The 72,089-nt window shown below is 41.2% G+C and overlaps 1 protein-coding gene across 1 annotated transcript; it reads left to right on the top strand.

Moving 5' to 3' along the window:
- Window positions 1–33,660: 33,660 nt before the first annotated feature.
- On the top strand, window positions 33,661–64,364 carry SLC25A36 (solute carrier family 25 member 36). Its single transcript, XM_084267511.1, has 7 exons — window positions 33,661–33,723; window positions 44,430–44,600; window positions 50,177–50,254; window positions 52,864–52,964; window positions 60,168–60,234; window positions 62,603–62,892; window positions 63,602–64,364. Exons 1-7 carry the CDS (start codon window positions 33,683–33,685, stop codon window positions 63,793–63,795), a joined length of 942 nt encoding a protein of 313 aa, XP_084123637.1. The 5' UTR covers window positions 33,661–33,682; the 3' UTR covers window positions 63,796–64,364.
- The last annotated feature ends 7,725 nt before the right edge of the window (window positions 64,365–72,089 follow it).

Raw genomic sequence — 72,089 nt, 5'->3', positions numbered from 1 at the left:
AAACAGCCCATCTGAGAACTGGGAGAAAATTCTACCAAAGCACCAGCAAGATTAGTTGGTTGGCTTGGGAATTTTTGTTGCATCCTCCCATACGCAACTCCAGCCGAAGGGTTTTTCCAAATTTTTAAAAACCCCTTGCAGCAAACCTAGAGAATGTAGTAATTTTTTTGGTCAGGTTACAAGCACTACCCCTACCAAGTGAGCAAGCAGTGGGGTAGGGCTCCCTGCAAGGAACTCTGGGGTTTTCACACTGTCATTAGTACCTGGGAGGCGCCCAGGCACAGCCAGGCCTCTGGTGCAGACTCACGCTGTTCAGGACCGGTGCAAGGCACACAGACGAAATGAGAGGCTCTGTGTGGCCCGTTTTGTTGCCTATAGAATGAGAACAAGAATTTTTCTGCCCCTTTCTGTCAGCGTTGTTCAACAGAGATTGCAAGTAACTAGTTGTGTTCCTATTCCAAGTTGGGATAAGCTACCACAGAGCTAGATTTAAGACAGCTTTATCCTTCTACCTCTGCGCTGTTGCCAGGACTACAAGTGACAGACTGGGTTTTGGCTAGGTCGACTCCTGTGATGGATGGGCACAACAAAAGCTCTTCTTTCCCCTCCAGCATAGCTCCCCTCCCAAAGCCAGGCCTTTCCCTTGGCCCACTATCATGTCACACGTAAATAGCTTTTTTCTCCTTTGTTTTATTCTTGCCACCCCATTTCTTTCTCTTCCAACCCAATTTCGTCTTCCTGTTACGAGGAAGACTAAATATCTGTGTCCAATTCTGCAAGCTGTATTTTGCTAAAAGATGACTATTTTATCTGTGGGGAGTGATACAAATTTAAGTTACTGATCCTCCTGGTTCCAAGGGCCTCCAGATTTCTAGAGACAGGTGATGCATTTCTACAGTTTTTAAGCTTTCAGGGATTTAGAAACAAACTTGGTAAAATTATCAGAACAAATCTTATACGCCAGAGAGTGTGCCAAAATGGACCTACAAGCATTAGTTTTAAACACTCAACTGACATGCTTGTTTAAAATCAGCCTTCTAGGGAGTGCTTGGCCACAGGAGATGTAATTAAAATGGTGTTTGTGAAAAGGAAATCAAAACATTAGATGATGGCCTCCCTCACCCACGCTCGCTACCTGCAATGATTTAGCCCAAGGACTACATGGTGATGCTTTTTTTAAAGAGCAGGCATGTGGCGGAGGCATAACAGGCAATTTGATGGTGTAATATTGTCTGATCTCCACCAGCCAGACTCTGCAACCAGCAGCGGGAAACAGGGCATCAGCTGGCAGCTCCAAGTTCATATTCAAAAGGCAGAGGTACATCTTGCAAGCCATCTGTGGCCTGGTCTCCAGGGGACAGAAAGCACACAGGACTGCTTTGAATTCTAATGCATGCATTGACTTCTCAGTGCCCTCTGCACTGGCACCCTATTTCCCTTCACGCTCAATGTCATCTACCTCATACTGACAAACACAGCTAAGGCTCTCTGCTAAATCATCCCCTTCAGCTGAGGCACAGCGCTTTATCCTGACCATGTATCTGCAAGTCTCCCCTTCTCTGAGCACACAGCTTCTTGCTTTTAAATAAGAATCTACTGAGGATGAGGAAAGAGCTTCTTTGCTAAAAATTAAGTCAGGTAATATTGCTCTAGTTTCTGAGAGATGCTACGTAGCACAGATCTTGAGACACCGGACACCAGCAGCCAAGCAGTAACTTACTTGATGTATCTGACTTTCCATTAATCAACCTAGGGAAATCATGTGAGATTTGCTGCTCACTGACCGCTTCCTGGAGATGTTTTCATGGGAAATTTTTGTTACTCCTGATAAACATTTTGCAGATCCCAAGCGGGGTGAGGATGACAATTGAGAAGGGTTCCAGTACAAGCAGAATAATTATGTTAGACCTACTGTGGTGCAAATTAAGTCAGCATTTGGTCCTAAGCCTCTGTTTTAAGGATGCAAGTCTGAATGTCTTTCTGAAAACAGCAGTTAAAGTACTTTCCAGCAAATTAGGCAACATTCCAAGGGTATACTTGGGTTTACTGGAAATTATGCTTTAATTCATGGTGAATGAAGGACTAAAAATTATGATCAGGTCAAGAGACAGAAGGTCTGAGAATGTACTTCAGAATGTAGATCAATAGTCAGAAAAATTCAAAATAGTCTGCCAGCTAAGTGTCAGTGCAAATTTTCTTCATGAAATGAATAAAGTGCTGCTCTATTGGCAACCTCCTTATTCACTATTTAGCAGATGCAGTAATGACTTTAGGCAAATGTGCATATTGAACCTGAAAGGTCCTAGTACCATAAGCAGGAAATGAGTATAAATGACAGTTGTGTTATGTCGTGGCCCCTCAGAGAGACAAAGAGCAGAAAACAGGAACTCAGAATTTGAGCAAATTGTTCTTCCCAAGCAGAGCTGAGAGTAGGGGGATGTAAAATGAAGCAGAAAACCCCGTCACGTTCTTTTCCTTGTTTACCATGTCTGTCTGTCAGGGACTAAGGCTGCTGTGATTGTGAAACATTTCTAGTAACATGCAGGGATGGATGGATGACATGGCCTCCTACATCCCCACTACACCACTGATGGGGAAAAACATGAACCGTAACTTCCTCCACAGGAATGCCAAGCTAAGCAAGCAGTATGGGAAACACACATGGGAAGCCTGCATGGAACATGCTTCTGTATAAAACTGCAACGTATTTCATCAGCTGATGACCCCTACTGTAACAGCCTGACTAGCTACCTAGGCAGAGCTGAGTTATTTTAAGAGAAAATGTGGTGCCCACTCTGGCTCTAGCAGGTCAGAGCTGGTTCACAGCTCCCCAGAAGAACAGATCAGACTCATTTTTTTGGTCCAAAACTCTTATCACTGCATGCTGCAATAAAGCAGGTTTGGGGTGGCAGTAAGACAAGGCCAATGCTATCCTGTGGAACAGAAATGTTCAGTAGGATTTAAGCAAAAAGACAAAATAACAGGGAGTCTTTTGGGATCTCAGGATAAGCCTGAGGACAGCTGTGAACTGCAGTCAGTAGGGTTTCAGACAATAGGTCTCATATCAGCAAGCTTTGGGGGCTTTCTAGAAGGCTTTGAAAAACTCAAATAAAATAACTGCTTCTCCTGGACATACAGCTCCCGGCTCTTCATTGGCAATTCTGTGAAAAACAACAGCTCCTCCACCAACAATACCTTGAGAGGAGCCAGGGCTTGCTCTGTAGAGGCTGAGAAAGGGGGAAGATACCTACCCATTTCGCAAAGTACCCTCTCCCTCAGCAGGGTCAAGGATTGCCTGGTTTGTGCTAATCCCGGTCTCCTTTGGTACACTACAGGAGACAATCGCTCACCACACTACACTGCCAGCTTCTTTGCTAGCACATCAAACTCCTCAAGTGGTAATCTACTCAGTCTGATAACTTCTCCCCAAAAGTGGAAGCTACTCTGCTATGTTTCAACCAAGAAAAACTCTTCTCAAGAAGATGAGAATGTAAGTCACAGTTATTCTTTTTTAAGACAAGATAAGGAGGGAGCAGGGTCTTCATGAGGAAGCTGCCTCTGGAAGATACAGAAATGTCCAATTACACTATGGATATTTTCATGAGCTACATCACATGTGTATGACATGTCAGAATAAATTAGAGGAGTCATACTAGTACTTTTTTAAAATTACAGGATGTTACAAAGCTTAGGAATAGCTACAGCTGTGGTTAGGGATACTGCTGCTATGTAAAGTACACGGCTAGGATTAAGACATTTTAGAGCTCCCAAATTTTCAGATCTCTCTGCAGGGTAAATGCCACTTTTATAATGATGAAGCAGCAGTTTAATATCTCAACCAATTGTCTTAAGCAGCTACTCAGGAAGCCACTTCAATCAATTGGGTTGAACATTTCAATCGCCACCTAAAGTTTGAATAAAATTATCCTGAAAACATTCCTATAAAGGTGGTAATTTACAAATAATTCATAGGTTTTTGGATGTGGCCCCTAATGCAAGCTACAATGTAGCAAGGTAACAGGCTTGCTTCAGTTAAGTGGTGTTTCTTGTCAAACCTAATGGAATTCATAGTCATCAGTCAAGGAAAGGTGAGGAAAACTCTTTTCTTATATAACAGAGTGAGATTTCATATACATTTTATTCAGAGAACTCTATTTTATGTTTGATACTGCAGGTAAAAGTGGCTGTGAAGAAGCATTTCTAGAATTAACTGATGCAGCATCCAAAGGCTTAAAATTATTATTTAAACATATATTGAAAAATCTGTCAGTGTTTGCAAGAACTTTCTTCAGCTTCTGACAGATGAATTTTTTTCACAGGGGTAGTCACCTTCAAAGACAGTAGGTTTGAAGTAGTAAACGTATTTGTTCTTGGTTATTTTGGGTTTTAGTTGGTTGGGGGGGTTGTTTGGTTTGCTTTGGTGGGTTTTTTCCCACTACTGTGGTTAGGAATATTCATGCTTCTTCCAAGGTAGCTAAATTTTGTGAATAAAGGTCAGTTGCCAGCTTGGGGGAAAGGATCTAGAAAAAGTGAAATTACTTGGATTTAAAACCAGTCCTCACACCTAAGTCATTCAAGTTGGACTTCTGCCACGAAACTTTTAACCAGACTGGAAAGAACTGAGGCTGTGCATCCAAACACTACGTTTAAAGAATTGCTCTCTAATTAGGATCCAGATGTTGTGGAGAGATCCCTTAACATGGCAATGTAATACACCAGACTTGGAAGGCAGTGCTACTGCATACCATCAATCTGTATGTAACACCTCCTTTGTCTGTTGTGCCTGAGATGAGTTAAGATGTTAATCCTATAGAAAAACACTGAACACTAAAGAACAGCTAAGCAAAACTTAACTGAGCAATTCCTCTGGTACAACAAAATGGTCTTTCTTGTGCCCTGTTGCTTGGAGTTCCATTGGATCGTCTCATATGAGCAGTTCATTATTTCCTTTCCATTACTCAGTGTGAATAAAATTAACTTAGAGGTATAACGTTAACTGGCTAGTGAGAGAAAAAAATTCTTAGTTCTTCCACATGCCACAACTTGAGCCTGTTGTATTTTAAGGTTGGGAAGAAAGCTAACAATTCATCTCAGTGACATTAGCACAGGCAGAGGGACCACCACAGCCACTAGCATTCATTCTCAAAAGCAACTGTCCTCTGCTGAACACTCTTTGCATTCTCAGACCAACTTAAAATTGAAGGGGAAACTAAAGCAGCAGAAGACCATTCAAAATTCTACAATTCTTATTTGGGTGCAGGTGAAAACCCTCGTGCCAATACGGCACAGAACCATCCTCAGAAATGCTAGATGGGGGTGTCACTTCACAGGGAGGCTGCTCTGGAAGCTGTCAGATTTATGGCACCTGATTTGGTGTCATGAGGGGAATGTGTTGCAAATCTTGGCCTGTGTTCAATTTAAAATTGGAAACACGAGGACTATAATTAATTTAGCTAAGGGGAAGCTATTACAAACTGCAACATCTAAAAGTAGTTGCTTGTATGACATGTGGGGGAACCTTGCTGTTTGCTTCCACCCTGAGCAGAGTTTGGAAACTGAGAAGAGTGCTCAGGGAGGAACTTCCATCAGCTTCCAGCTCCCTCTCTAGGAGCCCAGCCTTGCACGTAAATTTTAAATGCCTTTCACAAGTCTTGGCATGGAGATTACAAAATGGGGCCTCCTAAGACATCCAGTGCACATCACCATTGTTTGACCTGTGCATTTGCTTTGCACACCAGCTACTGTTCAGCTACGCTTAAAAAAGAACCAAGCAGGCAACCCCAGCGTATCTCCTAATGTGTCAGTGGCCATCTGGTCCCTTGTTTATATCCTTTTTCTGTGCCTTCCTTAAATGCACAAGCCAAACGCGCTGTTAATAGGTACAGGGGCAAGCGGTTACGCTCCTAGGATGTGTCAAGCCCAGAAACACTCGGCACTCTGGAAAGGTCCCCAGTGACAAAGGTTTCCTGCCCTGCCTCCCTGTGGTTAGTGCCCTCCATAGCACCCCGCAGGGCCGCAAGCACAGCGTGTCCCGCCAAGGCCTGCCGGGCCCGGGGTAAGCCCATCCCGCAAGGCGGCCAGGGCTCCTCTGAGGAGCCTCTGCAGAGAGGGCGCGTCAGCAGGGGCCGGGGCCGGCCGCAGGGGCCTCACACTGATCTGGGAGCCGGTCGGCGCTTGGGAAGGCGGCAGATGCTTAGCACAGCAACGGGGCTGCCGGGCCTGCAAGTGGAAGTTACTCTGGTGACCACACGTGTGGTCCCCTGCAACCACTTCATGCATGGCAGTGCTCCAGCTGCCCCCTTCCTTTACACGCAAGCGCTGTCTCTGCGGGAAACACAACACCCACACCCCCAATTTGTCAAGAGCTGTGCGACACCCCTCCTGTCTCTATGCTGGCACGGCCCTGCCAAGGGCCTGTGGAGTGCACAGCTCTGCAGCGCCTTTCTCTGACTCGAAGTATTTTGGAACAAGTGAAGGGGACTTGTAGGCGCTGTGGGAAACCGGCATGTCAGCATCCCCAGAGCTTGTCCAACGCCTCTCCGGCTGTGAAGACAGATTAAAACAACTAGGACAGACACATTCTCGTGTAAATCAGCTGAACTCTGAGCTCAAATGACTGAACTCAAATTGTTCTGAAATCAGATTTTCATCTCAGGGTGAGGCTTTTCAAAGGAAGCTTTAAGGAATCCCCCAGATAGAATTTGGTTAAACTTCTATATTTCCAGTCGAAAGCCTGATCATGACCCTGGTGTAATACGCTTGCTTGCCTTCCGGAAGAGGTGAAAGGGCACTTACCAGCCTTGCCCTTTGTTTTACTGCAAAGGACACTTTAATGAAATTATTATGAATACTGGATCACTTTGCTGAGGCACTTTAGAACCGTTTTCATTATTTGCATAAACTAATCACTGGTATTCAAGCACATTTTCAGAGCTCATGAATCCCGCTGGCTCGCTGACCCTAGGCCGCAAAGGGTGATCTATGCAGCGGGTGGCTTCCCGGGCCTTCAGCACCGCTCGCCCAGCCGTTCTCCTCTCCGTCACTAGAGGGCACGAAGGCCTCACACAACGGCTTCGCCAGGGACAGCAAAACGATTTCGAGACCTTAATTTTATAAGTACGTAAACTTTTAAAAGACTATGCAAATGAGACAAAGGAAACAGCACAGTCCCCACAACTTCGACAGTGCTAGACTGTTAACAGTGGTACAGGAGGAAAAAACCATCTCTTGGGAAGCCACAGTCTCTTTACCCTGCAGAAAGTAACAAGGTGCAGAAGGGTTTTAACACCCAAGAAACATTAGCTCACTCAGTAATCTTGCTGAGCAGCTCTTACACAGTTTAATAGGAAATTAATGAAGCATGGCATTTTCTCCCTACAGTACTTCCAGCTCCAACTAGTTTTAAGTTTGGTTTTGATTTTGAAAACAAGCCAACTTAAAATGACAATATTTCTTTTTCTAGGACTTCGTAATCATGTCCTAGGTTGCCACAGAATGACAGGGCTCAGACATTGTCACAAGGCACACACAGCTGGAGAGCTGTGATGGAACAGGGAGATCCAAAGCACTTAATACTGACAAGTCTCAGTGGTGGATCTCCTTTCTAGCTAGACTGAGTCTTCTTTACGTAAAAGCAAAGTAGCTGGTGCCTACCATCCATTTCCAATGTTCGCTTGTTAACCTGAACTCTGAAGCAGAGAAGTGAATGAAGACTGCGAAGTGAAGGATCTAAGGGTCTACTTTCAAATAACACAATTGAAAATGAATAAGAAGGGTTAGAAGTGCCACCCTCTGATAGTTCATAATCAGCCTATCTAGCAACCAAGTAAGATCAAGGGATCGCTTCAGTGTTTTTCTTAAGGGCTTGAGGATGCAGTAAAGACATTAAAACACCTATATATGCTCCTTACCCCATTTATGTAGCTAGAAGAAAAATAAAACAGTCTTTCTATGTAGGACCAGCTATGCCATTAGTGTGTATGGGGCAACTGGGAGCAGATGCTGGCTTAGTGGAATGACAGGCAAGGGCATAAATAGAAACAAGGAGTGGAAAGAATTTTCTTTCCTGCCTTGACCTTCAGTGATCTGTGACAGCGTTTTGCTGAAACACTGGGGCTGACAGCTTGGCAATGCAGTCTGAAGATAAGTGATAACTAGATGAGGAAGAAGGCATTAGAATACTGCAGCCAAAACACTTGTCAGCTTGGTTAGCTCTCTCTTCCATCAAGGTGATAAAATCATTCATGATTTCTAACTCATCCACAAGTCATCCAGGATCCTAAGTATTTTTAACAGAGGTACCTACCATGTTGTAGAGTAATAAATACTTTATTTGTCCAGAAATAGCCCCTGAAGGCATAAGATCAAATTCCTCAAATGTATCATCTATTTTCAGAATGTTTCCTTTTTGAAATCATGTAACAACAGTGCTTTTATACACCCCCCCCCCCCTCATACTTATAGAAGCAGATACAGCAAAATCTCATAAACCCTTTAGAACTAAAATCTCTGGCTATCCTAAATCAAATAAATTGACATAGTAAAGGAGCCAAATAATTAGCTGTTGGGCTTTCACATGGAACTGGGAACAGAGCAGTGATTTCAAATGTCTCCTTTGCAAATGTATCACTACAAAACCAAATGGGCCTTTTTTCCAAGCTCTCTTCTTCCCATGCATGCACCACTGGCAACGAGGAAACATAACTTTACAGTGAAAGTTCAATACCTATGAGAAGAGGAAGCATGCAACTTCTTATGACCTGTATCCACCCACCAGCTGCGCACATAGAATAAGATGTACTGCACACTTCATAAGAGATGGATAAAAACCCACACTATCTAAAGCAAGCTTTGAATTATGAAAGGCACATGCCATGTTCAGACATCTCATGCTGAAAGCCAGAATGTTCTCGATCCTCTCATGGGTAAGTCAAAAGAGAAAGAGAATAGCAAGAGCTCTTCTCTAGGCCAGGCCCAGGTTTTCTAAAGGCAGGCAAACTACGTGAGAAGTAGGATGAAGTCACCTAGCTCACCATAAGGCACTGGACTTCCAAGGAGCTCACTTCTTGCCCTTAATTCTGTTGGACAGCAGCAAAATCAAATCATTCCATATCACTGTTTCAAATATTGTGACTGACAAAGCCAAATGGAGTAGAAGTGCATTACAGAAGTTAGCATACAGGCAGATTAGAGTCCAGGATTCTAATATTTGTGTATGCAAGCTAAAGAGAGCTTGCTTCCTACTGTTTTATTTCTGGCTGTGGTTTGGCATAACTTGGCATAACTTGTCATTCTTCAGCTTACCTGTCTGTAAAGCAGGTTTTTAAAATGCATCACAGCAAGGTAGTGGGTCTGTTTGGGCTCTGCTAAGCACTCAGATACTTTGAGAAATGGTTGCTGTGCTCATTAGAAGTAGCCTTCTTGTGCATGTCTTGAGATATTTAAGGGCTCCATTATTTCATGGAGTTTCTATTGCCACAAGAGGAAGGAGGGAACTGAAACCATTAAAATAACAGTTTCAAATAGTATTGAAAAAACCTGAGTTATGCAATTGAGTGCTGTTTCCTGGATAAACCTGTTCATATACCAAATCCAATTTTCAGGAAGCAAATTGCCTCCACTGCAATGAGCATTTATGTGTTGCATTTTGACAATATCAAAGGGAGGATAAAGAAGTACTTGAGTGAAAGTGTGGATTCACTTACATTTTCACCTCAAACAGTTCTCTCCATATGAAAACAGGCCAATAAATAATACAGACAGAAGCAAAGTAGTGAAAAATCAGTGACAGAACTGGTCACTCAATACAGATCATCTATTCTGCTACCTAAACATATTTCTCCTTATCTTAAGGCTTTTCTCATTGAATAGTATCTTCATTCCTTTTCTATAATCAATGTAGAAACAATACAAGGATTTTAGTCATTAGTGTGCATTTTCTTTCTTAAACTTTTAGTATCTGTGTCCACACATGAAATTCTACATTGACTTTGAACGTGTAAAACTAAATCCAGAGCTGCTTAACCTACAGTGAAATCTTTCTCCTTTCTCCATCTTAAAATCTGGAAAAAAGACAGCAAGAAGAATGCTAGAAAATAAATGTGTAACATCTGAATAAATGATGGAATAATTATAAATGCATAACAAAAAAAATTATATAAGTAGTCATCAGAAGGACTATCTTAGGGCAAAAGTTAAGGAAACATCTAGCAGTTTTTACTCAAACTATACCATCAGTTTTTCAGTTAAAACCTCCAATATCCTTTCAGAGTAAAGACTGCTGCAGGAAAATCTGTCAGTAAATCACTGGTATAATTGGGGAATCCTTACTGGAGCCTGTGTGGGCAGAGAGGAGGCATAGCTGTAACCCTGGAAGATTAAGTTAGCCAGAGTAATGTCATCATATAGAACAAGTATCTTTGGAAAGAAGGAAGTGAAACAATGATTGATCTTCCAGATTTGTATCAAGAATTAGGATGTGAAGGAAGACTGTATTTAATAGAGATATGCACTGATCCCCGCTCAAAGGGAAATGGCCTGGAACTTATACAGATGCTCCATCATGTCTTCACTCAGCAGTTAACTTGTGTAAAAGATTGAGTTACTATGAAGTTTTATGTGTGGGTAATATAGGTGGGAGGACTGGATTGAGATTAAGTTCTATTCAGATCACCTTTACTAAGTTTTCTATTTACATTGTTTTCTTATGGTAAAGGAAAAATAAAATAACATCCCTGACTAAGATGTATGTTACTCCTATGAAAGATTCAAACAGTTCAGAAGCTGCTAAACAGGCCCTGCATTGATAAGAACAAATGAGATTACCTTGACAAAGCAGTGTTTCTAGAATAACTCCCTTACCAATGCTTTTGTGAGTGGTGCTCTGAACAAGCAGGTCTGAACAGGTTCTCACTTGTTCAGACGACCTACACTGAGCTGCTCCGGCCATGAGACTGAATGAATACATTAAACATTTGCCAGTATAATTCACTGACAGATTTCTCAGGAGCTGCTGGTACTAAGCTCCTTTCTAGTGTATGACTTATGCCTAGAGAAGAGAGATAATTGATCTGCAGCTCCCATCAACCAGACGGTGCAAACAGAGATGACTTGCAGCTTTAGTTTCCAGCGTCTGTCTCTTTACCCTAAGAGTGCTGGATTCTACTTCAACACCACAAAACAGCCATAAACTTAGACATCCTGCTTATGTGGGGTATACTTTCACTAGAAAGCATATACCCTCTTCCAGATAGCTCATCAGATAGACCGTCCTGCAGGGAAATATTGAGATAGGAAAGGTCTCACCACTGGCACTTCATGAGGTACCGATCACCTTGAGAACATCAACAATGCAGCTGCTGTTTCATCTCTTCCTGCCAGGGCCTACAGTGCACAAGCCATCCAACAAACCAACATATTCAAAGTATCCTGCGTGGAGCCAGGAGTTGGACTTGATCTTTTTGGGTCCCTTCCAACTCAGGAGATTCTGTGATCATTCTGCTACGACATAAAACCTTCCTTTGCCCACATCTTAACTACAGCATGCAGTTCCAGTCGCTGCATCTCAAAGACACAGATGAATTAAGAGAGAAGAAATAAAAAGGGAAACTAAACAGATCAGAAGGATGTTCTGTACTGTTTCCTAGAGGTGCGTGATTTCCTAGAGCTACACTGTACAACCAATACTACAGGCCTGTGTTCTTTCACAAGGCAGGAAGGATTGTTTAGTACTTCATGACAGTATTCCCACAAGCATAAGATTGACTTTATATTTTAATTTTGTTAATTCCTTCCTTTGCTCAGTCCTATTTGGTTTTATGTGGTTTTCCTAATGCAGCTGATCTCCGAACAGCTGACAAACATCTGCCTGCAAGTGATTCAAACTAGTGTGGCTGGTTTCTGAAAATCAGATAATCTTACTACCTTAAACAATTAAGAAAGAGCATAGGGTTGTACAACTCCTATGGTTCAGCCTCCCACAAAGTCTTTTGACTTCTGGGTAAGTTGAGAAGTACATGCCTCAAACTTTGCTTTGTCCTGTTTCTTTGTGGGGAAATCCAAGCAAAATGAGTAAAGTTGTCTACACACAAACCTTCCAAACACACAAAATAAATAGGAATCCTAGACCATTTTTTCTAATCCACATCATGTGCTTCATAGAGATGAAACAAAAATGCTGGAGTAATGTGACTTTCTTCCGAACAAACAGTGACCCTTTTGTTTGTATGTCCAAAACAATTATGGTGTTTAATATTAATATAGCTGATTTAAAACAGAACACCAGAACTGGCTGGGCTGAGTCACCCACGTGTAAGTTACACTGAGAATCACTGATTTGATTTTGCATAGACTTGCTCTCACTTATCTCCAGCACATGCATTTTGTGCACTCCCATACCTTTGAGGAAGTCTGACTGCTTTCAACAAGCTGGATGTGAGAAATCAGAAATGCACCTGCACAGAAGTGGATACTGTCCAGACAAGCATGAGATCCAGAGCCAAGACCTCTTCAATGCCTTGCACTTGCAGCGCTACCAGCTGCTGTTTCCTTGCTTCCACACTGCACCCAAGTGCATGGCTTTCCTTAGAGCTGGCACCACCACTGCACTTAAAAATGTTCCTCACAGAAAGGAACTGTTCTGCAAATGTTATTATCTTTCTTAAACATACATGTCTTTTACTTTAAGAAAATACAGAAAAGTTTGAGATCCAAGACAGGCCTGATTACTTCTGAAGGTCACAAAACTGATTTTTCTTGAGCCAAAAGTGGTGGGTACAATAAATTAAAATACCTGGAAGCTTTTAGGGTCTGTATCAATGAAGCAGGAAAAACAAAATGCTGGAAAGTTGTCACGTGAATTGTCCAGAGATTCCCCAGGCAGGAGCAGATTTATGAACAGTAGAGGAAATTCTCCTGTCCCTTAGGCAAGCAACAGCTCAGGTGCAAGAAATGAAGCATGAAATCTAATTACCCTGAGTTTGCAGGGTCCATATAATCAGTCATAAAATTATCCTGCCTTTTCAAATATTCATCCTCCTAACTGGATTGATTAATTCCAGTGACTTCATTTTTATGTTCCCCTTCAACACTATTCAAATTGATATGGACAACTGTGTGTTAGATGAGTTGGCCAAGTTCATCAGTGAACTGGGAATAGCTCTCAAAGTTAGTAGGGACCTGCAATAGCTGAGTTAGCTTACTAACTGTCCTCCATTAATTAAATGTTAGAAACCAGGTATGGCTATTGAAAAAGGAATTTCATTTGGGGAGTTATTTTAGTTTGTGGGTTTTCTGGGGGTTCTCTCACTATGTTAGCTTTCTCTACCTCAAGGGAAGGAGATCAAGAATGATGCTACTCTGAGACCAAAGAGTTTCAACACAAAGAACTGGGTAAATTGAGTCACTTAAATGAGAATGACTGCAGAGAGTGTCAAATGCACACTGGCTACTCTGGTGTGGTACTGCAACTGGGAGGCCAACTTCAGGAACACAGTAGCTGAACAGCACATCCTCAGCACCTGGGGATGGTGGACACTATTGTAAAGGAAGTTAGGAGGTTTCAGTGGTTGTACACACACCTCATTTGTTTCTAAGACCAAAGTCTGGCATTTGTGTTCATTTGCGTCATTTATTCCACTGTATATATCCTGGAATGACACTTGTTGATAAGAGGAAGAAAATAGAACCTGTCCCAAAACTAAACATACTTTGATTTCTTACAGACCAGAGCAGGGATCTACAGTGAAAAAATGTCTTAAGAACATAATGGACACAACACCATCCTTCCCATACCTACTTTCTATTAAGGGCTGCTTTCTTTTCCCTTCTGCTAGGCAGGTAATGCCATCACAGCAGCACATTTGGTGTACAAAGTATCTTTGTCAAATAAATAAAATCAGGTATCAGGGTCAGTAGGTTATGGTTATACCAGGAAGCAGAACTGCAGTTGTCAGAGCAACTTCAGTGTGCCCTTGGGATCAGTGAAGCATGGGGTTTATTTTGTTAACCCTTTCAGAACCTGCCACACTCCTACATTTCCTCCCACTTTGGTCAGTGAAGAGTGCCACCATACACACTGCCTGCATACCCCAGCGTTACCGACCTCTTCCTCTCTCTCTGTTCCCCAGAGAACTGAGGGGAAATAGCACAACTCACTCATGCTTGAATCACCAAATCGAATTGTTTTCTCGCCTCACTATTAATATATCCCAATATCTGAGCAAGTCAGGCACATCTCAGGCTGAGCCAAGGTAAGTTTTCAGAAAGCAGTTGCATTTGCCTCTAAACACCTGCAATGACACCTGTCTTGCATATGCTGGTGTTAATCACACAACTCATGAAGTTTTGCTTTATGTTTTGAGACACATGGCGACTCATGCTGTATTTTGAGTCAGAAATTGGTCAGTATAACCTCTGTGAATACAAATGCCTGATTTCAAATGACTCTTCTAGACTATTCTGTTTTGTAGAAAAGGGGAGGGTGGAAGCTAAGCTATACACTTGGCCTTTTTGCTTTTGTTTTCCTGCCTGACTCAAGCTTGGTCAGCAGGAAACCAACACAGGCCTTCATTCCTGTGTTGCCATGCACATATTTAACTCTTCTGTTTGAGAAACACTTGAGAAACTGAGCTCTCTGATTTAATTGAACAGAACATGATGAAAGCTACTGGGAGTGGGGGGTGGTGTTGAGGAGTTGGGACCCTGGCAGACAGTTTCAGACAGCCACCCCAGATACCTGTGCCAACACACCTCATTATTACAATACAGTAACCCTGCTGCTGCTGTGGTGGGGCAAAGACAAGTCGAACAGGACAGTCATTTGTTGGAATCAGAGTAGGTAAAGCACTTCAACCCCAGCCTTAGGCTTCAGAAAAGCATCCATAAAGCTGCACACCACGCCTTCGCCCCTTTTCTCTTCTTGCTAAAAGATAAGCTCCATCTCGCCCCAGCCACTACTAAATCTAGTAGATGTTTGAATCGCTATATGACATCTGATAATTCAGTTTATATTGTTTGAGCCCAGATCTGCAGAACAACATGGACAGCATATGAATGGAAGCTTTCTAAGCAGCCATTGTTAGGAAAAGGACATCTCTGATCCAGAGTTCTTTATGACTCATGCAACAGGGATTATGTAATGTCAGTAATGTTAGAAATCAACTATAAAAATGCCTGTTTCCATCTTTATGTAAAAAATAACCTGTTATACTAACAGAGGGTGTATATTTTTCAAATTCCTTATAGAGCTGATTCTGTGTCTAATATTTATGCAGCATGCAAATTCCATTTCATGTGTGCTGCTATATCAAAGCCCCAGGAAGTCAGCAGAAACAATCCCATTGACTACAGGGGCTCCAGATGGAGTTGAGAGCAGAAGTTTCAAGCCCTTTCAAAGGAACCTATGCCTGACTGACTCAATGAAGTGTAATGATGTAGGTGTAGCTTAAGAGAAAATCATGGTTTTAAGAATACATAAGAACCCTGCCTTTTCTTAGAAATTATAATGAATATGTATAGTTAACCTGTATAAATATGGGAAATTTGGCTTTAAGGGGAACACACATTTGGAGGAGCGATCTCCTGTGTGCCCAGCACTGCAATAAAGAATACCTGCTTAATAGTCACCACACCTATTGAGGTTTGGTTCCGGCTTCCCAAGGCATCATGACCAAAGACGACATATCAATTCAACTACTGTTTTGGTTTATTTCCTAACTGTAATGTGCACTGTGTCTCAGAACTCAATATATGCTGTCAAATAGCTTGTGTTTTGCTCCCTCCAGTGCTGAGGAACCTCAAATACACCACTGTGCACTCTTACACTGCCTTCCCTGCTAGTAACACAACTGCCCACTTCTCACTAAAAGATTTTTAAGCCCTTATAAAACACATAACTGCAGTACTACTTTTTGAAAGGGCTACAGTTTTCATGTCTGCCTTGCTGGAAAGCAGCGTGAAAACCTAACACTTAATAAAGCACTTTCCTGTCTGCTTCTAGGCAAATACACCTCTGCTACAACAAATTAGTTTTAGGCCCTTTTGACCACAGGTTGAGCCTGCTTCCATCTGAAGCTGGGTTCAAAGGGACTAGGTAAGCACAGTTCCAAGCAGGAAAGATAGTAACTTGAAAGCAAGATGGAAGGCAGAGAAGTGAAGCAGGTGAAGGATGGGAAATGTACATTACAGTTAAACAACAGCTGGCATCAGCCAAAGCAGTTAAGTGGCTGTCTTTACACTGGTTGTTACTTAAGTATTCAACTACCATGTTCAATACCTCGTTGTGGATTTGCTTGCTGTGATGGGAAGTTGTAAGGACTTTGATAACTGGCTGGAAAGCCCTGACCAGTGTCTAGTACAAGTTCTGCTTTGCCTTATCATGAGCTGTCAAGACAACAGTTTTCTTCAGAGCTGTGGCATGTCAGTTAGGAGGCAAAACAAATGCCTAATCTGAATCCTGCTACACATTAGAATGAGAGGGAGCCTATGTTTCTGGCCTAAACAAGGACTTCTGGAATCTCATTTTGCAGTTTTCTGAAGAACTGATTATTCCATGTAACATCTGTGTGCTTTTCCCAGATAAGCTCAAAGATCTCTCCTGCTGAGAAATGTACAATCTAACTTCAGAATGAAATAGAAGCTTTACATAAGTATGGCAGTCAAACTCTTAAAGGAGCTCACCACACCACAGGGTTATCAAATCCAAGTTTTCAATCTTATTCTTTAATCATATCAGTCTCAAACTGCTACTTCCTTCATCTCTTATTTTTCCAGACAGACAACACAACTTTTTCTTTCCCCTTTTATCCGCACCAGTGTAACTTTTGGCAAAGCTTTTGCCAATACAGATGAAATCACTGGGCTTCTTTTGCACTGGTACCAAGGATTTTCCTCCCAAGGATATCATCAGGCTGGTGGTATTAGCAAATCCAAAGTTCAAATAACTTTCTCCATAGCTTTATAGCTCTCTGTAAATTCCTTCTTGTCCTTGAAATGGAGCAAGCTAACCAAAACAAGCTACTCATTGCCTCCAGGAGTTTTCAATTTTCTGAATTTAACTTGTTCTCAGGATTTTCAACTGAGAGAAACACTTCAACACATAATCTCTCATATTTGCCACTGCTTTCTAAAACAAAATATTCTCACATAAAAAGCAAAGAATGCAAGAATTGTTTTCCAAAGAAAAATAAACCACTGCAAGGAAGTGAAAGTACTCAATGCTCTTAAACAAAAAAAAAACCCAATAAATAACACAGCATGTCGTGATTGAAGCTGTCTGACTCTATCCACCACTTGACATTTGCTCCCAGCTTGTGTTATACAAGTTTAACCAGAGGTTCCCAAACTTCAGCCATGGTAGCCTCTTCCCTGCCACATGTTCTGGCAATTCTGTTACCTTGAAATCACTGCAGGCTACAGAGGTTCGGTGTTCTCAGCAGTGGTATTACTTGCAGAGGAAAACTGCCTTGTAGAAAAGTGATGCAGCACAGACAGCACGTAACAAATGTGCTGTGATGTCATGGCAATGACTCTGTGAGGCTAGGAGGGTAAAGGAGCAAGGGTTGGGAAAAAAATAATTGTGAAGAATTCTATCTTTTATCAATGTCTTGCTGGAAGACCTAACAAATTTAGCACCTTCTTTCTCTGAATTAATACAGGGCTGATCTGTACCTATTCCACCTGTCCAGCAGAACAGTGCAGCCACTGTTCCCATGTCCCAAAGCAAGGAAATAACGGACAAGTGTGGGGACAGTCTCCAACTACCCATCCTCCACTCACTTCCAGCTCCAAGGCTCCCTGTGCAGAATAGCTGGTGAGTCATAGCATGGCCACAGCCAGCAGCCAAGTAGAACAACAAAAAAGGAGGAAGGGGAAAAGACTTAACTCATCTGGCTTATCTCCTTGGAAGTGCAAGCTGGGGCCCTGTGTTTAACAGGGCTTTAAATGTTTCTTTGGAAAGCAGAGTCTTTCAACTGAACCTAAGCCTTATGGATTTTACTGATAATATTTTTTCACATTCTTAATTCTTCAAAGTACATCCCAGTACAACTAATGGTACAGCTCTAATCCTCCTCTCCCTCGACATTCATACCCAGAGATTTGACAGTGTATTTAGATTCAGTACTGCACTATAACATAGCCAAATTCAGACTTCTCTGTACTATTCCTTATTATTCTGCAATAAATATGAGTATCTGCTTTTAGATTTAAATTTCCACATATCAGACTGGCAGTTTTGTTCTGCTAGGCATATATATTATAAATTCAGACATGCTGGATGCAAATGCATCCTTGCAAAAATAGAAGTTTATCACAACCTAGTTGAAAAACTAGCCCTGGATAATTTGATGAGAGTTTTGAGACATGCCTTTAACACTGATCAATGCATGCATCTAGGTGCCCACAATATGTATCATTCAAAAGGTAAGCTTTGTGGCACTTGATAAAAAGGGTATGAAGTAATAGAAGGAAAGGTAGAAACCAGCTGCTTTTGCTCTGAAGCTTCAGGATTAACTCACCAAGCCTTCCCCAAAAGCATCTGCATAGTTACAACTTTGGGGTCAGCCAGTGTGTTTGAAGCACTTTCATAAAGCTTTTAAGTAGGAATAAGCTTACTAGTAGGAATGCTTTAGAGACTGGGAAAAATGTTCTAAGCACTGAGCTACTCTCTTCCAATACAGCCACACATTGATACTGCTTTTACAATACACAGGCATCTACTTCCACTATGGGCAATAACTTAAGTAAATTAATATTACAATAAAAACAGAAGTTGATGCAGTTATTGAACTGTAACAGTAGAGAGCAGCCACCTCACTGTTTCACTGCAATTTCCTCCACAGCCTGGATTGTGGCTAGCACAGAGTTAAAACAAGGAGCATGGACAGGTCTCCAAGCACTAGAGCCAGTTTGCACAGCTAATTTGTTTGGGGACTCCACAGGAACATTTCCATCTTCTGCTACAATATGTTAATATAAATGGATGTGTTGGACATTAAACAAAACCTGAGCACTTGCAGGAGGCAGCTCCACGTGAGAGGCCCTAACAGAAATACTATTCCAATGTGCCTCCATCTGCTCCAAACCTCGTCTCTGTCACTGAGTAGACACAGGAACAAGTAGTCTTGTTCTGTATGTTTGTCCTGAGTTTGGAGGAAGGGGCAGACAGGAAGAGAAGAAACACCAGTGCAGAGATAGGAAGAGTTTTATTGGCTTGGCACATACAGAAAGGCAGCCTGGCTCTTCACCACTGTCAGGAGGCTAGAAGAAGAGTTTCTGCTAGCCTCTGTACAATCAGTAAGTTTCCACTCCCTAACAGTGTGCACATGCAATTTTGCCTCCAGGAGGAATGTGAGAACATCATGTGAATAGGAGTGGTGCAGAGTCCAAAGGGCTCCAGCAGACAGTCACTGATAGCAACGAGAGCAACATAGCTGGCTAAGTTGAAAACATCACTGAAAGGAAAAGGATTTTGCTTATCAAGGCAAACACAAGAAAGGGAACTGCTATCAATTATAACTGCTCCAGTTCCAGGTCATGGAAACACTTTTTTTTTAAATCCAGCTGGTTTTATGTGAGAGTAAATTCCAGGAATGAGGACAAGCAGTGTCAGGCCTGAGCTTCCCTGTCCCACTTCTGAATTTTCTGTAAATTTACTATCTTCCAAAAGCTGTCCTTCTCTTGTATGAGATTTAGCAGCTTCTTTGCCTTTCTGTATGGCAAAACTAGTTAGCTACACAGAAAGCTGGTAGTTGGAAGTTAGCTAGTTAGATTCCCTGCATAACATCTAATGCTCAGCATGACGTTCCTATTTTTTATCTTGAAGCTTCTGAAAACAATACAAAATGGCTATGGCAGCACAAACTGCTTTTGCTATTGCAAAGAGGCCATTTTAGCCTTGTTTCTTCAACACCCCCTCAAGTAACCAAAGACAAATAACTGGGCATCCTCAGGCAATTTGAAGGCCTCTCATCAGCTTGAATACTTCATCCCTAATGGTGTTACTGACTTGACTGATTGCACTGACTGTCATTCCTCTTGACTGATGATACCCCTGCTTTTAAAGACCCTAGGGTTAAGCTGCTGAGCAAGATTTTGTAGCAATGCCAATATCAGTTTCGTGTAGGTGTCTCTAACTGAATACAGATGGTTTGGCATCTCACCAGCACACATCAGGACCAGCAGAAAGAAGGGCAGCTAAGGTTCAGCTCAGTTGAGATGGAGTTACCACTTGGTGTAAGGAGAGCTCTAGCAAGAATCACAGTAGTGCTCCCTCAGCTGTTAAGAGTTCACTGACTATCCACAGTGCTTCTTTCCCTCCATATACAGCATTAAGACTGCAAGAGCTTGTTTCTGTTCTGAGCCTTGCCCTAGTTTTCTGTGATTAAAAACTGCAAACTGTGGGTGGCAAGAAGCTAAGCAGCCAGTATCCAGCGTGGAGTTACACAGGAGCCTGTGGCACTGGTGTTACTGGCACTCCCTGCTGCCAGTGGCTGCACACTCACAAAAGGACAGTGACTTCCAAAGTTGAGAGCTAGTTTTCCCATTGCCCCTGCAACTTTGATCACTCAGTTGGCCTTCAGAGTATAGATCAGCCAAACAGATTATTTCTATTGAAGCATTCAAACAGCACTGCAGATGACATAACTGACTGCAACTCTCCAAGTTGAATTCAGTGACATCCTTAACCACAATGAAAAACTCCATCATTGTGGCAAGTCTATTGCAATAGATTTAGGCTGAAATATGTTGGTTGGTATTTTGAAGATGTTGCTTAGTCTGCACCTAGTAGTTCTAGCTGCTCTGCCTTTCCCATTCTTCTGGACAGGCTCCAAGCAGGGGGACTTGCTGGTGCAACAGCTTCTCAGCTCGCTACCAGGACAGCCCAGTGGGAGCAACTATGACAGCTCTTCTAGGTCCTACTGTCACCACAGGACTACAGCAGTTACAAAAGGGAAGACAAAAGGGTAGAAAGAAAGGAGACAGATGCCAGAATATCAAGTGTTCAGCCCCCTGTTTTTCTGTTACAAGCTGGAGTAAAGGTAATCATATCATTTGGGCAATTACCTTTCCACCAACTCTTCCTGAAGTAGGCAGAACTTCATTTATCTGGAGAACTTACAGTGAAGTGTCTACCCAATATTAGGCAATTTAAACAGTGCTTGACACAGGGCAATGAGAAATCAAGTGAGCTAATCTACCATAGGAGTAATGCAGCATTATAGCTGGTCTCTTATCCTCTGAAGTAATTAACAAATCATGTCACAGCATATAGTGAAAAAACACAATCTAGCTGGCTGGTTCTCTAAAACAACATCACGATAGAAAGAAGGGCTCCTGGACCTCCCAACTCATCTAACACACCCAGTATGTCATGTAACATCTCAGTATTTGTATTCTCATATTTGTCCACTGGTTGTTTTTCGTATGGCTGTAGCTGGGAGGAAGTGCACAGCTAAACTGGAATACCATTACCTAATTCATCTTCCTGAACTGGGACTCCACTTGTCAACAGTACTCCTTAATATCCTAGGCATACTAATACAGCCCAACTCAGATTGTTTTCAACCTGTTATCTGGCCAGTAAGTCATCTTGAAGATGTTTTAGAATAAAAGGAGAATCTCTCAGCCTATATTGGGGATGCCTACTTTCAAGAGTTACTTTTACTGCTATCATTAATGTCTATCCCTTGCAGATCAGCCTTACCCAAGTCAATACAGCCTGCTTTTTAGCAGTGCCAGTTATCTGCAGATCTTAGATTTCAACTTGAATTCAAGGTATGGTTAGTATTTCTAAAGACTAACACCTCTTTAAGGAAGTACATGTGATACATGATATAGCAATAAAAAAAATTATATATCATATGCATGTGATATGTTAAAGGATGAAATAGAAAATATGTAAAACATCTGTCCTCAAATGTTACATTATTTTTAAAAGCCACTTCAGAAATGACTGAACAGCCTAGAAATGGATGCTTTACAATTACTAACATTTGACTTTGTAAACTTTACTGTGTTCTCCCTAATCTGAAATCTGCTGAGCTTGCTTTAATCCCAGCAGTGATTTTTCATATTTACAAAAGGAAGAAATAGTAGTACAGTACCTTAGACTGGCTGTAACAGGGGAGGGGGGGAGTTAGGAAGATACAGATATCTATCAGCGATAATCACCTTCAGTGTATTCACTCAGCCCTCAACAGTTCCTAGCCACATGCACTTTGGAACCCCAGTTCTCCACTGCACTGTTCTGATTTTATCACGGTGTAAGAGGCTGTTAAGGCTGAAACATGGACAAATCTTTTTAATTCTATTGTCTCCAAAAAGGCAAAAGATAAAGATGTTATAACTGAGAATTGCTATCTGATCACTTACTTTAAAAAGTATCTCTTTTAAATCATAGTGAAGACAGCACTCCTTTTACACATGGGCTCTGAGCTGACATGCTCTAGCTGTCTGGGATAATACTGGCACTCCTTGATCCGCCTACTTATAGCCCTGACCAGTGTCCAAGGGTACTATTGGCTGCTATCAGAGCACTGCTGAATAAACTTTCTTCCTCTACTTGAGAATACAGCAAGAAAACGGGAGCCTGGCTGGTGACTGTTGTCTGCTTTCCTGCCTCTGGACCTCTCCTGTTCTCTGACTGATGAAGAGGAGAAAAGAAGGCCCCGCAAATAAACAATGAATTCATCCTCATATTCAGCCAACCCTGAAAGCTCAGCACAGCAGCAGCTGTAATCTCATTTGGCAGAGCTTTTCAAGTGCTGCAGCAAGTGAGAGAAGAAAAGAATATGGCATGTCTCTTCACTCTAGACTTTTTTAGGTGGTGATGTTGGTAGCAAGGTGCCAGTGGTTTTAGGGAGAAGGAAGGTGGCATGCGCACCTCCCAGTTTGGGAAAGAGATCACATGCAGAAGTTCAGTTCTTCAATTCAGACTGCTGACCAGAATAATCTCCAAGTATTTCCTCAATATTTACTGCTTTATATACATCAATACAAGAAAAACTGTTATAGGTAGATTAACACAAAAACAGCCCCTCACCTGGTCAATCCAAGTATTGAATTTATGTCCAAATCCAGACATCTCTATGAATAACCTTGGGTATCACTCAGCCCTATTCCTGACCGTAGCTCTGTACACAAACCTCCCTCTTGAGCATGGAAACCCATGTGGCTTCATCCATCTGTCTCACAGCTGGCTATGCCTTCTTGCAGAATAATTGTGCAGTATCAAAAACAACAAAAGAAATGACCATCAACTATCAGAGTGTGGTGCATTTTGAATCACTTTTCTATGAAGATGCCAGTAAATTTTCTGAGCAACAGCCAAACGGCAGCATCTGTCATGGAGCAGAACACAACTCCCTAAAGCCCCTCATGTAATTCTCTCCTCCGCAAGCCCCAGACCACAGGCCCTTAGAACAGCCAAACTACTTACTAGTTTGAGGACAAACTCGCTGCCCAAGCACTTCCCAACGCTGTGATTCAGTATACATCTTACCTGTTCAACACCAGTGGCAGTGGTAGCACTTCTGACTACTGGAGGTGTTTGGGGCCTACAAAACCAGGCAGAGAACCAAAAATACCACTTTGCCCTGAAAAAAACACCACATCCAAGGAAGATAAAACCATGGTATTTACCAACCCTATTGGATTACAAGGCTGTGAAGGAAAAAAGGATATTTACATGAAACAGCCTGGATAATAAAGGCCAATGGATATATATTGTAGTTTCTCCTCCCAGAAGAAATTATCATTGTTGACAAAGACACTTAGGACATAGCAGCCTTAGGTTCCATTTAGAGTTTGTGGAACTAGAAGCAGCACATTGTTTGAGGTTTGCTCAGTTTTATTCCAACTGAAGTACTGCTTTCACACATACACACAGCACAACCAGCTTTAACTCTGAATGTTCAAGTCATGCTGATATAATTAGAACAAACACTGGAAAGTGAATGAGGTTAAAAAAACCTGCTTTCTATAAAGCAGTTTGAACACTGGTGTTTTCACTCAAAATCTACACTCTGTTTTCTGTAAAACAAATTTGAACACTAGTTTTCACTGCCCATGTCTGTGACATATTGGATATAAATATAACCAATGATTTGGCAGCTGGCTTTAAAGCTAAATTGACACTTCCATTTAAGAAAGGAAAAGGCTGTTGCACTGGAAGAAGCCTGGTGTTTATCCTGCTTTTAATTGATGTCTCCATTATCTGACCTCTCAAAAAGACTACAAAAGCAAACATCACAGTACATGTTTCTGACTTGCCTAATCTCTCCCTGTCCAGGCTGATTTATTGATTTCAGTTGAAGATTAGCGAACACCAAAGGTACCTGATTACATTCAGTGTGAATTAGGTTCCATGTAGAGCCTGAGGAACTGGAAGTGTCACATTGTTTAAGGATTGCTCAGTTTTATTCCAACTGAAGCATTTCCTTCACACATTCCTGGGTCACCTCCAATTCAGTGTGAGAAGTCTCTTGGTATAGCCAAAAATCTGTGGTGTTTAGTGCCTGGCCAAAGATCATTGAAGTCCATTAAGTCAGGCTTCTATTGAGGTGGCAATCCAAGTTCTGAGAAACTGCAGTCAAAATAGTGGATATGCTTATCTGACCCAGACAAGCATAAGCCTGTCTTCCAATCACCTAACAGTTTGTTGGGTTGGTTTTTTACAGACTGCTGGCTAATTGCATATTGTTGACATCATGGTACACAGTCCTTTGGCATTATACATCAGTGTTGTTTAAACATATGAGCAGCATAATAAAGCAATAATTTCATTTCTTCTAAGCAGAGACAACAGTAAAGGAAAAAATTGACCGACAACTCTAAATTATTCTGCTATCTATTTCTTTCCAGAACTAGGCTGAGACTGAAAATTAACTTCCATAGCAACCCATTCTGATATCACAAGCAAAACTATGTTTCTGAAATTACATCAGCAGCTGGCAGTGCTGGAAAATTCTTTACATAAATGTTTCAGGACATATTTGTCATCTGACTTTGAAAACACTCTTCTTCCTGGTAGAAAATCTCATCAATAACTACAGGCAGAAGAATGGAAAAGGTGCAGAAGAAAACCCTTTTCAGTATGTTCATATTTGCCATGATGTATCAGCAACCTTCAGTTAGTTCCTCTATATGCTGTCTTTTGAAAGAAACTGAACAAGTCAAGTCTATCACCTTCACTCATTGGCAATCCAGCAGTTTCCATGATCTCTTTTCTGTAGTTTTCCACTAGGTCTATAGAGGGTTGCACATGCACAGCACCATTTATTTGCTGCTCTATGAAACTGTTAAAGGAAAAGTGTCAGCATATCCTCAGACCTTCAGCCCTTTCTAATACATGACTCAGTCACAGAAAAAAAAGTGTTTGGGACTCAGTCTAGGATGGAATTCTTAAGGGCAACTCACAGAATTAGGAAACAAAATTCCCATCTGTTCACACTAAATATAAATTAGGTGAAATCGAATGTCTCACTTCTAACATTTACCAGGATTCCCAACCTCCACCCCCAAAACATTTTAAATATATCACTGCAAGGGTTTTCAGTGAATCCCTTGCATAATACAGAATGACTGTTTCCTGTAAATGCCACATATCTTTTTTCTTGTAAAGTTCACCAGTGTATTTTGAACTGCTTTTCACACTTATTTCAGAAGTGGTTTGGATAGACTCTTTGAGGGTTACATCAATAGCTATTTTATAGTGTCTCAGCCTGATAATCGTAGGAGAGTTGGATTATAATCTAGAAGGGTGTTTTGTGGGTTGGTTGGTTGATTTAAATTAATGTCAATCAGTGTTCTTGCTGTGATAAATCCTTGCTATTTGCCAAGCTCTGAGAATATTACATTCTTAAATTATGTTTACTGTATGAAAGCAGCAGATACCAATCTCAGATCCAACTCACCATTAGCTTACTGGTATGGAAATAATTGCTGCAGTAACTTTTCCTCTAAACATTATAAATTCAGTTTTGTAATAAAGCCAACTACCCGAGCTCAGTGCTTGTTCCTTAAAAAAACCCACTGGAAGATAAAGCCATTCAAGAGAGACCTTTGCACATTGCTAAGATACAACCTGCCATTTTATTACCAACATTTACCTTAGAACAAAATCAAAATGAGAATCCACTGTTAATATCTCCAACATCGTCCAAAAGATGCAGGTGAACAGTATTTGAACGAAGCTGTACACTGCCCCCTTCCATCCTCCTTCTCAGATCAGAATGTTCCCTTGCCCATTTGTGAATGGGACTGCAACATGCATCATGCAACAGTGGTGGCTTTCATAATTGGAGTATTGTTATTATTGCCACCATAGAAATAGAAGTCAAACAGACTGTGAAGGAGAGTGGGATGGAGCGGTGAGAACTGGGCTGCTCCCGAAGGGAAGGCTAACGGGGACCCATGACACTGGCTGGGCACTGAGCTCACCACAGTAGATGACAACTGCAGGTCTTGTCAGTGGTCCACTGATCCTCAGACAAGTGCCAGGTAACATCAGATCTGAGGCCAAACTGGGAAACGCAAGCAATAATTCAGGAACAGGACTGGGAACAGGTACAACATCTCTAATATAGCTCAGGCCAGGATTGAAGGCCCAGGTCTACGCCTAAATAAGGCTTTTGGTGGGCATACCCTATAGCTGGATCCATGCCATCTCTTCCAGGACCTACTGCTGAAAACTCAAACTCATACTGGATTTCCCAGACTTCAGCCTTTTCTCTCTGACATTCTTTCCCACCTCTAAAGCAAATCAAGTTGCACCACAGAGGCTCCTCTTACCCACAGAACCATTGGTACGGTGGAGCTGCCCCTTCCCTTCTTTGCAATGGCAGGGGGTGGTTTGTAACTGGAGCTTAATTTACAGTAACTGTTAGTAACACAAGTTCAAAACATCTACTGTAACAGAAGAAAGACATAAGCCTTCAGTTACACAGCAAACCTTCCATGAGCCCCCACTTCATTTAAAAATGTGGCCACATCTCTCACAACTTCAACCTTATGCTCTAGTCTGAATAAAACACAGTAGCAGGCAAGGAATGAAGCTTCAACTGATCTGTCCTCAGAACTTGAAGGACAACACGAAGCAAAGTCAGCACTGTACTAAGCAGCTGGATGTAGCAACATATGAATTCTGTTTGGAGATACAGGAAGCATGTCTATTACATAACCATAGACAGACTTGGCTTTGTGCTTTGCTCACATGGTAAACTAAAATTAAGACAAGAATCAAATATAACTGTAAGAACATTGTGAGAAAGAATAAAGATTATATTCTTAGCCAGAAGTCCTTGTATTTTGAATAACAGCAACTGAAAAGGCTCTTTTTTTAACAAAGGAGAGAGGAAAAAATTCGTAGTATGACTAAAAACAGGGGGTTTGAAATGTAGGTCACGAGCCATGCTGGGCTGTGTATTTCTATTATTTCATTTATGGGGAGAAATACATCCTGTTAGACATATGTTTCATCGTGAAATCAAGATAAGCATGGAAATTTCCTCATCAGTTTATGTCACAGGTAGAAATAAATAGTTTTTCCCACCACAGTTGCTGACAACCAAGCTCCAAATCTAGTCAAGACCTGAAAGATGAATTTGTCAAAACCATCTCTATCCGAGCTCCCTGGTATCACATCACAAACCCCACTGCTGTTTCCACAAAGCTGATCAAGCCATACTCATTCAAGCTGGAACTTCACCAAGACTGAGGGACTTACAGCATAGTATGAAGACAACTACTTGAGGTGCATTGTGTCTAAACTTGCAACAAATGTGCAAAAGATGGTCCAGCATATTTTCCAAGATCTAGAGGAACAGAAGTAATTTGATTGGATTGTGTTTCATTGGACAATAGGTTAAAAATGTTTTTCTCTGCGGATGAGGAAATAACAGCACTGAGAAAGGAAGAGTTACTGGGGTTGTCTGTTTGGGGGTGTGAAGTATCCCCAGAGTGTACATGCCTGTGTGCTACATAAACTCCAGAACAAGTGAGGATTTCATTTGTTTAACTGCATTCCCTGTCCCAGAGCTACCATTAATTTCTCAACTTAATGAGATTGGGGGTTGGATTCGATCTCTTGAGGTCCCTTCCAACCTCTACAATTCTGTGATTCTGTGATAGTCTTAAGATGTTCTCCAAGGTCAAGTAAATCAATATTCCAGAGTCTCCAATAGAAAAGATCAACTTGCAAGTTTTCTTTTTGCATTGTTGAACACCTTTTAAACTGGCATTTCTTACAGTGTAAGTAGATTCTCTCCATTTCTTGTGCCTTTTCTAAGCAAAGAAAAAAAATCATTCCCACAGGTTGTTCAGGGGCAAAAAACCAATTACAATCTGTTAACCTATCACCCTTTAAAAAAGGCAAACTTTGTTCTCCCCCCACATTACTGGAAATAAATAAAGACTGTCAAAAGAATGTGGAACATGACAAGCCTACAGAAAATAATGAAAGCTTCATATACTGAAAATAAAATCTGAAACAGTACTTACCCCATTAGGATAAACAACCTATTAACAATGCTCAACATCCCCTATGTGTAGCAGCAACTAATCTAGCAGTTTTCATTTTAGTTATGGTTGCTACCCTTGAAGATTGAGGCTCTGAGATTTGTGCAATATGCATAATATCTGAAGTACAACCCAGGAAACAAACTATACTGTACAGCTAGTTACTAAAACTTCAGGTGCATTATCTCTTAGAAAAAAAGCAGAGCAAAACCTCCTTACAATACTTCCTTAATTGGTTCATTAGCAATAATGAAGCTTAGCTCCCTAATGTACACCTGAGTCAGCAAATTCCTTGTCCATGCTTAGACAAGCTAAAAAAGCAACATCTCCAGATGGAAATTAATTATTAAGCAACATTTATCAAGGGAGAGCAGCAAGGTGACTGACTCCCTAGGCAACTGCTAGTGGCCTGAAAACACTTCTGCAGCCTTCATACACATCTAAGATGGTTGGATTTGCTCAGATGTCCAAATCAGGCTGCTTATGTTCAACCTTAAAGGCCAACACACCACAGAAATCACCATGTGCTGCAGTGGTCCTTCCTCCCCACTTAGACCCAGCCTCTTCAAATAAAAACACAACAGTCAGGTGCTGTTACTAACCATGCTACTACTAAGCTCCCTGGTTTGGCTTACTCCAGGTGTGCAAAACCTATGCAGTCACACATCCACCTTTTCTGAAGGAGTAGCTCTTCCTTATGCCTTTTGATGAAAAACTGCCAAGGTTCTGTTCTATTCTATTAGCAGTAAATTTTGGAAATCTTTGAAAAATTTCACATCAGGAAACTAATTTCCAGTCCCTGGGACATTGTTTAAACACCACTCTGAGTAAGCTAAGGACAGAAGCTCATGCTTTAGTTCTGTGCTGAAACAATTGCACAGTGCATTTGCATCTTTCAAAAGCAGGATGCCTTGACAGGGTAACCTGTCTTCTCAATTTGAGACTCACCTGAGCACAGGCTGCATATAGTACTTCACATCTTCCCATTCTAGACTCCAGGTGCCGTTTTCTAAAGCATGATACAGTCACCTTCCTTTCTCAACCTGAATTTATTCCTGACCTCTTGTAATTCTGCTAATATTGACCTTTAGCTTATGTGGTGTTTTACTTTTCTGGTCCCTGTTGTTTATTCCCTTGACAATTTATAGGCAGCAATCATACCTTGCCTCTATTTACTCAGTCTAAACAAACCAAATCTTTTAAGTGTTCTCTGATATGATAAGCCATCCGTTTTCCAGATAACCTGAGTGGCTCTTCTGTACACCTCATTCAGTATGAATACACCTGTGTTGAAAACGGACAGCTTAAGTCATGTAAAGTGTTCTCTACGACCCTCACCACCAGGGCCAAGTACATAGAATTAACTACTTCCTTTTCAGTCTGATAATTATCTGGATGTTCCCAATTCTAAAACCCTATTTTACACTTGTAGGGCTTATACCGCCCTCAACAAGCACCTCCAGGTATTGATATCACCTAGCCTGTCTCCACTCTTTGTTTGCCTTCTGTTCTTTCTCATTCTTACATATAGCACTCTCTGTCCTCATTTCCATGCTGTTGGCACTCCCACCTCTTTTTTAAAGAAGGTCAGCTCATCCTCTCATTTCCCTAGTTCTTATCTATTTTCCTTTTCTTCTGCTTTATCTTCTGGATAATTCCAAAGAGATTCTGTAAACTACAACCGTCAGCCAAGCAAGCCATGAGCAACAGGCACACAGATGTATGTGTTCAAGGACTGAAGGCTGCTCCATTCTGAAGAAAAAGGAGGCCATCACAAAGGATAGGGGGAGTAGTTTACCTCTGTCTTTGTTGCTGGCTTGCTTGGTCAAAAGGTTTTTTCTAAATCCATCAGCTATCTGTCCAATGGTATCAGTTAAAAACCTGACTTGTCACATTTGGCTTCATTGTTTTTGAAACTGAGTTTAAAACATATGCATATATAGATAGGTAGAAGAGTATTTAAAAAATCACAGCACTTATTTAATTCCTTAGAATTAAGTGGACAGCTTTTTCTAGAACAGAGTAGAGGTCCTCCAACTATTTTAGACAACTACACAAATTCACTTACATTTCAAAGGAGCAGTACAAACACCTTTTATTCACTTCCAGCATCAGTACACTTTGAGCTAAAAACCATTCCTTATAATGTCTTCCTACGGTTTCAGATCTGAAACTTAAGACATGCCCAACTCCTGGCAATAAAAAACAATCTTGCCATTTATGCTGATGGTATTTGTCACTCAAGTCCCAGTCACACAAGTCAGAAAACGAGTTATTTATAGAACAATCTTCAGGTTTGGGTTTTGATGTATATCTCAAGTTATTTTCCCTTCATTGAAAATCTCTCTCAACATATTAGCAGAGAGACAAGGAACACTGTATGTGAAAGCACAAGCATAATCTCCCCCCATTTTGAACAATTTATTGAAACGAACTAAATAAGAAAATCAGGAAAATGGTATTTGGAAGAAAACCCCATACTCTCTTGATCTCAATACCACATAAAGCAACCCATCCATTTTTTTCCCAGAGGCTCACTTTATATCTAAATTTAAATCTTCTGCCAGGTCCTCATTAGCAGTAATGAAGCAGTTCAATTTCTCAGTGTCATTAACAAACACCAGGTCAAGTCTCATTTCTCAGCCTGACATACAGGGAAATTAGTACTGGCTGTTTCATGAGCTGTACTTCATCCATTCAGAAATGTAACATTAAACTACTTTTAAAAATGCTTTTCATAGAACACAGGGGAAAAGGAGTGCAGCAGATGCTACATGGATGCTGAGTCAGAAAACACAGAAACAAGGGCCTGTTTTATCATATGTTTTTCTCCTTTTTGCAACTTTGTTGACTCCCATTACACACTTTAGAATAGATAGGAAAAGTAAGCCCAAATCCCAATAGAACTTTTTTTATCACTGTCTCTAAAGAATGAAGTGGTAAAAATGACAGAGTTCAATAGGAGAGTTACTCAGATTTTGCAATAAAATCACACATGGAGAAAAAAAGAGTTCTACAAAGATTCAGATGAAAATAATAATTTGAAAATAGGACCTCAGGGAATTTGGATGCTTGTATGTATACTTTGGGCTCTCAAGTGTGAATCCACATGGCATTTCCTCTCCACACTTACCTCTCCTTGATGGATGAAAAGGGAAACACACTCTAAGTATTCATATCTGTCAAGCATTATGGGATATGCAGTCCAGCCAGAAAACCCAGCCTAGTACAGAAAATAGAAAAAATAATAGTGTTAAAGAGAAGTCTTCAAGAAATGCTGCAAAATCATTTTGAATCAGAGTAGTTCAGACTCCCAGTAAAAATCAAAAATATTCCAGTTCAAACTTTTTAAAAGTGTTTAAATGAAATAGCTAAAGTTTATATACAGACACTTTTAAAAAAACCCAAACTATCCAATAATATATGAAAATGCTTTGAGAGTTCTACTTGTACTGCTTAATAAGCATTCATAAAAATTTTCTCATTACATGTTTTTCAGATGTCATAGTGCAAGTCATAAGTGCCAGGTGAAGTTAATGGCTCCCATCTCAGGAGTTCACCTATACAGAGACAGAAAAAACAGCTTCTTCAGTATTTAACCTTCCCTTGCGTTTCCTGGCACATGTGCTTACCACATGGGACCACACAGCCCACAGAAAACTCATCTCCTGTTTCCTCCTAAGCTACTGAGAGAATGGGAAAAAACTGGGACACGTCTTCAAACTAAGCATTTGGCATTTAACTCTATACCTTTCACGAAGTGTTTAATAAAATTGCTGGTTGAGTTTTCCTGTGTACTCAGAATATGTCAGTTTTAATTAACCTGGATGTATTTACTGTGACATCTTGTGCCATAGTGCACAATTCTTTCTCACTTTCTGGATGTTAGGCTTAACGTCTCTCATGTGTGCATACCACAGGCTTCTGAAAGTCTTGTCCTTGTACTCTGGAACAATTCTTGCTCATTTGTTTTCTAGTTTCAACTAAATGCTGTGTAGAACAGCAATGCAGAACATCCACTGCAAAATCACTGCCCTACTTTTACTTGTCCCAATTCACTGCAACTACATGTTCCCCCAGCACCTCCACATTTCTTATTCCTCCAAGCCTTCTCCCATCCAAACTCCTCCTCAACTCCCACCACTCTTGCCACATATCACACTACCCTCCTATCCTATCTGTGCATTTCTTATCAGCTCACCTTCTAAGGAGCAGCTTGTTTTAGGAAATGCCTACTTGGAGATGTGTGCCTGTTTCACTAATAAATTAGAAGCTGCTCTGTGCTTATGAGACAGCATATCACATTTTGGAAAAATTTATTATGTTGACACCCACACAATCTCCAGCTCATTTGCTCAAAATCACTCACTTGCTTCTAGGTGCTTGGCTTTACAAGATGCTGACCTGGCCAACAGTTTTACCCTCACCCACATATTTTTAAAAATAAACAAAACAGAAGTCACCCAATAAGTTACAATACTCACTTCAGAAACACTCCCTACAAGCCAGGATCTCAGTGCCTCCCTAGGGAGGTGCATTGCTTGAGTAGGCAGAGGTGCGGCCTGTAACGTGCAACAAGGCAAGACCAAAGCCTCCAGCCTCACTGGCACCACTGCTCTGGGATGCGGAGAGCACGTGGGCTGTTTCCGACATCCCTCTTCCCCATACCCTCTGAAGGTACTCTACGTGACCTTCCCTCTGAGGTAACCACACCGCAGCCAGGAGCTGGACCGGGCTGTGCGTCAGGCTCCTGAAAGACCGGGGCGCCTTCGCCCACGGCCCACAGACGCCTCCTAAACGCCAAAGACCCAAGCACCTCAGCCCAGAGAGCCAGGACCACAGAGGTGTGACTCTAAAGGAGCACAAGCAGGCGCCTGGCCCAGCTTATGAGGCGGAGAGGGACGGTGACGTCACACCCCTCAGCCAATGGTGCGCTCTGTTTACCTCGGGAGGGGGCTCGTTGCATATTCATGAGGGAGGCCCGCGCCCGGCCGCTGCCGCAGCGGCTGGAGAGGGAGGCGGGGCGAGGCGAGGCGAGGCCGCCCCCCGCAGGAAGCCGCGCGGCCGCGGTGCGTATTTATGCTGAGCCGTGCGACGCACCGCTTGGCTGAACGCGGGGCGGAAGCGCCCGGCACCCCTCCTTCCCGCCCGGGCGCAGGCGGCGAGAATGAGCCAGAGAGACACCCTGGTGCATCTCTTTGCTGGCGGGTAGGTGAAGCAGCCGCCTGGCGGGGGAGCGGGTGCGGTATCTGCCTCTGGCCCCGGCCCCGCCGCGAACTCTCGGGCAGGGCCGCCTGCTTTACCCTTGTTCCTTCCCCGCCCCCCCAGAGCTGTGTGGCGGGGGTCGCTCCGCAGCTCTTCTTACCCAACCCTCGTCTCTGTAACTCTGGAAATGGTTTCCATGGGCGTTTCCCGCTCCTCCGGGGGTCCTACCCCCCTGGTGCCCCCGCCAGCCCACCGCGGGCCCAGCCTGGGCCAGGACAGCAACGGCCGCGCGCGCGCGGGCGCTACCAGAGCTGGGGGTTCGGCCGCGGCCTGGAACGGCTGCCTGGGGGAGTCTCCAGGGCCCCACCGAGGCCGGGGGCTGCTCAGGCGCCTCTGGAGCGCTTCAAGGGGCTGCTGCCCTTGCTCTGTGCCCGAGATAGTGCGGGTGAGGAGAAAGGGGGTCCCCGAGGCGGGGTGGGTGGGGGGCAGGCCGCGCTGAGGCGCTCCCGGAGCGCCGCTTCCCGCCCGGTACCTTGAGGCCCTTCCGGGCCTGCCCCGGGCCAGCTGCCCGTGTTTGGGCCCAGCCTTGCGAGGAGCCCTGGCTGCCTGGGCCTCGCTCAAAGCCTGGGAGCGCCGCGGGCGTGCGGTGACGGGCAGGCTCGGTGCCGGGTGTTGCGTATTGCCGTGGGGTGGTACGTGGGCCCACGGGGGAAGCAGGGTGCAGGCTTACCGTGAAAATATCCGGTTCCCTTTGGTCGTCCTTCTAGGAGTTCATCCCTCATCCGGAGTTTCCGTGGAGAAACATGCTAAGCCTTAGTTCCTTGCATAGGAGAGGCTGCCCAAATATGCTTGTCTGCTTGGAAGCCTGGAAATGACTAGCTGCTGACTGGTGTGCCAAAGGGCTGCTGTGCAATCTTGAATGTATTTCAAGATTGTGATGTGCACGGTTTTTAGGTGTGGAGCTTGACACAGTCATGCAGCTTTCTGCCCATGAAGATAGAAGAAATCTGAGATAAGAATATAGCTAGAAGTAAAGATGTGGCCCTTGTAGCCTTGGTTAGGTCTGAGATAAATCTTGTACTGTTACAGGTATTGCTTTGTTGTCACCTTTACAAACTTTGCAATGCTCAGGATGTCTGGAGTTACACAGCCTGCAGTCCGTCCAGGGATAAAGTGGGAAGAGCACCTACCTTAAAAGAGAAAGCTGGGGATCCTATTTGGCCTAATGATAAAGCTTAATTTGTGTGGTGAGCACAGCTGTGTGGAAGTGGGAGAATTGAGGCTGAGAGCATACTTTGCATTCCAAGAGAAATCTTGAAGCTTAGATTTCCATTTGTAGTCATTGACTCTGGGCTGAGGTGTCTGAGGAGGAAGAAGAATGTAGTGTTTCCTCTGAGCAGGTCTGGGTGAGTTGGATATGTACACTTGAGCACATTCTCTGTTTCTGGCACGCTTTACTGGTTTTCACCACTACCTGAGTTAGTGCTGCTGTGGGTGCTGGCATTCTGTTTAAGAGGGGATGTGTTATACAGGAGGCCCAAGATGTTGTAGAGTGTGTGTGTACTTATTCAGAACTCATATCTTTGTAAACATTCAGAAAAGCAGCAGGAGTGTTGCCTCATTGGAGCTCTTTAACTTGATAGCTCTGTGCAGGGAATGTTACTAGGCAGAATCATGTGTAGTGCTAGAGACAGGTGTATAAACCTACAGTTTAAGATGGCATGAAGATTGCTGTTTTTTGCGAAGAAATCTGGTCCGTGCTTGGTTGCTTGCCAGTTGGGTTAAGGGTTATACTGTGAGGAAAAGGCTGACTGGTGTTTCCTCATGTGCCAGCCACATGCTTCCTGTAACCTGAAAAGCAGAATATATTTGGTCACACTCAGCAGTAGCAAAGTTATGTGGGGTCATCCCATGACTCCTTTGTGAGCATGGGGGCCTACAGGTCACCTGACTGATCTTTAATCTTCAGTGAAACTCAAAGGAAAACAAAACTTGCTTCCTTTAAGTTTCACTGGAGACTGTGTGGAAACATGATTGTCACAGTGTGGTGGCGTTTTTTTGTAGCATCATTTGCTTTCCATAATGAAACTGTAACTGGTGGTGTAGATGGGGCCACCCTGGGATTTTTCTGTAGCTGCCTAACTTGCTTCATGATCAATTCACAAACAACTATGAAAGTGCAGTTTTTCTGGGCTATGAGAAGTCTATGCTGAGATCTAGTGTCATATTTATAGTAATTTTTTTCCTCTACCTGTGCATCCTTATGGTATTCCAACAGGTTTGATAAACTCCTTTAGCAGTGCTGGCCACTGGGGCAGTGATGATGAGGGAATTACTCAGCATTTACTACTTGCTTTGTTTTTCTAAAGCGATTTCTACTTTAGTTTCATTTTTAAGAATCCCATCCCTGTTCCATAAGTGTGTTGATTGTAAATACAACCAGTGTTTTTTGATAGAAAAACTTATTCTAAGCCTAAAAAAATAATTTAGTACTCATTTTGGAATGGCATTGACCTAGTTTCTAGCATCACCGTTGAACTGGAGTGGTGCATTATTTTTTTTCCTTCTAGAAAAGGAGGCTCATCTAAATGATTTTCCTGGGCTAGTTCATGTGTTATCCAATACATCAACTAAGTACTGATTGTTTGTATACAGCTCCCCTGCCATGTACTACTTGGACCTTCTTGACTATTTTAAACAGCATATTCTCTGACATTGGGTTTGTGAAAATCTCAGCTATCACATTTAGAACTAGAAAATACATAGCATAGGAAGATTGTTACATTTAAAGTAGTGTAGAAGAAAAATAAGTAACTCCTTTTTATAAAAAAAAGTGATGAGTACTGAAGACATTCCTTAAAGAAAAGCAGTTCAACTGATAGGATTTGTAAGCAGATGCTTCCATGCAGTAACTGTGCTGTCACCTAGACACTGAAGTGTAGCTGTCTAGGCTATATTCAGAGTGCCACTGAGTGCTCTATGCTGAAGAGTAATTGCAGGGAGCATACTGGAATGGATCAATAGTGTGCCTGGAGTTCAGTTTCTTGGTGTGACACATTTAAAATCATTTAACTCCTATTTTGTAATGATGCCTTATCTGGCAGATCCTGTTTCTGCAAACAGTGTAGTTAGCTCCCTTTGCTTGTCCTCCTGGGAGCAGGAACTAGCCAGGTGCCTGTAGTGTTGTATCATGATGACAAAATTGTGCTTCAGGCAAAACTTGACTGGTCATGGGGGTTCTTTTGTTGCTTGCTTTTTGGTGTTTGTTTTTTTCCTTTTGAAGCTACTTAGTTGCATTGCTCAGAACTCTTCTGTTTCAGGGAACAAACTGTAGAGGCTTTTTGTGTGTCTTCTGTTTTTCTGTTTCCTGGTCAAATAGCAGCTGTTGTCAGTGTAGGTGGCACTCAAGTGCTTTTATTCCAAACCAAGAAGAAAAATCAATTGGTGTTCTGCATATTTAAATTGCAGAGTCTTGAGCTTGAAATGTAGGCTTTTGATGAATGTTTTGGTTCAAGTCTGTAAGTTGCAAAGCTGTGTGCTTTTCCAGTTACTAGACTACTTAAAACAACAAAAAAATCACAGAAAGACCTTAAGGTTTTGCTTTATAGGGAAGTTTAATATACTTGGGATGTACTTGCTTGCAATTTGTTGTGGTTTTACCCCGGCTGAGAGCCGAGATCCATGCAGTTGCCAGCTCTTTAAAGGAAAAGAACAGGGGAAGGGGGGGGGGGGGGGAAGTGTGAGGCAAGGGAAAAGGAAGGGGCAAATAACCCCAAAACCAAGAAACGAAAAGGCCCGTGGGTTGGGATAAGGATAGTTTACTAAGATAGTAGAAAGAGAAAATGTAACAATGCCAACAGGACTTTAGAGCAAAAATTACATGAATCTGTTGATACACAATGCAGTTTCTCACCAAACCCACAGCTCAGGCCATGCCACCCAGAGCCATCCCAGAACCCAACTGTCCCCCAAAAAACCGAGCGTCTCAGAGCCACCCCCGCTCCTCCTCCCATCAGCCCCCTGATGGAATACTCTCTTTGGCCAGTTTGGGTCACCTGTACTGGCTTCGCCCCTCCTTTCTCATGAATGGAGAACTGTGAAGAGCTGAGAAAGTCCTTGACTGTCTGACAGCAACTAAAACCATCAGGGTGTTCTCAGCACTGCTTCCATTTTAACTCCCAAACACAGCATTCTATATGCTGTTACAAATGAAGTTAACTCCATCCTGACCAAAACCAGGACACAATTGTAATTGGTACATTGAATGAAAATTTAGGTGTTGCCTACAAAAATAACTTCCAGGTTTTTGTGATTTATTTTTGATTTCCAGAAAGCTTGTAACAGTAGGTTTTTAGCATAAAAAGTTCCAGCACGGCATGAGATCCTGCCTGGGCTTTATTTCCTCCAGGGAGTGAGGGACAATTTCAGGTTAGGAGATGGACAGCAGCTTTACTGAGTTCAGGGTTGGGCAGTCTCAGGTTAACTTTATTCTACAAGAAACACCAACATTAAATTGGTGGTTTTTTAATATAGAGAGAGTATAGGGAGGAGTCTATTTGTCCTGATTATACCTGTCTCAAACTGATCTGCAGTTTAAATCACTCTGACAGATTGCTGGCCAATCCTTGCAGTGGTTGAAATAGCCAAGACTCAGGAAATATTAAAATAAATGAATTCTTCAGAAACATCAGACACTGCTAACATGCCTGAAGTAAAGGGGAAAGAGCCTTAGGGTTTTCATTTAAAAAGATAGTAGTTAATAGTGTAGCGGGGAGTGTGATGAGGGGAGCTTTTATGCTCCCTTTCAGAAAATAAGCACTTCAGCTGTAACATTTGACAAACTTGGACTCCCCTCTATCCTAAAATACCTTCCTGGAGGTCTTTCAGAATTAATTCTTCCTGTTGTAAGGCACGGGGAGAAGGTTAGTACCTTCCTGTCCAAACTTCAGGCTATTCTTGCATTCAGGCACTGTTCTGTGGGGAATAAGGCAATGTTTGTTTAAAGCACTGAGTGGCTTGGGTTTTGCTCTGTGAGCTTACTCAACTGCATGAAAAAGTTGCTGTTGGTACTTGAGGAACAGTGACGCTGGTGTGTGTCTCCTATTTCCTTCATGATGACTGTTTTCAGCTGTTTTACCTAATACAAGTGTTGTAAATATTTATGTACCCTGTTTTCTAATAGAAGCTGCATGGTACATCGTGATGTTTGGCTTGATTAATGGGATCCAGTGCTGCTTGGACCCTTTGTACTATTTCTCCTGGGGTTTTTTTAATGAGATTAATTAGAAATAGCAAGTTCGATTAGTATTTTTAGTTTAAGGAGGTGAGTTTAATTTAAGCTTCAGCAAAGCAAAGTAATTGATGGGTTAAGGGTTTCTGTCTGCCAGTAGTCCTAGTCATGACACTAGTGCTAAAGATGGAAGGGTGTACAATATACAACTTCAGCAGTATAACACTGAATATTCAGGATTAATGAGATATTCTTATTTCTGAAAGCTACACTTGCAAAAGCCTTTAAATAATATAAACTTAATATCCAAAACTACAACTTTATCTGTTGCTGTGAAAGTTACTCATGTAAGACAGCTCTTGAAATTGCTGATAGATTTGGGACCTGAGTTTAGACTAAGTGATGAAGAAATTAGAAGGAGTTCTGTTTGTAGGTGGCTTGGGGTTTGTTTCTTATGACAGTTTTGATCATAGATTTCCTGCTCTTTCTCTTGGCAGCCAGTATTTGCATGGAACTTTCATTTTCATACAGGAAAGAGAAACAGCTGGTAAAATACACGAATGAATGTAAACCCCAGATAACAGGGTCAAGGGTTATCTTTGAGTCTTTGAGGCTGTGGTAACAAATACTGTGAAAGGTAAATCTGAGACTAGCACAATGTAGACTCATCTTTATTTGTGTAAAATATGTAATTATGGGGAAAAATAAAAAGTTATTGTACTGACAATTTTAATTCTAGGTCAGCTGACACTGGCATTGGGAATGTTAGCCAGCTATGGAGCATTTATAGACAGTCCACTGGCTGAAATTAAGACCTTCATCCATGCTGAAGCTGTTTCTGATGCTTTTTGCAGGGGTGTAAGGTAACAGTAGGACATAATAAGCTACTCTGGACAAAGGGAGTGATTCCTTACCAAATACCCTTAACTTGCAGTGATAAAAAAAGCCAGCAACTTCTTGTGCTGTCATCTCTGGAAATAGAACCTGGGACTTGAATGACAAAAGAACAGTCTTTTGAAGCATGTGTATGTTCCTTTCTTTGTTGTGTCTCACATCATGCTGGCTTATCAGGGGAAGGTAGGTGTCAATACTGTATCTGTGCTGAATTTCTAGCAGAGTTTAAAGCCCCAGTAGTTCCGTGTTTCGTTCTGTTGTCTCATGAGGTGATGGACTCCTACATGCACATCAGGGATCAAATTCATGTGACGGGGTTGTTTTATGGATGTTCTCTGGAATAAGATGAAATTTAGGAGAGCATTACCATCTTCCCAGATTATTCTGTTCAGGAGATGTCAAGTAGAGACAACTGTTTCTAGTTTTACTGTAGTTTTGCCACAATTCTGCAGGATAGCTGGTAACTCTGTCTCGTGCTGCCTGGTAAGCTGCAAGTTTAATTCTCTAAAACTTGACTGTGTTCACAGCAGTGAGATTTTAGTGTTTCTCTTTTTTACCTGTGTGGTAAACTGTTTTACTAGTGGATTTACTTACTGATATTTGTGCTTCCCTTGAAGTTACCTGGAACCTACAGGTAAATTCTTGTTCCCTTGTAAGTTTGTGTGTTTCAAAGTCAACTTGTGCAAGTTTTTTCAGCTTTGCCCAGTGTGTACAAGAAAAGTTTGTAGTAAATATTGATTAGAGGCAAATCTCAAATTCAGGACAGGTAAGATGAGCAAGTGGTCTTCTGAACAGTATTCACGAGAGACTGCTACATTGGTTCAGCTGTGGGATGCCTCAGGTTTTAACCTTCTATTCCACTTCATGCACTCCTGCTGATGGAATATTTGCTTACCCACTCAGTTTGCCAGGTGAAACTACCTAAACCTGGAGAAAGTTACACAATGGTAAGTGTTCTCATGCATCATAGTAGTTGGGGCCTAGTACATGACAAAAGAAGCTGAAGCCCAGAGTAGTGTTAGGTAGTAGAAATCTGTGTTATTGAGGTGAAGAACTTTACAACTCTTAAATTATTTAACTGCAGCTTCCTGTTTTGTGTTAAGGGGAGCCTTTTTGGCTTGTGGCTTAACTTCAGTGGGTGAGAAGCGTAGCAGGAATAGTGGCATCCATCTGCTGGCCATTTATAGAACACTTCTGCTAAGCTGGAGCTTGTGGCTGGCTGTTAAATGCCTGCCAGGACTTGGAGCACAAAGAAGTTGCTGTGTCTGACTGTGTTTGTAGTTCTGTGCTAAATAAGCAAAGCAGGAAATATATTTCTAAGTAAAATACACTGTCATTGCTAGTGACAGAACAGCTGGCATGCTGCTTAGAAGTTGCTTATTTTTACAAGGCTCATAGTTATTGAGTTGTCTTGTGTGTTTACATACAAGCTATGTTTACTGACAGTTTCTCATAAACAGGATTTTAAGCCTTGCAGGGTTTATCTTAAAGTTCAAATGAGCTAGATAAATCAGTGTAGTTCCTGAAGTATGCTTTCACTTAGTGGTTCAGTTCAAACTTGGTGGATCTTGTGACTACTTAGCAAGGTCAGATTCTTCAACATCTGGGGGACTTTCTTTCACTTCTAATTCCAGATGCTTTCTATTATATGGGGCTTGAGAGCTGGGTGACCAAGGTATTACATTGGAATTGGGGATTTTGCAAAGACCTGTTTGTGAGCAACACAGAACCACGTAGCTCTCAAACTTCATTTTGAAGTAGCAATTTGAGATCTTGAAGATAGGGAACAGAGAATTGTAATCCAAGTTATTAATAATTAGTGGAAAACATTAAAAGTATTCTCACGTTCACTTGAGGCATTTTAAACTGGTGAAAAAACCCAACAAAACACAAGTGCAGACAGGGAGCACAACAGTAAAACTGATTATTAATTATGTGAATGGCAGAATGTGGTGCAGGTGAAGGGTCTCAAGGTCTTAAAGGGAGACGGTTAGTCTGCTTGCTTACAATGCATGCAAAAATAGCACTGATTGTTGTTCCATCAGCTGGATATCACTGAACAAGGCTTGCTGTCGGCAGACTTCAAAAGAACAAGCACTGAGTAGCTATGTCTGCCTGCTTCCCCAGTATTCCATTGCTGATGTCTAACCCATCCACAGCAAGCGTCTGACAGGAGTGCTGTTGCAGTCAGGCATCCCTTGTGGTGGTTTAGGTGTGGTGCAGGGGACATGTTCCACCTTGGGGTTAATCTTCAACTTTGGAAAAATTTTCCCCTGTGAGGTAGCCATGGAGGCAGTAGCATTAAAGGCTCCAAATTCCAAGCCTTGCTGAAGAAAGCAGGCCAAGTTTTGTCCTCATTTCTTCTCCCTGACATAGTATTTCTCATTAATATAAACCATACCACGTGCTTTCTCTTGGTGTTACTGTTGCTTGAAAACAAGTCCTCATGTAACCTATGCAGATTAATACAGAAACATCTTAAAGGGAGCAGTCTTCTGAGGATCAGGAGGGCAGGCTTACAAGGAAGGAAGTAAACTCTAAAGCCAGCTACCTACATTGTTGCACAGGCACACTACCCCGTACAGCAGTGCCTGCTGTTGTGCTGCAGGAAACAGTAATTTGCTCTTACTGTCCTAAAGATATTCAAGTTCTGAAGCTCCAGATTGAGACATTTTCAGTGCTGGCCTTCCTGTGCTATTTGTTAAGAACCTCAACATGTTATAGGCTTCTACTGCTTCCAACCCTGGCTAAAATAAGTATCAGCACATCTAGTATGTCTCTTCATGCAACTCTTACTTTAAAAAGCCTATGTGCAGTTTACAATTAGAGTAAGCAAGTGAATTGCTCATTCAGAGATGTTTTAAAACATGCTACTCTGAAAGCTGTGTCAGTCTGTACCTGTATGTGTACAGCTCACACTGGAAAACTGTTTTCCATGTTACTGTGAGCACACTTTTTTCCAGACAAAACTTCCATTGAGGAAAGAAATTGCACTTGTAAGAGTAGACTTCAATCTAATGTTGGAGTTAGGGGTGGGACAAGATGCCTTTAGGCTTAGTAACAGGATAACTCTAGGTCACTAGGTTTAAATGGAGCATTAAATGAATATCCTCAAACATTATCCTACTGTGCAGCTGTTTGGCATCATCAGTTCAATTCAACCAGATTAGTTATTTTAGGGTGCTGCACTGACAAGTGCCAGTATTTCTGGGGAGAGTCAGCAGACTAAAAGCTACTCTGAAAGCTATGGGAGATTCTGAGTCTTAGCTATTACTCTTAACTTGTATTGAACTCTCCTTTGTGTTTTGGAATGTTGCTTAAAAATATGATCAAAAGTCTTACAGCTTTTTTAAAGATTTTGGAGTGCAAGCCTCATGCTACAAAGTACCTGATAGCTATCTTGTCAAACACCAGTTACAGTTACTGCATCCGAGAAGTGAATGCTGGGCTCTTCGAAATTAGTACAAATCATATTTAGGTGCTAGTGGGTTTAAGACTGAGTTGTTAATAGCATTAATACCCTAATTTAAACCTGGAGGTGGAGGGTGGTTTTTCTGATGTTGTGGGGTTTTTCCTTTTTTCAATGCCTTAGTTTCTAAAGGGGGTGTGTGTCGTGTGCTGCTTGTAGTTTTAAGGATGGTATTTGGCAAAGTTAATACTGATCTCAGGAAAAGTTCAGGGGAGTACCTATTAGTAATGGCAACAGCAGGGAGTTTGGGGTTGCATTGGAACCAGAATGTTCAGATTCAATAATTTTTTCCTTAGAGGCTGTATGTGATTGTAGTTAAACAGACAGCTTACAAAAAAGTACCAGAAGAATCCTCTGAGCAGATCTGCTAAAAGGCAGCACGTTCTTGGCTGTGTCCTGCTCTAGCAGGATGGGAGTGACTTGGCTTTCAGCACGAGTCATGCACAGCTTGCCATGCCTTGCTCGCGGAAGTGAGCAGCACACTGAAGCAAAGTCTGCAAGTCTTCACCTGGTTAGCCACTTAGACCTCTCCTATCTTTCCACATTCTACTCTGCAGTATTCTGTAGTCAGAACTTAGTCTGTCTTGCTGCAATGGGCAGAACTCAGGAAACACTCAGAACCATTGCTTTTGTGGTACAGTGCCCGAAATACAAATGGAGTTTTGAAGATGTCTTCAGATGTGCCACCCTACATTTTTTATGTGTAGCCCCATGTGTATAACCATAAATCTTTTCTACCCTTAAGGATTTTTGGCACCTTGTTTGTGGTCAGGAGTGCACTAAACATTCAAAAAAGTTAAAATTTAGCGTAAGAAGTTAAACATTTCAGATAGTGAGCTACTTTGCAGAATTGCTCTGAACAGCATGTACTGAAAACTCTGCACCTTTGCTACTTTGGAAAACTCTAATTTTGTCTGCTGAAATTTTCACTCTCTGTTATAGGGTTAACAATCGGAGTTCAGTCTGGTTGCCTCAAGGGCAAGTAACAACAGCATTGTGATGCATGTTCCAGTTGTTTCTTCACCTGTTGCAATTTGACTGTGTTGAGTACAACATTAACTGTATGTGAATGTGTCCTTCAGTTTCTTTGCAGTTAATGTGGTGATCTTCTTGCAGATGTGGAGGCACTGTTGGTGCAATTCTGACATGTCCACTGGAAGTTGTGAAAACACGACTGCAGTCCTCCTCTGTGACTCTCTACATCTCAGAAGTCCATCTCAACACTGTGAATGGTGCTAGTGTCAACCGAGTAACTAGAGTTTCTCCTGGACCTCTCCATTGTTTGAAGTGAGTATATACATGTGGTGGTTTGACACTGGCTGGAGGTCAGACACCCACCAAAGCTGCTCTACCACTCCCATTTTCAGCTGGAGAGGGGAGGAAATATGTATTGAGAGGCTTAGGAGTCAAGATAAGGACAGGGAGAGATCACTCCTCAATTAGTTTTCTTTTTCTTTGCCTGCAGTGCTATCTGATTTATTACACAGTGAAACTAGAGTCAGATGATGAGAAGCGTGGCCAGATCTTGAAGCAACTTTCCCCCACCCTTCCCTTCTTAGCAGACTTCACTTTAGTCATGATTTTGCTCCCCTTTTACCCCCCCATTGTGGCACAGGGAGTGGCAGGGAATGGGGGTTTCTGTCAGCTCCTCATGAGTTGTTTTCCTCGGTAGCTGGGGGGGCACTCCCCACACCCTTCCCCTACTGCACCATGGGGTCCCACCCATGGGAGACAATCCTTCACGAATGTCACTAATGTTAGTCCTTTCCCAGGGGACTTCAGCTCTTCACCAGCTGCCCCAGTGTGGGTCACTGCTATAGGGTGCAGTTTTAAATCATAGAATGTCTCTCAAGCCCAGACTGCTCCAGCTGCTCCCCCATGTAGTCATGTTCCTTTGTGCAGCAAACCTGCTCTGGCATGGATTGATCTCTCTCATCTCTGTGTCTGTTTCTCCATGGCTGTGAGTGCTGTCAGGGTCTTGCTCCCATGTGGGTCGCAGCATCTTCTGTATGTCTCCACCTGCTCCAGTGTGGGGCCTCTCCATGGGCTGTAGATGCGGACTTGGCCTTTTCCATGTGCTGCAGAGGGCCACCTGCTCCACCATGGGCTTCTCCACGGGCTGCAGGGGCATCTGGGCACCTGCCGTGCCTCTTCCCCTGCCCCTCCACTGGCCTTAGTGTCTGCACAGTTTCTTACATCTTCTAACTCTGATGGCATAAAACAGCTGCTTGTGGAGCTTCTCCTAAATGTGATTCACAGAGGTGCTGTGACCATTGCTGATTGGCTCAGCCTTGGTCAACAATGACTCTAGCCTTGAATCAGCTGGTGTTTACTCTCTGGGGCCTGCAGAGAGCTTCTATCTGCTTCTTGCAGGAGCCACCCCTGCAGCCCCCCCCTTTTCCACCAGGACCCAGCTATGCAAAGCTACAACAATATGTTACTGTGGTTTTGGGTCATTTTGGAGAGGGAGGAAGTAGAGGTGTGTTAAATCTGTGTGAAGGGTTCACTCTTGTGTGCTACGATGCTACCATGAGGTGAACCCCTATATTTTGCCCTCAAACTTTCTAAATGCCCTTTATGCTTCATTTTGTACCTTGAATTAGCCAGAGCATATATACCTGGTACAATTCACAGCTCCAAACAATGTCCCCTAAAACTTACTGGGAGTGCTGTAATGCTTAAGTGCCAGGCTCTGTTTTCATCTGAAAACAGTATAAGACTGCTAAAAACTGTGTCCAAATTATAGGTGCTGCTGAACATGTAGGTAAGAAGCCCTATGAAACTTGACTTGGCTTCTTAGTCTCGCTCAGTATTCACTGTCCTGTACCCATCCTTGCCTTTTGATATTGTCTGGTGGGTGTGTGACTAGTAGTGGGTGGGCAAGGCCAGGTGTTAGTATGATTTTAGATGTTTTGTTTGCATAGAACATCACTGATCAGGGACTGACTTTCCTCCTCACCTGTACTTGTGATGTTTTGTAGTCAGCAGTATGGCCAGTTAAACTGCTAGTACAGATCATAGGTAGGGTTCACTTTGGGAGTGAACTAGCCAGTTATGGGAGGTACCTTCAGTATTTGGGAGTGAGGGAGGAGTTTTCCTCCAGAATGGACCTGTTGCTGCTTCTTATATTAGAATTTGATAAGATTCAGATAGCTGACTTCTGTCCCCAGTTAATCAGTGAGAAGTAGTTTGTAGAGACGCTGTTCTGGGAGTTGTGGTGAAGGATTTAGGCTTAATCTGGGTAGAGGATAGGATTTTTCTAAATGGAGGTTGTGCCAAGCTAGGTCCTTGAATGGAGGATAGTTCTTCTTCTGGAAGTTTTCATTTGGAGCCATTTTATGTATGAGTGATGGATGAATGTGTTGGCAACAGGTATGTGGGAAAGAAGGGCTCAGATTGTGGCCAAGGAGAGTTCCATCCAAAACACTTGCCTGAGTGGCTGTTCTTGATGAAAGGCAGGTTCTTCAACGTCTTCCCTGAATGCTTGATCATGAATTTACACTAGTAAACAGAAGATACCTGGATAGTAGGATGAATAGATGCTTGCTTCATATGTCCCTATGCTAAAGCCTGCTATGCTTTAAACCCACCCCTAAAATGTGAAGTAACCTGGTCTTCCCAGGAAGCAAATTCTGATTGAGACAGAGGCAGTCCATGGTGAACTTCATTGGTAAGACTGGGGTTTTTTGTTTTCTTAAAACTCTGGTTTAAACATGTTTGCTTATCTGTGATAGACAATTGTGTCTTCTGGTTCTGTTGTTTGTTTAGATCTGTTTACTTTCAGATCAATATCGAGCAACCGAGATGCCAAGTAACTTTTGTGGGGTTTGAGTTCTTGAAATATAGTAAATATAAAAAAAAATCCAAGTGACACAGGAATGGACTATGACAAAAATAGATAGGTGCAGGACAATTATTCCTGGTATCAGCTCATCAAGTCACTAGGGCTGTTTAGTGGGGAAATCAAACTGGATCCCTCTGTCACTCTCATGCCCTTACTCTCACTGGATGTTTTCTGACTTGTAGGTGTCAGTGGTTGTCTCTTCTCATACCAGATGCAGTGCAGCGCTTCAGGGCTCACAGAACTCAGTCTAAAAGCAGGGTGAATCAGGCAAATGATGTTAGAATGTCTGACTGATCTGGAATCACTTCTGCATCTAAAGTGTCAGCAGAGGGTACTTGAAAGGCATCTATCTGTGTCAGGAAACAGAAGGACTGCTACTGATGAGTGCCTTCTTTGGCAACAGCAGCAATTTATTCTTAAATCTGTGGTGTGTATCACACTGTGGATGCCTCTCATAACTAACCTTGCAGAATTTAAACCTGGGTTCTTAATAATGGAAATCTGACCAGCTGCCCAGCGCAGTTTCCCATGTGACATAAGCAGGTCAGCTGAGGCCATGTGGAGCACTTATGCTGCTCTTCCAAGCGTGGATTTGCCACTTAGTGCTGCCAGTAAATAGTGCAGGTTCTGCCACTGAATGCAGAAGGTTGGTATCTTATTTTCAGTGCAGGCTTTGGAACTCCTCTAGCTGTGTGTCTGCAAATGGAGAAGAGCAGCAGTAACTCCGACCATTCTAAATCCTGCTGCAACTTCTCTTTAGCTCTTGGTGGATCTGTCAAGTCTTGGGACACTGTAGGTCCAGGTGAAACTAATAGACCTGGTACACTTCATTCCCAAGTTTGTCTCAAGGCACTGAGGTTCCTGCTCTTTTCTGTACCTGCGTATGTGATATGCAGGTGTGTAATACAGGTGTTGCAATGTGATTTTTAAGTAATGTTTGAAGTGGACGCAGATCATGGTAATTGAGTTCAGCTTTGCTGTAATCTGGTGCTGTGTTCATGCTTTGAAATATAGTAGGACATTTGGAATAATTCTTTCCATAAGTGTGAGAAATGCTTTCATGATGACAGATAGGTCCAAGTAATTTGTATTTCCAAAGTTATTTTGAGTACACATTCAATACTCCCAAGTATTGCAATGGGGTGACTCTTCCCTTGCAGTGAAATCATATCTAGAGTTACGGACATGAAGCTAAGATGTTGCTGGATATGTTAGATACCAGCATTCCTAAACAGTGATGGTAACTGCAGAAAACCATTTTTTTGCTTACTGAAAAAAACTGTAAACTTTCTGTTTGATTTAGCAACAGAACTGTAGTGACTCAGCTGCTGGAAATGGGATTATGTTTGCAATAGCCTTCAGTGCTAAAGATGGTCTTCACCTGTTTGTTTTGATAGTAAATTCCAAACAAAATAGCTATTTATACAAGAATAGCTTGCCTCATTGAGTAATTGACTTGTCAGTAACCTCCATGTCTCTTTGAAGAAGAAATATACAGCAGTATTTGTGTATATTGGCCAGTGTTTCTAAATCAATAGGCAGAGTTCTGTTTTGCAACATCTAGTGAAGTAGTTAATTCTTAACTTTAAAACTGTTTTTGAAGCAATTGCTAGAACAATCTGCAGTGATGGGATGCTAATAGTCCTTTTTTCTCCTTCCATGTCCTACCATTTTTTTTCAAATCAATGTCTGATTCATCTAGTTCGTTGGATAGAGTCATTTCAGAAAACATGAATATTAAAGGATATCTTCTTACTGTGCCAGTGCACCTTGTTGCAGAATGATTTTCAACTTTCTAGAACCCATGATTTACTTATCTACATGTGATAAGTAATTCAAAAACTTAAGCACTGATAAATGCCTACTTTGAGGTCTCATTTCCCAGCTTGTATCCCTGTTTTTCTGTTCATCCCCCAAAGATGGAAGGTGACACTGCCCTATACACCCAAACGGTCCAGAGCTGTGTTTATGCTGAATGTGTTGGGGTTGTATTGTGGCTGTTGCATGGGTCATGCTCATCTTTCAGTTAAGCTCAGACTGAAGTGAGTTACCTTATGTGAGAAGTTAAGGATTGCCTTTTCTGTAATGAGTTGGAAAGGAAAAAACACTGGCTCTGCTGCCCAGCAGCAGTGCTTGGATAGGAGCACAGAGGCAGTGGTTCAGAACTGATGGGAGAGAACCCCTGCTTGCCTCAAGGAAAGGTCACATCTCACATCTGAGGTTTCCATGTCCTTTTCTTGTAGTCTTGTATCTCACAGAATAAAGCTACGAGTGGGTTCCTGGTGAAATCTTACAGGAATTTAATCACTGGAGTTATTTACAGGGACAGAGAAGGCAGGGAAAGGCAGCTTTCCTCCAACTTTTGACGTGTAACTGAGTGTATTGTTAGGCATCTTGTAGCACCATTGTAGTACATGCAAAGCCATGTTGAGGTGTCTGTCTTGAGTAGATAAGTCTGCAGGAGAGGTGTGTGGCTGAGTGTGTCAAGCAGTAGAGAAAACATCTTTCTGAGCTGCTTTCAGAAGGTACATGAGTTGCTGTGACAACTTTTGAGACTTCGTAAGTCTCTCCTTTCCTGGCTCTCCTACACAAAAAAAGTTCCCAAACATTGGGAGAGAAAGGGTGATGAGAGGAATGTAGAGTAGAATCAAATATTTTTCTCTTAATATAGAATTTACAGCAATGTGAACACTTCCACGCTTAGTCTTTTTCTCCCTGGTAAATGGACATTTTCTTCCTGATGACAGATAACTCCATGTATGTCTGTTCTTATCTCTGAGGTATGGCTGTATTTACTCTGCATATAGTTCCTGGATTTCTGTGACATGTCAAGCAATAATGGAATTTACTTTTAGGCTGGTTCTTGGAAACAACTATTATTTTGTGGTCAGCACTGCATTGTCAGTTACTGTGAAAGCTTTACAGATTAAGCCTAAAATTATATGTTTTCATGGTGGTTTAATGCATTCCTTAACTGTGATGTGAATGTTAACAGGATTGTCACTTTTTTGTTTTCTAGGATGATCTTGCAAAAGGAAGGTCCTCGTTCTCTCTTTAGAGGGCTGGGTCCTAATCTAGTAGGCGTTGCTCCTTCCAGGTAATTACAGATGTGTAGTGAATGAAATAATTGTGAATTGTAGGTTGCTGTACATTACATAAGGTGTATTTGAAGAGAGTTTTGCATCTGCGGTTGTAAATACTTGATAGCAAATGATGTTTGGTTCCTGGGGTAACTGAAAAATTGAGCCATCCCTGTGCTCCACAGTTCGTCCCACATCCCTGCACCAACTGTCTCAGCATTTACTATCCTATATCCTACTGTAATAGTCATTATTATTGTTTACTATCCCTTATGCAGAGTTCTGTCCAGTTAAGGAAAAAATGCTTACAGAATTGCGTATGTATACAAGAATTCAGTACTTAGGAAAACAAAAAGGTAGCTCTTGCCTTTGGTTACTTCAGGAAGCAGCTGTGTGACTGTAGCCTCAAAACACTGTTTTTTTCTGAACTTGGGTGAGACAGGCTACTGTCCCCCTGCAGCAGGAATCCTGTTCTGAACCCTGAAAAAGGACGAGGCTGGCTGAGATGACTCCCTTAGCAGCTGTCCCAGAGAAAGCAGATCCAGCAGTGGGCTGGACTTCAAAGGGAACTGGGGCAGTGTCAGAAGTGCAGCAGACAAGGATGTCAGTGTGATCTAATTACCAGTGGTATTGCTGCTGCCAGTTGCTCTGCGTCAGCACAAACACTGGAGCCACTCGGCTCGTGCTGGCAGGCAAAGCAAGGTGAGGATTACGTGTACAAGTGTTAGCCTAAGTTCATTCCAAAATTAGGATAATACCGAAGGGAAAGCTTGGAAGCAAAGCTCTATAGAACTAATACAACCTCTTACTCTTGGGTGATGCTATACTACTCTTCTGGCCCATTTTTATTTCCTTGTGTTTCAGAGAAGAGCCTTTATGCAAAGGGAATATACTTCACAGAAGTTCTTTTCCCTTGATGTGCTGCCCTGCTTTGTGTTTATTTTCTGGTCTGAAGAGAAGACATTTCTGTCTTCTACACACCTAGTTAGAGAGCATCTTAATTTTTCTGGCTTAAGGTCTTTGGAGGCTTCCAGAAAATTTTATTAAATTGGACTTTGTAGTCAATACAGATCTGTCTTCTACTTGGGTCTTGCACATGAGGGTCTTGCTCTGTAGATCCTCTGTATGATTAGGATAAAAACATCATTTGGGAATTGGAGTTTTTTTTATTTTAACACTTTTTTTCAAGTAATTAGGAATACCTGAGGTATTTTCTGATCTCTAAGTTAGCCTTGCTGTTTGGACATGGTGAAGTTTCCAGTAACTTTTTTTATTCTTGACACCTGTGGAATATCAGCACTTCCTAATCTGAAGAGCCTGTATGTCTGATAGTCCAGTCCAGTCTGGTCTGAATGTTGAACATAAAATTACTGTTAAAAATAATATTATACAGCAATGAATTCAGTTTTGTAAGTAACTATCTCTAATTGCAAACCTTCCCTCTTTTCAGTAAATGTTATGTTAAATCTTCTAAATCCCTTCTTCCCTCAGGTGAAATACTTAGCTTGTTCCCCTTGCCTCATACTGAAAATGTCAGCTTGGTGTAATGTGTGAACTCTAATAAATAACACGTCCTCACTCCCCTCCAGCTGACTCGGTCTTCCTACAGTACTTCATTTCAATTAAGCATTAGCTAAGTGGATTTAACAGCAGCTCTTTGTTTAAATAAGCTGTAGAGAAGCATGTTTCATAACACATCCAGTATACTTAACTGAGTTCTGATTCCATTTTAGAAATTACACCCATGGAGCAAGCACTTTATCTTCTTCATTATAAAGAAAAACATGTTTGCACAGCTAACGAGGTTAATGTAATGTTCATGAAAACTTACGTGTTCATTTTTTTCTCTTGTAGACTGTCTAAGTCAAAAAAACCCTGAGGTTTTTTTAGACTTACATGTGAGGTTTAGGTGTACTTAATTTTCTTTTTAGCTTTAATGAGTAAAACCAAGTATTTTTGATAATATAATTCACTGGTGTGCTGCCTTTTTGTGTCTGGCTTCTTGTTTTGATAGCAGCTAACAGACTTTGTATTGCAGGTATACAATTTTTTGGTAGTGTATTCGGGGGAAAACTGTCTATTCTAAATACAGAACTAAAATGAAATGTGGATCTCATCATCACAGGTGTTCTGGCATTTAAAGTATAAATACTTAAAACTGTAAGTTGTAAATATTGATAACCTGTGGCTATACTTGTATCTTCAATGCTAGAATGGTGTTATAAATTCTAAGTGCTGTTTGGTTTTAAAAGCTACATAGTTGCTAGTCCTCTTGAAATTGTAATGTTAATGGAATGAGTTGGTTCATTAGAACAAGCTTGTTAAAGAAATACAGGTCTCAGTTCAGTATTTCGCTTCCCTGGCAGAACTTCCTAGTGTCACAAAAATCACTGCCGTGTTTCTAGTCATGTATCCTTCCTCTCACTAATTGTTAATTGGAGCTGTTGTGGAAGATGAACTTGTGAAGTAGGATTGCTTATTCTTCCATTCCTAGAATAGTGCCACTGCTTTGCAAGAGTTACTTTCTCAGTAAAAACTACTCAAGGAATTGAACCAAGATCATCCTGAGTTAGCAAAGTTAATGCACTGGTTGTAAGGGCACTGACACGTTTTGTTTTCATTTTAGAGCGATATACTTTGCTGCTTACTCAAACTGCAAGGAAAAGTTGAACAGTATTTTCAATCCAGATTCTACCCAGGTACACATGATTTCAGCTGGAGTGGCAGGTAAGGATCTGTAACTTTTTAGCATCGTTCTAGACTCCTGTCTACAAATGATAAGTGGCAATAAACAGAAACAAAATAGAAAATGTTCAGTGACTGATCTCTTTCTCTAGTGATTACCTTCTTTTTCCTCTCACTGAGAAGTTATGTGAAGAATATTTGTGTGAAACACTGGATTTGGCCTTAATGATGATGTTTAACTGTGTGTGTGAATAGTCTTTTCTAGGACAACTCGCATGCCTGCTTTCTCTGTTGTAAATTTGTGAAATGTAAAATGAAATCTTTCAAAACAGCAACTTCTCACTCTACTAGCTATGAACAATATTGTTTGCACTGAACTCTGGCTTAATGCTTCTTAATCTGATCGTTTACCTTCACTTGCTGTTACAGCTTCGTATATCTGACTTATTTTTGTCTTGCTGAAATATGCCTGCAGGCTTTTTGTGGAACTTGGGTAATGCTCCCTCCTCCCTTGATAACAGTCTGTGTGAAGTTTGCTCTAACACTAAAGTGACATAGGAGAGCAGATTTCCATAACTTTCATATATTTTCCATTTCTGGAAATAAATTCCTGTTTCATATCTGCAGTGTACCTTTGGTATATTTTATCAGCTACCAATATTGCTTGTTTTGTACCTTCTGAGCTTTGGGATCATTATCAAGGGGAGCTAAAGGCAACTGAGCTGAACTATCATGGACCTTGTGCTGGGGAAGTCAAAACCTGGGTTGACAACATTTTGCCTGTTGTTGCCTTTGTCTTTTTACAGAAAAAGAACTTTTATTTCATGTTGTGTACACTTCACAAGTGATTTTTGATGACTTTATGGCAGCTTCTTGGAGTTTGTAATTCCTGTCAAACTTTACAACCAGCGTATACAATGAGTGCTAGTGACCTGGAATGGACTGCCACAGGTGGTGTCAGAATATGGGATAGGAGCAGTTTTCCATGTAATACTTGTTAATAATTGGTTTTTAAAAAATTATGTAACATAGAAAACTTAGGTGGCATGAGCTTTACGCACTGATGCTAGTATCTAGCACATGAGAAATGCGATGGCAGTTTTCAATCTGATGTAGAGATGTAAGGAGAATCATTTTGTCTTAAATGGGCAAAATGAGGAGCTCAGGCAATGCAGTGTTTTTAATGACCTGGAAATGTGTCTGTTGTGAGCTGCATGGGGAATAGGACAGAAAGGGACTTCATGAAAAGTTCATTCTGATCAGTTAATTGCCTGAAGAGAAATGAATTGTCTTCAGCTTGTTGTGGAGTGGATAAAACATGTCTTCAAATTTGGTATAATAGAAACAAGTCTGTCCTCAGTTGTAGGCAACTTGGGTAGCTCATGCAGTACTGCAGACAAGGCAAGGTTCAGTGTTCCTTATCTTTATAAGTTACTGTCCTTGTTATGTAATGAAAGGAACATTTATGGAGTGATACTGTAGTGATTTTTGTCCAGTGCTTGCAGACACGTTGTAGTTTGTCAAGGAGTTCTGTACCTGCTTATTAACTGTTTTCCTTTCCACAAGGTTGATATGGTGCATTTGTGCTTACAGCTGCGGGAGACTGTGGTAAACATATTTGAGTCTTTACTGCTGCTTGCCTTCTTGAAATTTGTATACAGGGTGTAATATTGAACAAGTTCTCTGGTTGTTGTTTCTCATACTTACCTAGTCCTGCAGTTGTATTTCTAAGCAATGTAGCAGGTGAAACCAAATGCCCAGCACAGGTTCCAGCTGCAGTCACAACTTGCTCTTGAAATGTCTTGGCACTGTATGCTACAGACATTCTTTGGAAGACCTGTAAAAGAAAGTTGTTTGACAGTCAGATTTCTTGATAATTGGTAATGGCAGTGTTTTGACTTGTATGAAAAGGACTGTGGTTACTATTACCAGTGCTTTCTTGGCAACGTGCTAACCTTGTTTTTGTAATTCTAATATATTTCAGAAAATGCTCTTAAACCAGCTATTAACAGTTTTACCTGCAAGGTTTGTATTGCTGTATGATGCAAATCAACTTAAGGAAATGGCAAAATGACAGGGCCAAGATTGAATGTGAGCTTTTAATTGGTTGACTTAAACAGGTTAACACAGAACATCTTGAATATTCACCTTTGAACTTAAGATTTCAAATTTGACAAGATGGATAAGCACTTCTAATGATTAGAAAAAAATTGGTATTGGTGGTTTTCTTGCAGCTGCCATTGGTTTCAGTAAGGAATTGAGTAATTCAGCTGTAAATGAGGGGTTTATTTATTTGTTTGATTATGGCCTTTCTGTTACATGAAGGTTTCTAATACCTAAAGAGCACAAGATTGTGTTTGCTGTTCCAAAGCTTTTCCTATAGGTTGTAAAATAAGATAATGCTGCAAAAATACAGCTTCAAAATCTGTAACTTGCTGTTTCACTGAATTACTCTAGGCAGTGACCTTGAGTCAGCTTGAAGTACTGTTTACTTCTATGTTATTAGATAGGTAGTGCAGGCTAGACTGTCACTGCTAAATAAGGATTATTTTATCCATGTGGCATTCTGGGGAGTGAGAAACTGAGGTATGGTATCTTAAGCATTTTTGGGTTTTAGGCCTGATTCTTCCTCCTCAAGATAAAACATTTTTGTTTTATTACAATTTTTTCAGTATGTTTGTTTTATCCAAGGAGGATGAATTATGCTACATGTTAACGACAGATGCCGTATGCAATTAGAAATTCCTGTTCTCTTGCTGTGTGCTAGCTTCCAGCATATAATTCAGTCACCTTCATAGCTAAATTATCTCTGTATCGACACGAAGAAATACTCCATCTTTTTTGCTTACTACTTCACATATCATTTGGTTCCCTTTTTGCCAACTTGGACAGTGAATGTATCCGTAGCATACAAGACTGAGAGCACTTGTGTGGAGATAGTTTATCCCTTTACATTTGTTAGGCTAAATTCTCAGACTGACTATAAAGTCTGCCTTCTCACTGCACTTACTCAACCTCTATTTGCCACAGAATCAAGCCTAGAAAACTGAATGAGGTACTCAATTCCTGTATGGCTTTCTGATTTGCCTTTTCAATGATTTGTAGCCTCATTCAGACAACATGGTTGTAAATCTGCTGCCGAACTACTTTGCCTTGTGTACTATTGCTGTTCTTCCTAGAACTCTGCCAGCAAACCAACCCAAACGTAGATTTTTTTATTAAAAAAATGGGACCACTTTGTTACCTAGAGATACCATACTTCTGTAACATTGTAATAGTATGTACATAGTTACTTAATACCAAATAAAATGCATATTTAGTCCATTGATTACTGAAATTAGAAAGCTTGATTTCATAAGGCATCTATCTTGCTTTTTCAGTCCTAAGAAAAGGCTAGCTTTTTTTGAATGATATTCAGGAGGGAGTGGGGAAGGAGGAGGGTTCACTTCTAAATTTGGTGTGTAGGTAAGTATTTGGAGATATAAAATTGAACTGCTGCAAATGAGCAGAAATTTCAGTACTCAGTGCATTTACACAACTATTTTAATATGTGGCCTGTTCTGATTATTTTTCTTTATTTTTTTTTCCTAAACTTTTACCTGAAAACAGTTAGATCTCACAATAACTATTCACAGATCCCTCCAGTGGGATTCAATTTGTACACATGTGTCTGATGAGGTCACTGCTTGTTGTTATGATACAGAAAAGCCTGTGTCTATTTTAGGCATTTACTGTACATTTCTCCCGTGAAAAGAGTGAGATCGTGTCATCTCATGCTCCCCACCCGCAGGTCACTTCCTGCAGAAATATGGACTAACTTAAACCCCGTGAGTACTGAACTGAGCGTCTCTTGCAGCCTCTAGTGTAAGAACCACACGTTGGGTTTGTAATATCTATTCAATAAACAAAGTAAGGGGTATTCACTTTCTTTATCTTGAACTCAAATGATGTGCATTGTGCAAAGACATCACTTCTTAACTCCGTTAAGAGTTGTTTTTTCTGTGTAGTTCAGGGAAAGGTGAAAAATGCCTTTCACTGATAGCTGCTACTTTACTTGGCTCTGGCTAATTGGAAGTCCCTACTGGGCTAAACAAGGCCTCTTGGTTTTTTCAGTGTCCCAGAGCTGCCTTTAAAATACCGCAGCTGATATTCTGTGTTGTCACATTATTTCAGACCTCTTTCCTTTTTCTTATTTAATATGTATGTAATCTCCTTTCTGTCTCTTCGTTTTCTTTTGGTTTGTTTTTATTTTACTACTTTGGATTTTTAATTCAGCATTCCATATCCGCATGCGTCTGTATCAATTACATTGGCTTATAGATTGAAAAACCCCATAACCTTTGAAATAAGATGCATAATAGGAATACCTGGGATCTTACCTGTCAGTAGCTGGTATAGCTGAAAAAGTAGACTGAGATAATTCTTTCTATTTGAAACTGGGATAGAGCTTTGTAGAGCAGTATGTAGAAAAGCACAGGAGCTTTTGGTATTGCCAAATTGATCTATAATTCCAATGAATCTGAAATTGTTCTTGAGGACACAATACAGTGATAGGCATTGTTAAAGCATTATAAAGTTCACTGAGAATTCTAAAAAGCAAATAATTGATAGAGCTTCATAGTAGTTGTTGAAAGCCTTCCACCTTTATTTTTTTTACCAAGTACTTTTGCTATGGATCTTATCAGAGACCCCCAATGGGATGTTTCCTGTTCTGGAGTACTTTCCTTGGTGTCAGCATTTCTTTGACTGTATTCACCACCTTACCTATAAGAATTGAGCTGTAGCCATGTCATAGTGAAACCTGAATTATCAAAGTCTCTTTGATTTGAAAGCTTTGAGTTGAACTGCTGAGCAATTTAGGCTTATTAGAGCCCTAGAGAAAACAAATTGACTTTACTAAGCATCTGATTCTACTACTAGGGATGCTAAGCTTAAACAATCTTTAAAACAATGCAGGGAGTGTAGGTTTGGACAGATTAGGCCATGTCCTCTGGCAGTTTCCAGTATATTCTTCCCAGCCTGCCTAAAGACATCGGGCAGTACTGTGGGTGAGTGCAGTCACTGCTGCCACTCAGGTGCTGCCTCTGGTCTCACCTAGGTGTTTCCTGTCCCAGATCTTTTGGGATCAATAGGAAGGAGAGAGGGCTGAGCAGGTAATGTAACAAAATTCCAAAGCATGCAAATTAAAATAGGGGCACAAAACACTCTGTCTTGTTCACTTGTAATTAAGAACTAGGAGAGGCTTAAGAACTAGTTTTGGCTTATAGAGAAGGCTTTCCTGGGAATGGTGTTGGTCAGGGGAGTTAAGTAATTTTTCCCCACCTTACTGAAAAGCCTTTGCAGTCCTGTGTGTTCTAGTGCTCTTCAATGCACTATAGCTATGGGAAAATTGTGATTTGAAGTGAAAGAACTAAAGCTCTCTTAATGCTAGTATAAAGAAATAAAAAATGCACCAAGAATATTTCCTTTCAGTTTAATTCAACCCAGGGTCAAGTGCTGTTGGAAGCAATGGGGTTTCTATATGGTGTGACAGGTTTAGAAGGGCTCTGGCTAGTTGAGCTACAGAACCTTTTTAGCAGGTGTGTGTTTTACAAGCATCCTGTGCCTCACCATGGCGAGTAGTTCCCAGATGCTTTGGATGTTTGTTATTGACCTATGTGAAATGCAGATATACTTTTGGCTTGCTCGGATTTCACTCCATCCCATGAAGGGCTACATGTGTACCCAGAAGTAGAAAATATGTATCAAAATCAAACAAGCTGAAATGGTTATTATTTACCAGGGGCAGTTAGTTAAGAGGATTGAGTCTGATTAAAAAATCTATTTAATTGAAAGATTAAACTCTCTAGCATAGTTTGGTTTTGGCACAGAGATAGAGCTAAATCTCAGTAGCTGATGAACATCATAGTTTGTCTTTAGGACTGTAACAGAAAATCATAGTGGCCTATTTAAGGTTTGGGGGTGGGGGTAGAACAAGCCTTAAAACAGTTAAGATCCCCTGGCATTTCTCATAAGTATTGCAGTCCTTTGTGTGCAATGTAAACCTAGGTTGTGATTGAACAGAGGTAACATGTATGCAAGCAGTTCTGCTAAATATAGATCTGTAAGCTGTTAATGATCTCTATAAACAAGCTTATCAATAGCCTGTTTGTTGTATAAGTATTGTGCACCAGGTATGCACTGAACAAGGTAACTCTGTTGCTTTCCCACACCCCAGTCCATTCCTTTGCAGGACAGCAGCATGTCTTTGTAGTGATATACAAGTGATGTGTGTCACTTAGAAAGCAAGTGTCTAAATTTATCATCTCTTGCCTGGCCAGCTCTTCCCTTCTCTCCTGCAGACATGACACCTCATTAATGGTGCATGTGTGGTATTACAACTCTAGATGGTTTTTTATTTTGCCTTTTTTTTTTTCCAGAGCTGCCTTTCACTCTGCTCTTTTTCTCTCCACGGTTGTGCAGAAGTAAGAGTGATTCTTACTTCTTTTCTGTTTCTTTTTTTTTTGTTTCCTTTTCTTTTTTCTTCCTTTTCTTTTTATAGTGGACTGAAAATCAAAGCTTTAACCTTTAGCCCTTATGCAAGGCCAAATAGTTGCTGTCTGGATAGCTAGAATCCATACTATTTACTTTTAACAATTTAAACACTCATATGCTTGTAAAAGCCAACCAACAATCTCTGCTTTGAATATTAAATAAAACATTAGCACTCAAATTTAACTATCTCAATAGTTCAGTATTAAAAGATCTTTTAACTTACAGTAATACATGCCTTTTAGCTGCACCAACAGTAGTGTTCATTAAGTCTGCATGCTTTTAAACTCGGATTGTATTTCAGGTAGCAAAATAAATTGACACAATGTTTTATACCATCTCAAATTGCTATAGCTGGATCTGCAATGCATTTATTGACATGTTTGCCAAATTGGCTAATGTTAGTCTAGCTAGCTTTCTCTTCTGTGCTGTTGAAACAGGGTTGGTATTGTTAGATAGGCAGAGAAATGCACACAATTGGACTTATTTAATATGGGACATCTCTGGCTAAGAATAAAACTTAATAAAACTAAGCTAAATGTTTATTGGCTGTATGGATTGATAAAATATCAGTGAAGGGTTACAGTAGGTACCTTCTAAAAATCAGTATAGTCCGAGTTTTTGCATCCACTGTACTTTACTGTGTGTTTTGAACTTAGATGCAGTTGCTTTTATGGTACTATCACATCTAACTTCTCTTTTTAAATATTTTAGGCTTTACTGCGATCACAACAACTAATCCCATTTGGCTAGTAAAGACACGATTACAGCTTGATGCAAGGTAAAGTGACAGCAGGAAACCTCACTGCTGGGATAAGATTTCGCTTAAATGTCGTGGAGCTGTTCTGTATCCCAAAATGGAATGGTTCTTTAAATATCTGACACTTGGAATTGGAAGGTTGATGCTGGTCTGTGTACAAATTACGCTATTTTTCTCTATTGTAATTTTTAATGAGGCATGCTTGAGGCAGTATAGTAGACTGGCTAGCAAATTTGGAATGAATTACAAGGTTTCTTTTATCATTTAAATAATGTTCTACCAATCATAGGCTTGTATTTTTTCAGCATTATATTTGCTTTGTTTTTAGCTGTTGAGCTCAGCTTTCCTGAAACAATGATATAAGTAAAAGTTTGGGAGAATGTCTGAAACCATCCTGGTTTTCATTACATAGATACAACGAGCTCTAGTCTGTAAAAAGAGGAAGACTGCTTTCATGGATTGTAACACAGGAATTGTCCTAATGTGGGATAGTAAATAGCTGTTCTGAGGTCTCAAACTTTGAAGCTGGAGCAGTTTGGACTTATAACAGAATTGATTACAGAAACTGTTTCTTACAAAACTTGTAATGAAATAGAATTTTATGCGAATACAGAGGTAGAAAGACCTTTATATTCCCATAAATTTGAAACTGTAGGAGAGTTGATGGAAGTGTCTTAATAGAAAAATGATGTTATTTCAAAGACTTTTAGTGAAAATTTGGTATGTGATATTCTTCAGCCATCCTGAAAACATTAATAAGCCACATATACCTGTTTTTCAGAGGTTTGTTAGATTTTTCTGTTAAGTTGCCTGCTAAGAGGGAAAATGTTAATATCCATATTGTCAGGTGTAAGATGACCATAGTAAATATATCCCAGGGCTAGTTTTACTGCCATCGTATGGCTGAGGTGATAATTCCATGACTAATTCCAAGGAGGTTTTGGTGCTATGTGCAAATGAATGGCATCCTGTGCTCTGGCTTGTTTTTACTGATTAATCAGCTAAATGGTATAAACACTATAGATCTTTAAGGAAATGGGGAAAAATAGGGCTTTCTTGTGCCTAGCGCATGCTGTGTTCTCAGCTCTTCTAGTGCAGTTACTAGAGGTATAAAAACACTTGGCCTGTGGTATTATCCTGGCCTGATATTGTTTCTGCTGAAATTCTGATCAAAAATCCCTCTGATCCCAGTAAGAGCTGGAAAAAGCATATGTTTTTATATCAGTGCAATTGCTTTGACCTTCAAGACAATGTGGTGTCTGTGTCTCTTGTGTTGAAAGAACAAACTTAACAGCAGTCTGTCAGTGTATCTGTCCAGGTGTACCAGGGACTGGGGTGCCCCTGCAGCTGTCAGTCCAGCTGCTCTTTTCACCAGCTGTTCTTTGTCTCTTTCCTGTCAGGAAATCAGCATCAACCCACAGTTCTCTGCTCAAGACCTGATTTGCAGCTATGCTTGCCTGCTCTTTCTCTTAATTGTGCTTGGTACCTTGTTTCATTGCTGTCTGACATTGCAGGTTCAAACCATCAGGGCTTAAATTCTGCCATCAAGTGGTGCCTCACACTACTTACACAATAGCTGCTGCCACTGTCTTGCTTTGGCACTATCCATGTGAGTTACCCTAACTTTGTATGAGGTTTTTTGCTGGCTTGTTGTGACATGCTCACTCAGGAGGTCTCTGCTGCCAGAATACATGTACTTCAAGTGCCTGCACTTGCTGATGCCATGAAGTGATTTTTTGGTGGTGGTGTAACAGTTTTGCATACCTGTGTGTGGTATGCTGAGTATTTCAGTGCACACAATTCTGTGAGCAAGCTAGAAACAGCAATAAGATTTTATTTAATATATTTCTTAATACAGTCATTTTTCATGAGCATTTTCCTTGACTTCAGCGGTGGCTTAGCTGAATTAAATAATAGCTACCTGTGTGTTGGTTGGTACTTGGCTTTTGGATAGCCTAGTTTGCTGATAGCTGTGAGGCCTGCTGTTTGAGCTCCTGGCCACTGTAATTGCCGTGCTATGGAGTGGATCATTTGAAGCAAAATTTGAGGGAAATCCACCCTTGTTATGCAGCAGAAAATCATAATTTTTCATGAGTCACACAGTTTATTTGGGAGTTTCAGTTGTTTTAAAGCAGTTTGGTGCTTTAGACATGGGGATACCTTCTTTACTACTTCTGTTTTTGTGTCACCATATCAGGTTTGGCTTGGATTTGGCTTTACCTGTGCTGAAGTCCTTTGACATGCTTCAGGTTCTGCATGGATCTGAATTGGAGCCCCTCAGCATCAATGTGCGATTTCCTAAGTTCTCTTGGTGCTTAAGCAGAACTGCTTCATTATTTTCCTGTCTCAGGTTGCACCAACTTGATCTGTCTTGTTCTCTCTTTTTTAGGAATCGTGGAGAAAAGCGAATGAGTGCTTTTGAGTGTGTCCGAAAAGTGTATCGATCAGATGGCTTTAAAGGCTTTTACAGAGGAATGTCAGCATCCTACGCAGGCATATCTGAGACTGTTATTCATTTTGTTATTTATGAGAGTATTAAGAGAAAACTACTGGAGCATAAGACTTCTGCTACCTTGGGCAATGATGATGAATCAGCAAAAGAAGCTTCGGACTTTGTTGGAATGATGATGGCTGCTGCCACTTCCAAAACTTGTGCAACATCAATAGCATATCCCCATGGTAAGTGGGGCATGTACAGCTGAGAGCTGGAATTAAAGTGGTCAAGGGAGTCTTTTGGGTGATATGTGTAGCAGGCTTTGGCTCATTTCCTCGAGAGCTATGTCTTTGTCTAAAGCTCTTCAGATCGGATTCAACAAGCCAACCTGACTGTAGTATTCAGGAAGAAGTATCTTTAAGTGGATATCTAGCGTGGCCTGTTACTAGGCAATGTTATTTTTTTCATGGGATTTGGCAGGCTATGACCCAAAGGGCTTAAGGTCCTTTTTCACTTGGAATATATCTATATACTCAGAAACGTCACCTAATGTTCCTGCAAGTTCTTGTCCCCCTTCTAGGAAAGCAGGCAGTCTAGTTTGGGTTTCAGTTGCACTGAATTTTACTGCAAAGTAGTCATGTTTACATTAAGTGGGTTGAGTACTTCATTAATCACAACTTCTAAACTAAAACATAAGTCCAAGTCCTTTTCTGGATTTTAAGTCAGCAAAGAAACTTTCTTTCCCTAGTTAGATGCCTAATACTGCCAAAAATTTAACTTGTTTTTCTGTTGCACGTATTTGGTTTGATTGTGCTTGTCATCTTCCTTTGTTTTTTAAAGAGTAGTTCTGAGACTGGGTGTGAGGGGGTAGGTTGTCTTTAATGTAAGATCACTAATTGGTTTCTGGGTGAGGTAAGTGGTGAATGTAACCTACATGTGGTTTTCTTTGTGCAGAGGTTGTACGAACAAGACTAAGAGAAGAGGGAACAAAATACAGATCTTTCTTCCAGACACTGTCTCTGCTTGTGCGAGAAGAAGGGTATGGGTCTCTCTACCGAGGTTTAACCACGCATCTGGTCAGGCAGATTCCCAACACAGCTATCATGATGTCAACCTATGAAGTGGTAGTCTACTTGCTCGATGGATAGCAGCACAACACGGCTTCCTAGAAGAAAGCGGAGGATCGAGAGACTGGAGTGGACCACTGAATGTCAATGCCAATCTGGTGGGCAGAAGGAAAGTTACCAGGAACACGCAGCTATGGACAAAACAGAAGGTTGATTGTGGGCAACTAAGAATAATTCTGCTGCCTTATTGTATGGTCTCTTGGCAATGTGACAAATGGGAACTGCCCATTAGAGAATGCCTTTATACATCTCTTAGTTGAAAATGGCTACTTTCTTTTCATCCGTTAATCTAGACAAGGCCTCTGAAGACAGTCATCTTCAGTGACCTGATGGGTGAGGGAGGGGGGCATAAGATATGTTCTTGGGCAGCCTTATTCGTTTCCCTTAGTGATTGCTCTCAGATGCATCCTTTTTGTTCTGTTTACTGCACAGTAACCTGTTGGAAGAATGGGGAAAAAAGTATTCACACCTTTCCATACCTGAAGCTTCCATTCAGTTGCTGTGAAGGTTCATCAAGAGACTGGGGTAGTAGTCAGTGCGTGAAGCTTTCCATGTTGCTACCTCAAGACAAAATATGGCACAGGGACCCAGAACAGAGTTATTCCTTCATTACAAAATGTGATACTTGTTCTTTTCTTTGAAGTTTGAGCAGTGTTATAGGTTAGAGAGAGAGGATCCAATTGCTGAACTCATCAGGTTATCAATCTATTAATATTGGTGTATGTGGATTTCCAGTTCTGCTCCATCATCCTTTATCTTCATTGGAGCTTTCCTTCTGTAGACAGGAGTCCTATGAAACATTCTCCTACATCAGTTTTCCTTACCAACCTGTCAGGTCACTCGCACACCTAAGGAAGGACTTACTGAATGCTACTTTGTGGCCTTTTTAGGGTTTCTTAATGTGATAAGAAATCTCAAGTAGTCCAGCCTACCACTTGCAAAGACAGGACTCACTTAGTTTTGTGCTGTCTAAGAGCAAGTTGTATTACTCTCAAATGTCTGGCAAAGTCTGACTTGGATTATCAGTGGCTGTGTGGGAGTACAGGGGCAGCACACATACCACCATGGCTAAGGCAAACAGAAAGCAGAAACCAGGTGAAGTTGTAATAGATCTTTTCAGTGCAGGCAGCCTCTGAAGAATGAAGAAAATTGAGACTTTTTCTAAGCATTCCCCTTGATAATTGCTGCATCACTTCTTCCAACTTGAGCCTGTGTATGAAACTGCAGCTGACAGTATAAACTTGTCTTCCAAATTGTCTGAATGTTCAGGCATTGTTTTTTGCTCCTCTATAAGCCAATTGCAAAACAATGTGTTGCATTCGGCAGTGAGGCTTACCTGGTTTATTCTGTCATCATTTACAGGGTTTCCCAAAGCTATGCAGTTAGTGTCAAAATCAGAAGTTTGTGACAAGAAATTGTACAGCTTTCCAAACAGAAATCTGTTATCTGCACCTTTAGTACTTCTCAGTCTGCATCCATGATCCTTATGAGGGAAGTGGTCACTATAAATTTGGGACAGTAGCTTTCCACATATAAATGGTGCTGCACTGGTGTGGACAGAACTGTGCTATCAGCTCTCCCAGTGTGGCACTTAAGTATACTTAAACTGTGCATTGTGTGCAATGGCTTTATTTTATGAATGACTCCTTATGCACTTTGTGGCCTTCTTATGGCTTGTGACTTTTCTTACTGGTTATCTGTAGTCAAACTATGTAATGAACATGCAGCTTAGTTTGAAACAAAGCATGTGGTTTGATTTGTGTAAGCTGTGCAGGATAAAACACTTCATGCTGTAGATCCAAAGCATCTCTGTTGCATTGGTTCTGTAAGCTGTGTGTAAAAGCTTAAAGCTTACACAACAATCAGTCTGGGTTTTTCTTTTTTGCTTTTCTTTATTTTGACCCTTGTCATGTCCTCCACACAGTGTCAGAGTGTTTGAGTACTCCATATAATTCTCTGCATTAATTGTTGATCTTTCTTGAAGCCATCTGTAGTGTGTACAGCAGCCTTGCAGTGGAGGCTTAGCTTTATTGATTTGTCTTTGGAAAAATGTTATCTTTTTTTAAAGACAGAAAGCATGGTCTGATGTGACCAGAAGTGAACTTGAGTATTTTAGAGGGGGGAGGAAGGGATGCCTAAATGTGTGCTTTGAATTGTTTTTTTTCTAGTCTGAGAAAAGTCTGGAGTAGCCATGACTGACCCAAGTCTATCTGTGATGCCATTCTTAAGATAACTAAGTGCAGGAATCAACTACTTAGTGTTGTTTTTGTTCTGTAGAAAGTGGATTACTCCTCAGGCTATCCAGATTGAGTCATAGTAAAAATAAAAATTGGCAAAGGCAATACTCAGTTTTGGAGTAAATGAATACAATTAACACTTAGATTAGCCTGGGCTCCCCTATTGCGTACATTCTCCCTTGGTTACATACTCATCTTTTCTTAATTCACTGGGTACCTGTGTGTGTGCCTTGTCTGGGCAAGGACAGCCCCCTTGGAGATAAGTAGAACATACTAATGAGGGCAATTGAATATGGGCAACAACACTAAAAATAGACAATCAGCTTATTGTTCCACCTTTTCCATGGGTGTTCAAGCAATGTTTTAAACTTCAGGGGTCAATCCTCCTTTTGGTTTGCTTTACATAACAAGGTATAAACCCGAAATTACTTGGGTCTTTGTTATTGTTAAGCTACCAGTGCATACAAAGTTACCTCTGATATTTCCCAAAGATCTTTAAATTATTTATATAGCTTTCTTTATATTTATTATAAAAACTCAAAGGGAATAAGATGATGCTGGATTCAGTAACAGCTGTAACTACAGAACTGAAAGAAACGCATTGAAAATTTCTTTTAACTTAGGTGGTCATCTTCATTTATATTGGAACGTGGTGTATATATGTCACACTTTCCTGTGCTGGAGACAAAGGTCTTGGATGTCTGAAACTTCAGTAATTAATTAGTTTCCTCATTTTTCCCTCCCTGGATGAAACATAAGAGTTATTGCAAGCTGAGTGGCTGGGCGGGCAGTGAGGCTGCAGCTTCCCGCACCAGTCAGAAGGTGGCACTGGAGCATGCGGTCCTGCTGTGCTGACTGTCACCGAGGGTCTCTTGCATGTCGGGGGGACATGGCAGCGTGGCCCGAGCTGGGAAAACCGCAAGAACCAGCTTCAGTGAGCGCAGTCACCTCTGTCAGGCCCTCTGTTACTTGTCCGGGCCCTGTAGAGCTGAGTGAAAGCAGGTGAGTGGTGTGGTGCAGAGGGCTGAGCCCACCTTTGATGTGTTTCTGTCCGAATTTCTGATGGGCTAGGCTATGCTGTTGTGAGTAGGTTTTACACTAGGGATTTATGGAGGGGTTTTGTTCTTTTAAGTGTAACTAAAGCATCAACCTGTCCACTTGTATATTGACACTGCGCCGATCTGGTTCCCTGTTTACATAATGCACTCCATGTATTTCCTTTCTGGTTGAGATGTTAATGACAGTTTCTGCTACTCTTGTTTTGTTCTTATAATGAAATGTGTAACATTCCTCAGACAGTAGCGTTTTAAAGAATGCTTCCAGGGGCAAAAGATTGGAGAGGCTTTATAAATGTTACTTCCTGTTTAAGCTGTTTAAATTCAGAAAACAAGCTGAACACTGAAGTGTGCCTAGGTAAATGTACTATGTTTTTTCCACTTTGTCTGTTAAGACTCAGTTCTGTAAGTTTTTGGTTCCTATATTTAAGAGTCTGCCTACCCTGCATATGTGAACATAATTATGCCCTTGGAGTCATAGCTAAACTCTCACAGATGACAGGTTGAGAATACTCCAGTGCTCATGTGAGGTTTGCTATTATTCTTGCATACATGTAGTTGGCTGTAAACTATGTGCATTTACTCTGTTTATATAGTTAAATCCTCTGTTTGGATTGCTTTAAATTTCAAAGCAAATTAAAATTATGTGCTTCTATTCAAATGTTGCCTTCTGTGTAAACTGTATGTTATTTTTAACCTTTGGATTGTATTATCAATATATACCAGTTGCCTGGGCAGTTGTGATTAAAAAATGAGCCATTTATTAGGAGATCCCAGCAAATCACTTCATCTTCTGCCATTTTATAGCATCTGAAAAGAATGCATCTGTATTGCATCTGGGAGGTTGGGTTTTTTGGTGAGGTTCAAGGGTGACATAAATCAAGCCACACATACAAGTAGTTTGAAAACTGTTCTCTCTGCACCTGACAAAATTAAGACAGTGATTCCTTAAGATGCTCAGACTTCCATTCCATGTGCAGCTACACTGAAACGTTAATAGATATTTTTTCTCAACAGCAGGAGTTTGTTCTGAAGTCGATCCTCAGAAATCATTCTGCAAATGTTTGGTAGTGATTGTGAACTGTTTGTTCTGCTCAGTGCATGTTCTGGAGCTGAATCCTTTGCAGACAGGTTTGATGTCTCTGATTTGATGCTTTCAGCTGTTCAGAACTATTTCAAAACTTGCACTAAAACAGCACAGCTGTGGTAACTTCTTTTTCTTTTCTTTCAGTAGATGTTAATGTGAGTTGACCTAGCCAGCTTGGCTTTTGAGACTTTGTAGCTTCCAGGTCAGCCAGGTGATCAGTCTTCTGGCAACCAGTGAGCACATCCCTGATGAATCTGAAAGTATGCCTCCAACTGACATAATTGTAACTGCAACTGATCTTTAGCACTCAGAGATGCGGATCGGCAGGTCAGAGCTCAGGTTAAGGGTTTGGAGATGTTTGTGCTGCTTTACAGCCCCTTCTGCTGGGAGGGTTGTGCTAGGGTTGCCCTGGACAAGTGTGTGTGTAAACCGAAGGTGTATTTCAAGTCCTAATTGAGTGATGGCTTGGCAGTAATGCAGTAATGTAGTCTGACAGAGATCCAGCCTAAAAGTGTGTGAGTTTTAACAATATTTTTCACAAGGAAGCCCTTGAATTTGATAATGCACTTAACACTAAAATTAAAAGGTACTTCTGAAGACAAATACTCCTTTTATCTTCTAGGCACAGTTGCCAGCCAGTGTGCTTTGTGCTGACGCAGAACCTCGGTTGCTTCATGCCCAGGAAAGGCAGGGCTCCAGTTCTCATGAGGAAATTGAATGGTGCATTGAACTGTGGAAGATATATTGGAGAGGAGAAGCTTCTGGTTTTGTAGCTGGAATCTATCAAGGGACGTTCTTAAGACTGGTTTCACCAATGCAGAGATACTCAATGATAGAGTTGTGTTAACCAGAAGCTTCCAAAGATAAGCCCCAGACGGTGAAACTCCCTGCTAATTCCAGGTAGATTTCTACCCCAGGGACTGTTTCTTCTCTTAGCTGTGCCTGTTTAGATGTCTAGGTTTCCCTAATCCTGCTCCTGCAGCAGACCCCTGGGGTAGGGCTGAAGATGTAAATACTGAAATTGTCTGGAGTGTAAAACAAAATTCAAAGCAGTCTGAGATTTGATCACCCATTCAAAATTCTGAGAACAGATAGGCAGTGTACAAGTGTGGTAGTGACTATTTTAAGGATTCTGTTAACTCAGGACTGTCACTATAGAATTGGAGACTAGTACCAGTATTTTAAAGGGAAAATAGTTACATCAGGAAACCTGACTTGTGTCTGTAGCTAATAGAGCTCAAGTACATCCCTCTTCTGCAAATCACGTTAGACACATGAAGGTAGATGAGAAGTAATGATGTTGAAGTAAGCTGATGATTACCTGTTGTCATCTGTATTTTAGATGAAGCTAATGCAGGAGATGGATCCATACATTTTTTGTGGAAATATCTGATGTGGAGCCACAAAGGAAATCTCTAGATTATTCCAATGTGGGTAAGATCCTAGCTAAAGAGGAAACGTTTTCTTATGGGAACTGTTGGACTGCTGGTGAATACAAGTACTTGGCCTCTGAAGAAGACTCTTGCGAGAACTGGTCTTGGTATTGTGTTTCATGTCTGTGAACAGTTTTGGCAGAAAGACTTGGGTTATGTTAATATGATTTCTGGGTGATTGATTTGACACAACATGCAGTACAGTAGGCTTTGAATATGACTTTTTTATAAAATGTTAACCAGCAGAGTAAGATAAAATAATGCTACAAAATACTAATGAGAATTTTTGCTATAGGCTACAAATGTCAATTCCTCAGTTGAAAAGAAGAAAAAGACTCCAAGTATAGTCTGTTTAACAGTGATTGCTGTTACTGACCTATTTGAAACCAAAACAAATAAATTACGGTTTCAGGATGCTAAAGGGAAATATGAACAGCACTCTATGTACAAATCTTGGACTGACTGAACTGGGAGTACATGCACAGCTCTGGTTCAACACACCTTTAAAGAAGGCTATGAAAAATTATCAGGTCAAGAATTGTGTGTATCCTATCAGAGTATAAAACCGTATCTTAACCTGATAGACTCCAAAAAGGGATATGGTACTCTTACAGAAGACAAAAAACGGCAGACAGGTAAGTAGCATGGGTGAAAGCATCGAGTTCCAAGACTGCTGCTACAAAATGAAGAAATATTTGCTGGCTGTTTTTATATGTAGCCTGAATGTAGAAAGCTTGTAATGATCAATGCAAAACAGTCTTAAATGGTAGCAAGAGCAAGGAGGAGGGTGGCACCTGAGTGTCTGAGCAGTATGTGAAAGGGATGCATGATCTGGTGACATGGGATTCCACAGACCTAACTGATCTTTTGTGTGTTTCAGGGGGATTAGGCTCTCTTCAGGATGGAACTAAGCACCCTGTGCTTGTGAGGGGTGTATGTGTGGCTTCTTTCAGGAGGCTGTTTAGAAAATATGATTTCAGGACCATGGTTGTTTGTTTTTTTTTCCTCCTCTCTCTTCCCTTAGAATCAACCTATCCCAATAGCTTGTCTTCCCATCCTTCACTTTCATATATCTATCTTGAAGCAGTTTACCATTTTAACTGAGTAATATTGTGTGCTGTTGCTGATCTGAATTTTTCCAGGTCTTGTATGTTGTTTTTCTGCAAGTGTTAAATTTTTGTCAGTCTCTAAGGAATGACACTATTGTAAGCAAAGATGTGAGGAAGTATATGTTGCTTTCCCACAGAGCATCCAACAAGTCAAATCACAGTTTCGGTGAGACCCTTGTAGATACAGATGCTGAAAGGAGAGCACACCCCTTGACAGTTTTCCCTGGTTTTTCTAGTTTATCCTTTCAATAGAAAAAGGACATGAATGCTGAAAAAAGAACTCTGTTCATATTAAGAAACCCCAGGAAGTGGGAATCTTATCCCAGAGGTTGGGACATTCTGCAATGAATTGTTAGGAAGGTCTCAATGGTTTTCCCTGGGTATTACCTATTTTCAGCCATATCCAGGAGCAAGATCTTCTGGGGAAGAAATCAGGATTTCTTTCCTCATCCTCTGGACATGGTTTAAGATGTGTAATATTACTCCTTTCACTGTCCAGAGATACTCTTTTCATACGGGAAATTATTCTTAATGATGTGTAAATAACTTCTCTTCATTTTGCTGCTGGAAGCAGGCAAGCAGGAGTTGTTTGCAAGCTGGCAAATTTTCCTGATAGTATTAAGTGCTTTTGTTCTGTCATTCTTGGAGGTCTTTGTTTCTCTTTTGTCTCTTCTGAAATGTAGCTATTGGTAAAAGTTTGCAGAGTTTATATTATCTTGCTCTGCCACTACAAGTGTTTCCTGGCCTTCACAGTGATGGAATGACTTGTGAGTTGCTTTGGGGAGCTCCAGCTAGGTTCCTGCTGGATATGGTTAAAGACTTGGGAATACGTTTTGAATTACTTGAAACAAGAATAATTTTTTCTCATTCACACACCTTCCTAAGAGACTAGTTGAGGGAAAATACTGAAAAATGACAAGCATCCAGCTATGCTTGTAGGGTGGTCCAATATTATTCCCTAATTCATTCAGGCACTAGGCAAGGATTAAGTGTTTTCCTTGCAATACTAAAAATCACAAAACCAGTATAAAAAATATTGCCCTTACACCATTAGAAAGGAGAATATCTGCCCTAGTTCCTGACTGTTATAAACAGAGGGGACTATTGCTGAAACTTTATAGCTTGAATGTAAATGAAATATTACCTCTTGAGCAACAGCAGCTTAGAGCTGTTAAAACCACACACACTGAAATGCCTTAACCACACCGAGGTGAGCCGGTTCAAGCTTTCAGTTTCCCATAGCTCACTGGAAAAGACCAAAAGACATAACCAATCCTCCTTCCCAAGGAAGACAAATCTTTGAGCAACTTAGAGCTGTATTCCTCCCTACCTTTGAAAGACATCTCTCATTATTCAAATGGAGAGTTGGCAACATGAGGTGGCAGAATCTGCCA

The sequence above is a fragment of the Gallinula chloropus genome, assembly GCF_964237585.1.
Source record: "Gallinula chloropus genome assembly, chromosome: 8".
Lineage (NCBI taxonomy): Eukaryota > Metazoa > Chordata > Aves > Gruiformes > Rallidae > Gallinula > Gallinula chloropus.
The sequence above is the reverse complement of the archived record's forward strand: the minus strand, read 5'-3'. Positions and strand labels throughout refer to the sequence as shown.

What these genes read in the sequence shown, in the direction of transcription:
- SLC25A36 (XM_084267511.1), top strand. Translation starts at nt 33,683, where the DNA reads ATGAGCCAGAGAGACACCCTGGTGCATCTCTTTGCTGGCGG. An exon ending in GTGCATCTCTTTGCTGGCGG is followed by an intron (nt 33,724 to 44,429) that starts GTAGGTGAAGCA and finishes ATCTTCTTGCAG; the next exon opens with ATGTGGAGGCACTGTTGGTG. An exon ending in GTAGGCGTTGCTCCTTCCAG is followed by an intron (nt 50,255 to 52,863) that starts GTAATTACAGAT and finishes TTTTCATTTTAG; the next exon opens with AGCGATATACTTTGCTGCTT.